Here is a 70,519-nt window from a genome sequence, read left to right as displayed (position 1 = left end):
CGACATTTATTTCGAAACTACCCTAAACTACTCGGAGTCCCAGTCGAAATCCGATGAGCGAGTGGTGTCCGACAAAGGAGTGGATGTCCACTCGAAGGAGGAGGAGGAGGAGGAGGAGGAGGAGGAGGAGAGGACGATCGTCGACAGGCCAACGCCCTTTTTTCTTCTCCTCCGCCTTCCTCGTGGCCTTCTCCGCCATCTCCTTCTTCCTCGCCGCCGACTTCGCCCGCCGCTCATCGCGATCCGCCTTCTTCTTCTCCGCTGCCGCCTTCTCCTCCTCCTTCTTCGTGTAGAAGGCCTCCATCGCGGCGACGTCCTCCGGGAACTGCCGCGCCCACTCGAGGCGGAGGCGCTCGTCGCGCTCCGCGATGATGAGCCGCTGCTCGAGCTTGCGCAGGCGCTGCTGCTGCTCGCACGTGACGGCCGGAGGCGGCGGCGCGAGCGCTTCCGCCTTCTCCCGCGTCCACACATCGTGGAAGTCCATGGTGCGGCGGGAGCGTCCGAGACGCCAGGCGACCGCGTCGTAGGCGCACGCCGTCTCGTGCACCGTCTCGAACGTGCCGAGCCTGATGCGCTCGTCGCCGCTGCGGATCTCGGTGTAGAACGTGCCGCTCGGCCGCGCGCGGTAGCCGGAGGTCGAGCGACGGCGGGGCGACATCTCGTCGTGGGAGGCGGCGGTGCGGAGCGACGTGGGAGGCGGAGCCAGGCGGGGGCGGTGGAACGACACGCGGGCGAAGTGAAATTTCCGGACGGTTGATGTGCGCACGCGTGGCGTCTTATAGCGCGCGCGACAGTCGACGCGACAACTTTGGCGCGCAGGATGGCGCAAAAGCGCGCGTGGGGCAAAACATTTAGCGCGCGCGGCGTTTTCGCGCGGGCTCTCGCACTCGCCAAATCGACATTTTATTTAGCACGAGTGCCTTTTGCCGCGCCTGTTGAAGATGCTCTTACCGTGCGGTGCCGCGTGCGCCAGATATCCAGCGCGCTGGACGGGGGCGATGCTCTGAGACTAGGGTTGAAAATGAAAGGGAAACTTTCCACCCGTTTTCGAAGAAAAGGAAAATGGAGGGACAAATACGGAAAATGAAGCGTCGTTGGAGGAAAAGAAACAGAAACATAAACGGCGAAATCATAAACGGAAACGGAAAAGAAAACGAGGGAGCCCTTTCCGACCGAAAGGGAAACAGCAGAGAAAATTCCGGAAAAATAAATACGGAAAGTTTCCAGAAATATAACCTAGAGAGGCCCGTGCATTTAGTAGGCCTATATTTACACATGGAACTAGGCTTAGCCACATATCAAGTCCACTTATTACTCTAACCCTAATCACTTTGTATAATTGTGTGTGCATGCAACTATTAAACTATGTGTGTTACATTATGTTGAATTGCCGCTTATGGAAGTTAAGTGATATATCTTGTCTTATTGTCTTTTTATTTATGTGTGTTTTTTAGTCTACAAATAAAGGTATTATGCCGCATTGTGTTGTGGCAAATATCTGTTTTCATAACGTATCCGCTACGTATCCGTTCTGTATTCATATCCGATGATTTCCGTTTTCATATTCATTTCTGAGGTTTCGATTCCATTTTCGATTTTAATAAGATAGAGGAAAAAAAAACGATAAATCAATCATGTTTCCGTCCGTTTATGTTTCATTTTCAACCCTATCTGAGAACGGAGGGAGTATTTGGGTGATGATCTCCCTAGTTTTTTTTTTCTACAAACCGGGTCTTTTTTTTTTGACATAAACAAACCGGGTCTTTGTCTCTTTGATCACCAGTAAAACTAGCCGAATGGCATTAAAAAAAGCTGGACGGTCAGATCGGCGTCTCTCCCATCCTCTCATCGCCGAAACCTCGAACCAAAAAAAAAAAACCCGAACCCGGAAGCGATCCATGGCGGCGGCGGGCTGGCTCAGGCGAGCGGCATCAGCGGTGGCGTTGCCTCGCCTGCCTTCCGGATCCTCCATCATGCCATCCCCTCCACCCGCTCCTCTCCCGGAGGCCCAGTCACTCGTGCTCCCCGGACATGGCGCCGCCATCGCCCCCGCTATGGAACTCATGGCCGTCCCCAAGAAGAAGGTCTCGTCGTTTACCCCCATAATATTCCATTTTTATCTTTCTCGTGCCCGCTGGTTCTGCTGATCTCTGCATTGCTGTAACGTTGTATTAAGTGGGTGCACTCTACGTGTTCGTTCAATTGCCTGGTGTACCTGATAGAACAGGGAGAGACCTGAACGTTCCTACCATTAAGCTTGGAGGAGAAGCTTTGTTTGCTTCTGTCTTCTTATCAAGGGCGTGCCCCTTGGGGCAGCTCCTGGCCCAGACCTCTGTTTTTTTACTAGAGATCCACCATAAGTTACATACAAAGTAGGATGACAAACTTATACCATATAGTTTCTAACTTCAAAGAGCTAACTTGGAATCGACTGAACATTTTTGCATTCCTAGTGCATAATCTCATTAACTCAGTCTGTAGGTGCATTGTGCATTAGTATGACATTTTAAGGACCAAACGATCAGCCACATTGACACCAACAGGGTGATAGGATTCCTTATGCATGCCTAAAAATATCCACCTTTTACACCGATGGAATACTTATTGGCCAGCCAAAGATTTGGAGAAGCGAACAAACAATGATAAAAGACAAAATCATGATATGTTGAGACATACAAAATTGAGATACAAGAGAAACACATGAGTAGATTTGTTGACCTGAAGAGTCATCAAAATCAATGCTGCCCTATCCGAACCTAGACCAAACGCTACAAGAATAAGTCATCTAGGGAGGCCTCTTTTGTATGGACTAGCTACAGGATTCAGAGAGCTTGTTGCACCAGCAGTGACATCTCCTTTACCCGATGAATGATCATGATTTTACGCTGCAAACCTACAAACTATTCAATGATATGCTCACTGCATCTCATTACCAATTTATGAAAACAGAGTGAACATATAGTGGTATTCATCAAAAGATACACTGAAACACCTGAAAATGCATGAAGTGTAGGGTGTGAGGACTTTGCATTTCTAAAAAAGATTCCAAGAAGAGAAAAATAATACAGTACGTTACATTCTTGGTGTTTGTATGAACTAATCATTACTTGTGAGAGCCCTGCTTTGCTAGTTCCCAACCGAATATTTTCCAAAAAAATCCTAAAGACAAACCAGATCTTTGGCCTTCTGGAATGTACCTTACTATATATTTGTCTGGTAAATCTGTAAGAGGGTGCTGTCAAACTCTAGAACAACATCACCGACCAGATAAAGCCATGAACAAATCTACTCACAAGTAATGGTTGATTCATACCAACACCAATGCATGGGGTACAGAGCCTAACATCAGCAAATAAAACATGCACCTGTTTAGTGAGCTGGAACGAACGACAATGCATGGGGTACAGAGCAGGAGCTGCAGCTTGAGCATAAGTTCTTTCATGGTGGTTGTGTGTCCTGGCAGTGACAACAGAGCTCATTCAGAGGTTTTTAAGATAAATGAACAAAGAAAAAAAATTAGTAGTGCATTGCACTTTACCTGGTGGCGGTAGAAAATATATGCCAACGCAAAGAATACCAGTATGAAAGGCAGCAGGAGCGGCATCACCGTGGCATAGACAAGACCAAGCAAGAAGTACAGCTGTATTCGAGGCTCAGACGAGTAAAAACAGATGCTACCAGGATCCATTGCCTCTTCTCTGTCCTAGTCTTTTACCATGAACCATTTTTTCAAGTGGAATATTACAAATGACCTAATTCTCGTTATTTCAAGAGCTACACCACTCCAACCATCAACCATTATGTATGTTATGAAAAATGTTGCCTTCATTGGTATGGCTACACCAATGGTCCTTGGTATGCTGCAAAAAATAGCAATTTAGAAGACTTGAAATAGCAATCACCATTTGATACAAGAATGTGAAGAATGGTTTTTCAGATGCACGGTAAAAAAGTAGAACTGGCACATATACCAACTATGCACTCGAGTAGAAAAAACATATATTTGTGTTTATTATTGCACATCTGGTCGCGTGGGAAGTACTCATTAGCTGACTGATGAAGGTAGTTATTAAGCTGCTCCAAAGCAGATCCGCTAATTTATTCCTCATGCTGAGTGAGGCTTTGCATTCTTTATTTGAGATATCATCTATGTTTTCAGTCCATTACATTTAAAACTCTGAATTATGCAAACAAAGCACCTACTTAAAAGATGACCAAGCGTGCCCTTAGAAACTGTGGTATCCCATTTACTTAATAGATTGCAGCACCGTAGTTTAAGCACAACAATTGAATTTATATTATGTTATCACTTGTGGTGAAGTACCTGATGAGGCAAAACATTTGGTCAAAGATGACAAGCAAGTGACTTGGTATAAAATGCTTAAAGAAAATGTATCAAACCTGAATGCAAGCATAACTGGGATCAACAGATATAAAACCTCACCCAGATTCTTATACCAAGAGCTAATTATTACAGCAGATTTTTTGACTTTGGCTTGAAACATTGTTCAGCTTAACTATGCTATATACTAAAATTAATATGCATAATCAAACAACAAGTTATTATAACTGTAGAATACATTCCCTCTGAATAAAAAAGACAGTTAGTGAACTAACAAAATCTGGTGATAACACCTTGAGAGCAAATTTGCGAAGGTAATCAGATCCTCTACCTTCATTCCAATGCATCATATATTTTGCTTTGTTTTTACCCTCCATCCACTTCAGCTTCCTTTGCGCAAACCAACACCTATTTGGATTCGCTTGAGAAGAGCGCATTCTTGAGATGCTAAGGGCTGGCCAAAGGGTTAACTAAACTATTTCTAAATTTAACGATCCAAATATCAAGGTGTTGACAATTCCTACAAAGTGGACAGTTCCGATGGCTCTTGAACCAACACATTTGTACCTGTTCTACAGCAAGCTGCATCAAGCTCAGTTGCAACATTGGGCTATGGAGATTGGTGGCATCTCCTATAGTGAGTCGATGTTGTACTACTCACACAGAAAATAAAATCATACGGTGCAATTCTTGTTCTTGTGCACTGCATCAAACACATGACATGGACTAAATTGACCTAAAGCTCCGACACTTATTATGGATCGGAGAGAGTATATTTAAAGTTAACCCGGACGGGAGAGTATGGAGCCTCACACCACACATCAGGGCCGTCATTGCCCTGCTTCCCATCAAGAGTTCTCCCTTTGCCGCTTGAATAACTGTCTGGGTGTCCGCTGCCGTGCCGAGGCAAGCAGGTTGAGGCTGCCCTGCATCACATATTGTGGGTGGACCCTGAAGAATACACATGAAACCATGCCATAATTAGCACACATGCAAAACAGAGAACAACAATAGGCAACTGAAAGAAATTTAGAGTTTGCACTCACATTTGACTAGCCAAATGATCAGAAGCAGCCATCTCCGTCTCGGGATCCAAGGAATCGTCCACATCAACATCGATGATTCTTGAAACCTGGGGATCAGGATAAAACTAGTGAACTTGCTTCAAAAACCATGTAGAATCACATGCAAATATTTTGCCAACAAGAATCCCTTCTGGTATAAACCCAAACAAGAATATCAATAGAATACTTCGTTAGAGAATAGCAATAGAATATGAGTGCGTGTCTTTCTTATTTCAAAGAGAATAGCAATAGAATATGAGTGTGCGTCTTTTTGTTTCAAAGATAATAGCAATTGAATACTTCTTTAGAGAATGTACAGAAGACGAGTGTGCGTCTTTTTATTAAAAGGAGAAGCACAATAGTTACAACAGTTAGAGCCAAGATAGCGAGTTCCCACTCATAACAACGCTGCTGGGAAGCACTGCCACCATGGGTGCGTCCTGCATCTCCGCCTCCATGGATTTTTCTTTGGTTTCTGCTTGTTAACCTTGTACCCTGCCTTCCCTCATACTTTCTTGTACATTTCAGATCTCAAAATATAAAAGAGGTTTGAGAAATGGGCCCAAAGCCCTGAAGCCTGTTCCAGTGATTGTTCGTTGCAGGTACATTTACAACTTGAGATCTGCATGTCAGTGCTACTAATTAGTTATGATCTTGCTGACATTCTGACAAGTTATCTTTCTAAATATAAACATCACATTTTCTTATGCATCATTATGCTGGATTATGATTTTTTGACTATTTACTTAACAACTTTTAGACTATTTAGACTCTTTTAGCAATATACATTACCTTTTAGAATGTAGAAAAATGATCTTATATTTAACTGTGAGTTAGTTCTGCTATCCGTGTTTGTTTACTATTGTATTTACCATCAGAAAAATATGTGGTTGATGTTCTATTGCACTTTCAATGCAACTGTAGAGAAGGATCAAAATATGGTTGTACGCTGCTAGTGTTACAGTCCAAATACAAATACAGACAAGTCTAATCAATTGAACTAACTTTTACTTCATATAACATCAAAGGCAGGTGCTTCCAGTGGTATAAAAAATACATAAATATTCAAACTTGGATAACAGGTTGGAAATTTCACCAACGCCGAGTGGCATATGAGATATTTCTCCTAGAGAATGATGCCACCGATAGCTACAAACTTTAGTTTTGAACGGAGCCACACAATTTCATGTATCTTCAGAAATTCATAGGTTCTTACAGTAGTCCATGTGATCTTGTCATCTCACGGGCTCTAAAACAACAATTTTGTTTGTAATGATGTTATGATGGCATATTAGTTCTTTAGAGATGAATCTGAAACTGCCTGCTTCATCTCAGTTTTCAGATTTGTTATCCTTGAGTTATTGTTGCTGTTTGTTTCATGCAATTCTCTTCGCGCCATTATTCTAGGGGCACCTTTCCGGAATGCTGAATCTAGAAAATGAATCATCAGCCAACAGTAGTAACTATATGTTGTCTTATCGTATGCTGCGAAGGGCATGACTGGATATGATTTTGCGACTTTCAGGTGCTGCGGTCGAGTGAAGCTGCCCCACTTCTACTGTTGCAGCGGAGAAAGAGGGAACACCGGTGACTCAAGCTCATAAACGCTATGTCCTCAACCAACTTCAGTTTGCGCATCAAGCCGTGGCTGAACTTCATAGTACAACGGAAATCCCCGGATATCTGTTGTTCTCTCCGCGAACTGGACTTTAGTCTGAATTCCACAGTTCCATGTCAAACTTAGTGCTGGTCTTGCCATGAGCGGGTGCTTTCTGAGATTGGCCTATGTTGGTATCTTTCAGTAAGACACACCGTTCCTATCAAAATAGAAAGGAAAAAGTAGCATGTCTTTGTTTTGATCATCAGAAGCTCATACAATCTCACTGTGGGAACATTAGGCACTTGGTTGGTTTCCAGTGATTTCTTTGACAAATTTGATTTGTTTGTCACGATCCGTGTACTGATATGCTAATACTGTCAACGCCTAACATCTAAGGATGACAATGGGCAGGGTATGGGCAGGATAGAGCAATACCATACCCATACCCGTATAGTCAATGGGTACAAACTTCTACCCATACCCGTACCTATGGGTATAAAACTTTACCCATATCCATACCCGGCGGGTACCCATACCCATTGGGTACCTGGTGGGTAGGTTAAATTGTACAAAAGTCAATCACAATTTTACATTTATCGATAACAATTTTAATTAAAAAATTAATTATCTCAACTCAATAACAGGTAGTTGAGTACATAACAATTAACATAATATAAAATTCACATTCTTATATTCTAACTCATAAGTCAACAGAAGTAGACGTGTCACGTAAGAATTTAACAATAAATCGACAGGGTATGGGTATACCCACGGGTACGAGGCTATGCACGTGCCCTGCCCATGACTTAACGGGCAGGGTATGGGTACTACCCATGGGCATAAAAGTGTACCCATACCCTGCCCATGCGGGTACTGTACCCACGGGTACCCGTATTCCACATTCATGATTTCCGATGGTCATGATCTTTGTGGCACGGTCAATCAGTTGCCTATCAATGAGCACACCTAATGGCTGATGGTAAGCATGTGGCAGTTTAAAAATATATTTAACATTAATCTACTAAGAACACGGGCACCGTTTTTAAAGGAACAATATAGCATTCCATTAACTGCTAGTGTAGTGTCGCATCATGCATTCATCGAGCTTCCACGACTTGTTGAGAAAACAAAAGTTTAGCAAAGTTTCAAAATGCTTGAAAGTCTTAATGGTGTATCATTGTTCTCCTATGGTGTTGAACTATAAATTTAGACTAATCTGTGTCAAAAAAAATTAGACTAATACTCCCTCTGTTCATAGATATAAATTGTTTTAGACATTTCGATGTTTTAGACATTTCAAAGTGAAATAGATACACACCGTAATAAGTGAATCTACACACTAATAGTAAACTGATACATACCAAAATAAATAAATCTACAAAAACCTAAAACGTCTTATATTAGAGAAGCGAGGGAGTACTTGCTAGGAAAACGCTTGGAAACCCCGGGGGATTATCGTTCTAATCCTCCTCCTCCTGGCGTCGACACGTGCCCATTGTGGGGTCCACCACGACCTCGTCCACTCCCTCATCCTCTCTGCCTTTCGTTCCCCAATCCCCACAGCAGCCATGGAAAACAATCAGATCGAGCGAACGCCGCAGTCCCGAGCGCCGACCAGCAGCCCGCCGCCCAGCGCCGCCGTCGCCCCGAGTCCCTCCGCCGCCCACGGCTCTCCGCCAACCAGCAGCGCCGCCGCCGCCCCGAGTCCCTCCGCCGCCCACGGCTCTCCGCCAACCAGCAGGGCGCCGCTCGACCTCCGGGCCGCCGCCATGGAGGTGCTCCAAGCTGCGCACCGCCGGTGTTGGCCGCGGCCCCACGCAGCGCTGCCGAACCTCCTCCATAGCGCGCCACTACTCCTCCTCCACTGCATCCCGAAAGACGGCGTTGTCCCGCGCCTCCATCTGCATCCCCGGCGACTGGCAGCGTCCCGCGCCTCGACTTGCATCCCCGCCGCTCCTGATGTGATAGTGATGGTGTTTTTTGCCCCCCTGCCGTGATAGTGTGTTGCTACAATAGCTAGAAATTTTGCTACAATATTCGTTCTTTTCTTGCTACTATAGTTTACATTTTTTGCTATCAAGTTTGCGGCGAGATTTTCCGGCGTGTTCACCGGAGATGTCCCTTTTGCTACAATAATAGACCATTTATATATGGTTTGCTACAATAGAAAAATAATTTTGCTACAATTTTTGTGGTTTCTTGCTACCATAGCATATGTTTTTTGCTACCAATTCTCCGGCGAGGTATCCGGCAATATCTCCGACGAGGTTTCCGGCGACGTCTCCGACGACATCTCCGGTGATGTCTCGGACATTGCTACAATACACGATTTTTTTTGCTACAATAGTACAACATTTTGCTACATCGCCTCCGGCGAGGCCTCCGGCGAGTCTCCGGCGAGATCTGTGTGTATAGTGGGTGAATTGTTGTTTGCTACAATTGGGTTAGTTTTGCTACAAACGAACCGTTTTTTGCTACTTTGGTATATTATGGTAGCAAAAGTGGGATTGGGAACTATTATGACACGTGTCACAATCTAGACAGTCGAAGCAAGCTGATCCAACGGCTGTCCACCCGGGGGATTAGAAATCTAATCCCCCGGGGGACGCTCAGCGTCGTCCTACTTGCTAACAAAGATTTCTGCGATCCCTACATTTTTGGGCATATATATCTTCTGGCGGGAGAGCCTAGCGTTATTAGTAGGATCATTCATGTTTTATTTATATACTTGTTGAGCTTATGGAAACGGACTTTTTGGCTCTCGTGCGTCACACACCCCCAAGCAAAGCAAATTTGTAGTAATTTTAAAAAGTAAAAAAAAAGTTGAATCTTCCCAAACCAAGAATGATCAAGTTTGTACTCGATTTTTTTTTTGGAAACGAATTGATTCCCATGGTATTGAGGGTAAAAAAAAACAAAATTATGACAAATGTAAAGTGAATAGTACCTAGTCATGGGGTGTTTTGAGTTTGTATTTTTTTACACATGATACAATGAAAGTAATTTCCTAGAGAAATATTTTTATAAGTACAATACCTGATCATCTTTGATTTCCAAAAAAGTTTATTTTTTTTACTTCATCCGATCCAATATTACTTGATGCTAAAATGGAGTAACTTTTTTTATTGTAATTTTTTTACTTTTCGAAGTATAGAGGTGTGTGGCACCCATTTCTCTTGCGCTTATTTGTTTCTCACCGCAGGTCTGCAATTGAGATGTTGTATTATAGAACTCTAGCCGTCATGTTTTAAAAAGTTTTATATTCCTTGACTTCAAGCTACGATTTGCCTGTGGAAACAGTAGTGCAGTGTCCACATCATGCATCCATCAAGCTCCGACGACTTGTTGATGAAACAAAAGTTTAGCTGCCACGAGCTAACGAAGTGACGAGAACGCTCTACAGATTTCTAGAACAATCTTTTCCTTTCCATAACTGATGAATTAATCGAAGGTGATCTCAAAAGAATTCCGCTTCTAGCCTCCACCTCCCTCCGATCTACACCCCGATCGACCGTTGCCACAACAAGCTCAGCGGCATCTCACCAAGCTGCAGCCATCCCGCCGGCCGCCGCCATGTTCGGCGTCGTCTTCCCGGACCACACCTTCCCCCTCGACGCCACCGCCTTCGCGCAGGTCGCGCCCACCTCCTGGCTGCTCGACTTCTCCACGCTCTCCCTCCCCTCCGCGCCCCGCTCCGCCGTCGTCTTCCTGCTCCCGCCCGCCGCCGCCGCGCTGCCGCCGGGCAAGGCCGTCGCCGTCTACTACCAGGCGGCCGCCAACCGCCCCTTCGCCTTCCTCGGCGCGCTGGGCGCCGCGCGCCCCTCCGCCACCTTCCGGCTCCCGGAGGCCGGGGACGAGCCGGAGCCCCCCGCCGGGCCCGCCAAGCTCGGCGTCGCCGTGGAGGACGCCGCCGCGCTGCCCCCGGCCCCCGAGGAGCAGCGCGCCGAGCGGGTCGCGCTCCGCGTCGGCGAGAACCTCTTCAATTTCATGCAGTCCTTCTGCGCCGCCGACGGCGGCAAGCTGATTGTGCCCACGGATATCATGGACCGCTGGTTCCGCAAGTTCCAGGAGAGGGCCAAGAAGGATCCCTCATATCTCAAGAGCTTTGACTTCTGAGACCAAAGCTTAGGTATTTCATTCTCTCAGTGTATTGCTTCTCTACATTCTTAAGTTCCGTTGGGTGCGAATTGGTTCTGAAAAACTGTCTTAGTGTATTGATTGGTTCTCTGTATCCTCAAGTTCCGCTGGGTGCGAATTGGTTCTGAAAAAACTGTCTTGGTGCTCCCATTGTACGATTTGAATGCTTCTCTCTCATTTCATTAAGAGTTAGGAGAACTTTACTTTTTTTTCCCGATAAATAGCAGAACTTTGCCGTAGTGTCAACTCAAATCGTGATCCCCAAGAGGGGATCATTTTCTAGACAATGTCTACTAGATTGTACCCATGTATCTGAAACTGGCCCAACAAGGTTTTGGGACTCTCAAAGAAACTTCATTGAACCCAATCATTTGATTATTAAACTGTCTTATATTTTGTATTTTGTGTTCTTCAACATGTGCGATCTGATGTATTTTTTTTTTTGCCTTTTGCAAGATTTATATGCAAATGGTTTGTGTATATATATGTCAATTAACGGCAGTAGCCTGTTCATCTTTTCTTTCTCCTTACATGTGAGACCATCTGAAAAAATTGGCATAATCCTATCCTATATCACTGTGTAGAAATCCCAATAGCCTCTTCATCCACGAATCCAAATTCGAAAATTCAAATCTGCCAAATGTGTTGCTCCACCAGAAATAACTCCAATTTCAGCTTGAGACAAAGCTATGTGATTTTCTTTTTGTAAAAGGGGATACATATGTTCTATCCTGGCATCTGCACCAAGGTGTTACGAAATGGTTCAACCAATTAGATCAATTTTTTTTTTTTAATTCTGTAGCTACACACAAGATTTAGGCGGAGGGTTGTGATAGGCGTGGCGAGCCAACGTGAAAAACCCAGCCACTCTTATGGAGATGAAACCCAAAGGAACCTCGTTGGGGCGTAACCCTCTTAGCGACGCGCCACATCGGAACCCGGGTGTGGTGTCAAATGGGCAAAGGCCGGGCCGTCACCCCCTTGGTGGCGCGCCGTATCTTGATCTGGATACGGTGATAAGTGAGCAAGGGTCGGGTCGCCGCATCCTTAGTGGCGCGCTGCACCGACGCCCCGGTGTAGTGAAAAATGAGCAAGGGTCTCTGCATTTGACTCGACGAGTGCGGAGGGTAAGGAAGTTAGCCGAGCCTAGGAGGATACGCTTAGGTAGCTGGAACGTAGGGTCCCTGATGGGTAAGTTACGGGAGTTAGTTGATACGGCGGTGAGGAGGCGTGTTGATGTCCTATGTGTCCAAGAGACCAAATGGAAGGGACAAAAGGCGAAGGAGGTGGAGGATACCGGTTTCAAGTTGTGGTACACGGGGACAACTTCAAACAAAATGGAGTAGGCATCTTGGTCAATAAGAGCCTCAGGGATGGAGTTGTGGACGTCAAGAGGCAAGGGGACCGGATGATCCTTGTCAAGCTGGTTGTTGGGGACTTAGTCCTCAATGTTATCAGCGTGTATGCCCCACAAGTAGGCCATAATGAGAGCACCAAGAGGGAGTTCTGGGAAGGCCTGGAGGACTTGGTTAGGAGGGTACCTATTGGTGAGAAGCTATTCATAGGAGGAGACCTCAATGGCCATGTGGGTACATCTAACACAGGTTTTGAAAGGGTGCATGGAGGCTTTGGCTATCGCATCAAGAACCAAGAAGGAGAAGACGTCCTGAGCTTCACTCTAGCCTATGACATGGTCGTAGCTAACACCCTCTTTAGAAAGAGAGAATCCCATCTAGTGACGTTCAGTAGTGATTTACACTCTAGCCAGATTGATTTTGTTCTCTCTAGAAGAGAAGACAGACGCGCCTGCATTGATTGTAAGGCGATACCTGGAGAGAGTGTTGTCCCTCAACATAAGCTGGTGGTTGCTGACTTTCGCTTTAGGATCTGTGTCCAGCGGGGTAAGCGCGCCAAAGTCGCTAGAACGATGTGGTGGAAGCTCAAGGGTGAGGCATCCCAAGCTTTCAGGGAGAGGGTTATTAAGGAGGGCCCTTGGGAGGAAGGAGGCGATGCAAACATGATGTGGACGAGTATGGAGACTTGCTTGCGGAAGGTCGCTGTAGAGGAGTTTGGGGTGACTAAGGGAAGTAGAAGGGAAGGTAAGGATACCTGGTGGTGGAACGATGAGGTCCAGACGGTTATTAGGGAGAAGAAGGACTGTTTCAGATGCCTATATCTGGACAGGAGTGCTTCTAACATGAAGAAGTACAAGGTGGCGAAGAAGGCTGCAAAGCGGGCGGTGAGTGAAGCAAGGGGTCGGGCGTATGAGGACCTCTACCAACGTTTAAACACGAAGGAAGGCGAAAGGGACATATATAAGATGACCAAGTTTAGGGAGAGGAAGACGAGGGATGTCAACGAAGTCAAATGCATCAAGGACGGAGAGGATTAGCTTCTTGTGAAGGATGAGGCGATCAAACGTAGATGGCGGGAGTACTTTGACAACCTTTACAATGGAGAGGTTAAGAGCTCTACCATTGAGCTAGACGACTCCTTTGATAATACCAGCATGTGCTTTGTGCGACGTATCCAGGAGTCTGAGGTTAAGGAGGCGTTAAGGAGGATGAAAGGAGGCAAGGCGATGGGTCCTGATGGTATCCCCATCGAGGCGTGGAGAGAGGCGTGGAGAGGCCTTGGAAACATAGCGATAGTATGGCTAACTAAGCTTTTCAACCTCATTTTTCGGTCAAACAAGATGCCCGAAGAATGGAGGCGGAGTATTTTATTACCAATCTTCAAGAACGAGGGGGATGTTCAAAGTTGTACTAATTACCGTGGAATCAAGCTGATGAGCCATACTATGAAGCTATGGGAGAGAGTCATTGAGCACCGCTTAAGAAGGTTGACAAGCGTGACCAATAACCAATTTGGTTTCATGCCTAGGAGGTCTACCATGGAAGCCATCTTCTTGGTACGACAACTAATGGAGAGATACATGGAGCAAAAGAAGGACCTTCATATGGTGTTCATTGATTTGGAGAAGGCCTATGATAAGATACCTCGGAATGTCATGTGGTGGGTCTTGGAGAAACACAAAGTCCCAATAAAGTACATTACCCTCATCAAGGATATGTATGATAATGTTGTGACAAGTGTTCGAACAAGTGATGGCGACACTGATGACTTCCCAATTAGAATAGGGCTACACCAAGGGTTAGCTTTAAGCCCTTATCTTTTTGATTTGGTTATGGATGAGGTCACAAGGGATATACAAGGAGATATCCCATGGTGCATGCTCTTTGCGGATGATGTGGTGCTAGTCGATGATAGCCGAACGGGTGTTAATAGAAAGTTAGAGTTGTGGAGGCGAACTCTAGAATTGAAAGGTTTTAGGCTTAGTAGAACTAAAACTGAATACATGAGGTGCAGTTTCAGTTCTACTAGGCACGAGGAGGGAGAGGTTAGCCTTGATGGGCAGGTGGTACCGGAGTGAGACACTTTTCGATATTTGGGGTCCATGTTGCAAAAGGATGACGATATCGATGAAGATGTGGGCCACCGAATCAAGGTTGGTTGGATGAAGTGGCGCCAAGCTTCTGGCGTGCTCTGTGACAAGAGAGTGCCACAAAAGGTAAAAGGCAGGTTTTATAGAACAGCTATCCGACCTGCGATGTTGTATGGCGCGGAGTGTTGGCCAACGAAGAGACGGCATATCCAACAGTTAAGTGTAGCAGAGATGCGCATGTTGAGATGGATATGTGGCCACACAAGAAAGGATCGGGTACGGAATAACGATATACGGGAGAGAGTTGGGGTAGCACCGATTGAATAGAAGCTGGTCCAACATCGTCTCAGATGGTTTGGACATATCCAACAGAGGCCTCCAGAAACGCCAGTGCATAGCAGACGGATAAGCGTGCTGAGAATGTTAAGAGGGGTCGTGGTAGACCAAACTTGACATGGGAGGAGTCCGTTAAGAGACCTGAAGGTTTAGAATATCGACAAAGATTTAGCCATGGACAGGGGTGCGTGGAAGTTAGCTATCCACGTTCCGGTACCATGAGTTGGCTTCGAGATTTTATGGGTTTCAACTCTAGCCTACCCAATTTGTTAGGGACTGAAAGGCTTGGTTGTTGTTGTTGCTACACATAAGATTTAGCCGGTAGAAGATATTTGAGTGACCTGCAAATCTGTGCTCCTGCCTAAATTCAATCAAGTTGGTGCGGATTAAACATTTGTCTTACAGGTCTTATCGCGCTGATCACTCGATTGTGTTATAGTATGTGCAGGAGCTTTTGCTCGTGGATTTACTTCCAAGGATTGTACTAGTGACAGTCCTGCTGGAAGATACTAGGATTGTACTAGTAACAGTGTTCAATGCATTGTTTACACTCCCGTTCTTCTGGGTCATTTGCTAATTTCCTAGATTTCTGGTTCCTGAGTAAATTTGTAGGTTTAGGCTGCATCTCTATGCCGTTTGTTCTCCTTTTGTGGATTTTTTTGCCTGCCCTGAGGCTACATATTCAATTGGTTGCTATGGGTTCAGCATATATTGGAACAAATCATGCCTGTAAAATTTCTAGCTGGAGTTGTGAACTAGTTTGTGCTGCATTTCCGACATAGTTACATAGGCATTTCTATTCATTAATTTATATAACCATGTTAATATGATTCTTAGTGTGGTCAAGTGTTAATTTTCCAATCCCAGTGCAACCCTAAATTTTGCACTTTCTGCAAACTGAACATGTCTTATGCGCCTTGGCTTCAATAACGAAGGTAGAAAGGGTGCTTCTTCAAAGAAAATGTAGAAAAGGGTGCTTTTGTTTTCGCCCATCTATTTTCTTGTGTGAACAGGAGGATGTGAGCTAAATCTGCATAAATTATCAGACTTCCACAATCTGACACATAACTTTGCTCTTTCTTTCCTTCTCTGTTTTTTTTTGGTATACTGGACTATACGGGTTTATTAATTTCGTTTGTCCTTTTTTTTCAGGCTATATGCGATGGGTAGGAGGGAGCTTTACGCCATCTCAATTCTCTATGTTTGTGCACAAACTGGCATGTTTTCTAGAGGCTAGTATGAATCGAAGTTGCCAATCCAGCTTCTTAGTGAGAGAAGCTACAACAATAGCGACCAGATAGATTAGATGGCGTGCTGCACCAAAACGGCTTATCTTGCTGGTATACTGTACAAAAATACTTTGTACAATCATGCTTAGAGCTTGAACCATTCAGGTTTTTGTCCAGAAGTTGATGATAAACATTTTTTCAATGAAAATCCTGGATGGAGATAATTGTTATGCAGATTGGCAGGTTTTCTGTCGCGTTGACGTGAACATTTTCTTCACTCTTCCAATGTATTTCTTTACCTTTCCTGTTTCTTTATTCATGTAAAATCACAAAACCTTTTCTTCACTCTTCCAATGTATTTCTTTACCTTTCCTGTTTCTTTAGTCATGTAAAATCAGAAAACCTCCAAGTTATTGCGGGGCGCCACTGGGGTGCCAGACTTTCAGGGATATGGAGTCAGGTAAGATGATCATCAACTTGTTCAGCATGAACTCATGTGGCGGTTGCAACAAATATATCCATACGAATGCTTTGTGGAAATTATACAAGTGTGCATTATGAACTTGTCATGCTGCCAGCCTGACTGAACGACAATGTTTAATGTTCATAAGCAATAATACATCACGAACAACTTGTAGGCTGAATACAGAATGAATAGGAACACCCTTTTGCAGTATACAAAATCGACCCTCTTCTTTCACTTCCAAATAATGATAATATACAACTAGAAATAGAAATAAAAACAGTTAGCACAAAACAAATACATTCCATCTTTCTCATGTTCCCTAATCACACAGATCAAACTCGCAGCTGGAATTACAACATCACCATAATTGCTAGGTCATGTATCTACAACTACAGGCAGGCTTATCTAAATCCTGTCACACATTAGCACTGTCAACAGCTCACAATGGTCCAATCTTGATTATAGCCTTCATCGTCACCCTTCCCTTCAAGAAAGTCTTCCTCCCTGATCAGAAATGTTGCATCCAGAAATCAAGATCAGCAGAAAATCCTGGAAATCACTGAAAAACAAAATGGTGGTGATATCATACTCAGTGCAAAACCAATGGAGAACCAGGTTCCGAGCCGCTAACGGAGGCAAAGGAAGACATGCTATCATCCTTCGAAGCTGTCGAGAAATTGAGCGGCGCTGCCGTCATCCGCCTGTTCTCCTTGAAGTAATTGTTGTACCGGCCAGAGTGTGAACGTGGTGTCAATAGCTCAGGAGTGGCACCACCTGCAGAGACCCTACGGGGCATGGGCGTCATGAAACCAGCCCCGTTTCCATTAGGATGATGGCCACTTGCTCTCCTGTTAAAGCTGCTTGCTTTCCTTGGAGAAGGCTTCGACCCAAAGATCAGCTCCTTCTCTTTAAGCAATAGATTATGCAGTTTCTTCTGGTCCTGTTGTAAGAATGAAGCAATAAGACTGATTTCATTTGTCTTGATTGTAGCGCTAGTAGGAGTACATGATGCAGAATTCATACCCGGTATCGTCTCTTATCTTCCTCCTTCTGTACTCTTCTGAGCTTTTGCTCTTCCAAAATGGCAACCAGACGTACCTTCACATGCAATTTAGACACATCTAACATTATAGAACAGATCTTGCTTTTAGATGATTATGGTGAGCTAGCTCAGTGACTTACCCCGTCATACAGAAATGGCGAATTGCTTTCATCCTCCCAGACAAATGTCTTGTCTATCAAGTTGTCAACCATGGCTGCATAATAGATGTAGCTTCTGATTATATTACAAACCAAATGAGCTAGACCCAAGGTCAATCTTTTTATGAAGTATACTAGACAGTGCTTATGAATCATGAAGTCACTACATATATTTTGAAACAATTATATGGAAGTCACTACAGTGTCCAACTGAAGAAACAAAGACTCACTTGGAATCTTTTGAACGAGTACCCTTGCTTTCTCTGCACGCTTGAGATTCAAATGGGCACCCCTGCCAGCACTGTACCTGCTACTATCCTGCAGCAGGACATATGCAAACATTAAGGAGGACATTAACCATATCATAGCCGAGTTGTGCACTGTATAATTTCAGCCAAACTATATCTGAATATTTAACATCAACATGCCAAAATAGAGGGAAAAGGTAGGAACCGTATTCAACTGAAGGACCCTACAAAATAACATATTTTCATGAATAAGAGCATACTTGATTATATTCCTCAAGCCAAGTTTCTTCATCACAAGCTGATAGCCATTTGTCTACTCTCTCCATGATATCTTTCCTTGTTAAGGATTCCTCATTTGCTTTCGCAATTTGTGCTTCAATGCTGGAAAGAAGTTCGCAAGGATCCACTAGACCTGTAAGTGGTAAATTCTTGGATCGTTCAAGATATTCGAAGGAGCATTTTTCAATTATATTCAGAAGAAAAAGATAGCAATAGGATCAATACCAGAATCAATTAGAGCGACAATCTTCTCTGGTGCTGTGCTCGGATCAGGCTCCATATGTGCTTTTTTGCAGATATTTTCTAGTTCCAACCTTCTCTTAAGAACAAGCTCCTTCATTCTACTCGCCTTTTGTTTAGTTAGTCTTTCGACTTCCTCTTCTGCCTAAAGAACCAGATAACAATACTAATAAGTTCTGAATCATAGCTTACATAAATGCGGACAACTCGATAAAAGGTTGCCAAACCTCCTGAATTGTCTCCAATGACAGGACGCTGGGAGAAGTGATCTCTTCTTCAGAAGATCCAAGAACAGCGGCTACTTGGGCAAAGTGTCTCCTGTCTTGTTCTGTCGACTCCATCAGATTCCATAACTTGTGGAGTTTTCCCACAATTTCTTGCAACTGAATACATCAACACAGCTAACATGTAGTTAGAGAGGCTACGAACAAACAAAAAATGAATCACTGCCATATTTTCGCTAAGAGGAATCACCTTCGAGACTCTGGTCCTTTTTTCCGCTTTGAACTTCAGGATAGTCTGAGTAAGACCTTCAAGAGTACTATCACTGATATTCGTTGCATTTTCTGAGTTGGTTCCATGCAAACTTGGATGCACATCTTTTACTGTCTTTGCAAAATCCATCCCAAGCACGGCACATAGGCATTGCACTTCATCCACATAAACATATACTTTCTGAAGGCGATCAGACTGAACAAAAAGGGAGCGAAATTTGCTTTTATTAACATGGCATAGTCAAGAAAGGGATTTAGCCAGAATAGCACTCTATAATTATATAGCTAGCTGGTAGCAAAAATAGCATAATAAAGAAAGGGATTTAGCAAAAATAGCATGAGTTGTTCTTTCAAGTGTGTAATTATATAGCTAGTCAATGTTTCTGGCTAAAGCAGTAGATAAATGTATAATAATGAGAACTGAGTGCTAGCTCAGTGGCAAGGCCTGCGAGTGCGCAGCCAGCCTACCCGGGAATTAAATGGGGTGTTATCTAGCGCGTATAAATCCGCTGCTGGAGAGGTCTCATCATCAATCTAACAACGTATAGCCAAGGGAGGGAATCCTCCCCCTTTGGTCAACGTAAATGTATAATAATTAGAACACCTGAATGCTTATTGCTTAGAAATACCTTGCGTGAGAAGTTGTAGGTCACATTTTGATAAGAAACAACTGAGCATATTTTTTACATGAATTGAACGATTTTGATGGCTCAACTCATATCTATCTGATTCTGAAGGTTGGATAGAAGTGAACCATGCATATAAACATTTAAGTCAAGGTCATTATTACCTTGTCTTTTTGTAAATTCCGTAGCTGCATTTGAAGATCAGCAAGCCTTCTGGTTGACAAGTCATGATCATTGTTAAACTTGAACGAACCATCATCTTGTTGACAATTGTAATCAGATATTTGTGCATTTATCTTCTCGATATGGGATTGCACCTTTGAGAATTGTTTGATTCTTTCTTCTTTCATGGCCCTAAGATCTTCCAAGAGAGGCGTCACTGTGGCAAGCTGTTCTTTCAACGATGTATGTTCTTCATCCACCTATAAATGGGCATTCATATTACTAAACAAAGGAACATACAACTTTATTTATACTGTACAAGGATGTCAGCTGTAACTCTAGTACTGTTAAACATGAATCTTCATGATTCTCAAAACAGAGAGTATCTATGATACAGAACATCCTAGTAATTCACCACTTTTTGGTGTACTTCAGTAATGTATCATTGACATTCCAAAAGAAATCTCTTTATGTAGGTACTTGCTGATGCATGTTGCAGCTGTGGTTTCTAGGGCAGAAGACCGCACAGCTTTCTTTGAGAAAAAAAGGCATGATCGGAAGGAATTTCCCTTGGTAGCCCGTTGTACTATCACTAGGTGAAAATTCTAGATGCGCAATCCAGGTAGCCTTAATAATAATAAATCATCATGTCCAATAAATTGATCTATCAAATGGATGGTTAACCATTATACATAAATACAGAATCTAGTTGGCAAGTATTGGATCTCTCGAGCCAATTTATGTACTTCCTTTTGTTTTATTCTAATATTACCCATCACCATCCAACATAACTATGAATCAACAGGATGACTTAGCTGTGCATGTCAAAGTCCTATCATCATTAACTGAAAAAAGACAGCTAAACCGCAGGATACAGTAATATTCTGCACAAGGTGCTGCATGACATCAACAATAATTTTATTACTTGTTTTTCGCATTAAACTACTTCTACGCCTTTTAGACAAACCAAAACTTAGAAAGCATGACACATACGTAAGACCATACGTTCAACGCCTTGAACAAAAGGCGAAATTAGAGATGATGACATAAGATATATACCTTAAATTGCGGGGTATTTTCACCTATTGAAGCCACTAGAGCTTTAAGCTCAGCTTCTTTGGCCATCAATGACTGACGGAGCTGGGATCTATCAGCATTGGCACTGTCAACCTTACGACGATACACACGCATGCACTCCACTTCGAGTTCTTGGAACATGCGATCCTTATCTTGCTCACGCTCCCCAATCTCTGTCCATATTTGCTAAAATAAAATTCACGTGTCAAATAATCAAACAAGAGGGACAGAGAAAACATAAAAACAGAATATAAGCTCTTAATATTTACAAGAGAATAAACATCATCAAGTACCTAATAACTTTTGCGATAATGAAATAACTTCAGGACCTTTAAATTCAAAACGAACTACTTTCATTTATGTGATGCTGTACCTACTTCTTAGTTCATAAAATGGAACACACAAGCAACAAAAGGACCCTACTGGCACTGACAGGACTTTTGTTGAACAAGCAAGCTGATTGCTTGACCCCCAACCCACCAGGCCCGCAGCACACCAAATAAAATAATAGCATAAGCCACAGTCAGATCACACGAAATATAAATGACTATCGAAATGGGCATTGATATTGGAAAAGTAATTTGTTCCTTATTCTATTTCTTCATATCTTCTAAAAGAACACCCGAAATTTTTCTGTTCTTTTGGGACATCAGAGAGTTGCATGATCAGCAAACTTTATTTTTTTGGGTGTCGACTGAGAATTAGCTTAATAGTCAAGTGACGTCATCTCCATGATTTTGTACTATATGAATAAGTTTTTATTGTGTGAATGTTTATTGTACTGCATGAAACATTATTCAGTTAAAATTCACTTGCAAATTAAAAATCTCAAGTTGCAACCCGACTTGCAACTAGAAAAATCTCAGTTGCAACCGGACTGGCAATTGAAAAATCTTAGTTGCAACCCCCATTGCAATTCATAGGGCACGCAAATCTTGATACAAATCCGACGGTTCTGGAGTTGAATGAGCTCTAAATTAATTCTGAGTCAATTGAGAATTAACAAAACTTGGAAACAGAAGCATTTTATTGATTCTTAGCACAATTATCCCTACTAGGTGATACATCCAGATAAGAGTTCAACCATAATCAGCAAGCAATAACCTCCCGACAATGATTTCCAATTTAAGCGCACACAATGCTGTTATGCTCACAATAATGATGAGTAATAAAAATACAAGATTAAACAAGGATAACATTATTCTGATTCCTAGTGCTACTTTAGACTGTGGCATAATCAGAACGGTACCACACAAATTGGGATTTAACTATTTAAGCAGTACTACTTTTAAGCCCCTTTCAACTCCAGCCGTTGAAGTAAGAAGGAAAAGTAGATCTCTGCCCCTTTGACTTCTTAAGAAAGATACAGTGATACAAACCAAGAAAGAAGCCTGACGGTAAATCCAAAGTTTCGACCAAAAGTTGGAAGTTAATAGAGTTCTTTTTTGGAAGAGAATACAAGAAGCTTGGAACCGAAGAAAACAACAACAAGAGAATATTCTGGAAGAATATTGCTCTGGTCTCTGAATGATTGCAGGCAAATTCAAGACACCAAATCCAGACAGCTCAAATTCTGCAACTGCTCTCAGAAACCATCAGCGTGATTTTCACATAAGAAAAGATTTACTGAAAGGAGCGAACAAGAAAACAAAAATGAAGCGAGCAAGCAAATCAATATTCCAAACGTTTGCTCTCTTCCCAAATCTCGAAGCAAAAAGTATTACTGCAAAGGAACAAGCAAATCAAGGATGCCTCGAACAAAGACCGGACCGGCAGAGGGCAGACATCATTTTCGTTGTCGCAGAGAAGAGAAGCGTACCTCGAGCTCGCGCAGCAGCGAGCCACACGGCGTGTCGAAGCTGACGCTGCACCGCGCCGCCTTGTCCAGCCCGCACCCGGCCATGACCGTCGTCTCGCCCATCTCCTCTCTCCCCGAGAAGGAGAAAGAAGAAGCGGCTGTTCAGAAGCAAAGGTCAAAGGAGGCACCTCTGCAGCGCCCTCTCACTGCACCGGCCGTCCTCTTGTTGTCTCCTTGGTCCTTGATTCTTGGTCCTGTCCCAATGAAAGTACCAAGAATTCCAACTCCAATGCCGGCCGCCTCTTGGCGACGCAACCACCAACCCCCCTCCCCGCGCAGCAACCCTCGGCTCTAGAGAGAAGAAGAGGGATGGGCAGCGGTAGTTGATTGGTTATATACGGATCTCAGTCGAATGCAGCAGTTGGTAGGGAAAGAGAGCGAGGTGAGATAAGGCGAGAGGTTGGAGGAGGAAGACGAGGGGGGAGTAGGTCGTGAAATGCAGACACTGCAGGGGTGTTCCTGCATGTGAGGAGTTTGAGAACTAATAAGTGCAGTAACGGACAAAGGAACTACAGCTGTTTCCTTGATGCGGTTTTTCTGAGCCGGTTTGCCTTTTTCTCTGTTCGTTTCCAAAAGCGTATTTTGTCGGTGAAATGTGGTGACAAGATCCGAAATTTTGTAACCAAGAATATTGAAGATTTTACTGCATAATGCTATATGTTTTTTTGCCGGCCTTTACTTTTGAAGTATCACATGCAGAGGGGAGTGCACACTTGTAACATGATACTAGCAACAGTAGTGTCAAGCATGCGTTGTAAAGTGTTACCATGTTTAGCTGTACTCTTCAGGGGTTAAGTCACGTATTCTGCCTTTTATTGTAGCTACTTATTCCAATTCAGATAGACAACAATTATCTACGAAAGTCTTTTTTATTTCTTAAGAATAGAGGATTGATTGTTTGCTGTACAAGCAGGAACGAACGGGCCATTTTCCTTGGAGTTATGGTGAAAATGCCATTTGAACAACACGGCTTCCTCCGAAGTCACTAGATCGATGCTAATAGTGAATATATTGTTGCTAGTTGAGAGGAAGTCTGACTGGTTTATAAAGTTGATGTTTCAGTTTTTGCAAGTGAGTGAAAAAAGGAGTTCTAGGGCAACACTCCTTCACCGTACGCCTAGCTCACACTTGTTGAGTTTGGTGACCCAAGTTCAAGTTCAATACCGGTTCTTCACTCGCCTTTGTCTCTCTCCATGTTGTGCATGCTCGTCGCATGTCCTTGGCTTCATGTTCTCCGCTCGCTTCTGCCTCTCTCATGTCCGTCTAGTTTCTTTTGCTGCGTCGTCCTCTAGTCTTTCTCATCCCGACCAGCGTCTCAGCGCGACTGCTCGCTACTGCTCGTCTTCTTCCTCGCCGTCCTGCCTCTTCATCGATATATTCGGCGTCTCCAACAACACCACAAACAACATCAATAATGGTTATGGTGATGGTGCTGATGGAGCGGCTTTTCCGGTGGCGATGCACGTGCTTCTCATCTCAAATCTTACGCTACTACTTGTTCAATATTCCTATTTGTTGCATGTGTTTAATCCAATGTATATGGTTAAGTATGTTAAGTTAAATATGTTAGTGCATCTGTGACGTTGCTTTCGATAATTAAACCCACTCGGAAATTTTCTAATAATCTAACATGTATAAGTTTGTGAGACACATTTTGCATCATTGATTGGGAACCTGAAAGTTACGTCGGTGTAACCGTGTACTGGTCATCATACCATCAAATCAAGCATCTACCAATACCATTTCCATTGTCCAGTGCGTGGGGCTACCTACAACACTACAAATCATATGCCGAAAAGGCGGCCGTCTACGCCAAACACCACCATTGTTATGGACCGCTTTTGCTGACGCCGTAGATTGCAAGCCACACTCGGAGCCAGCCAACCGGTGGTCCAGATCACGTGCAACCGGGAGGAGCATGGACACACGCGATCTGGTTTTACGGACGTTGATCATCGTAAACTAATGATGGATGGGATGGGATGAGGAATCTGCGATTGTAAGTGCCGATCTGACAGTTTGTGCCGACCGTTAAGCAGTGTGCAGGATGAGTTGACTGAACATGCATTCCTGCAGCTAGCTGCATATGAATCTCTAAGCTTCAAACGTATACTAATTCTGTGAATGAATCGATCAGAGCCTGCAAATTCCACATGCACAGTGTGACGATAAGACCATGTGGTGGTGAGGTCAACCAAATAGATTAGGAATTTTAGGAGCAAAAGACATCGAGTTTATATCTTTTTATTCATTGGAGGGATAAACAATGCAGCACTAAACCGTCAAAAAAAAAACAATGCAGCACTAGATAGATCTAGGCTTGCATGTGTCCCTTGTGGCGAGGCTCATCCCCACAGGCCACATTGAGCGAAGTGCACTCACAAACTCCTGGCGCATCAATTGTTGTACCTTCCTTTTTAACATAACGCGAGCCCAGTTTTACATTAATAAAGCATAGAACGGACACCAGTGTGCAACCAGTGGCTGAGCTGGGACTACCGAGTAGTGTTGTCAAAGTTTTTTTTTGCAGTGATGTAAAAAAGTAGAATTTATGGGGTTAATTTTGGTGTATCCATAGCTAGAATTTCTCTGCACACCATCTTTTGTGTTGTCAATTGACCACACAATCAAAGTGCAGCTCCACCACTGAGTGCAACGATATTTACAATAATCTGATGTGGTTACCACCTGACGATTACATCAAAAGAGGATAACAACAGATAAAGGGAAGCAAGCTATACTAACTAAGACTAAACACTAGGCAGAAAGGTTGATCCCATCGATGGAGCCGAAGACTTCTGCTAAAAGGACGCGGCGCTGAAACTAACCAAACCAACATACCTCCCATGCAGAAACAAAGCACACCCATGATCGAAGGAGATTGGTTCACTTCATGACTCGAGATTTTGAAGGAGGACGGGTTGAACGCGATGCCTCCAATGAGGGGAATGGTGCCCAAGGACGTCGTTGTCTCCTGCACTGGCCAAGGCCTTATCGAGTTTTCGCCCTAGCCCAACCACAACCCCAAAAGACGCAACCTTGACACTTGTCCAACAACACATCGAGCCCACGACAAGAAGAAGATATATCACCAGCGTCACCCGTGGCATGACGCGTAGCTAGACAACCACCCCTAGGTTTCTAGGTAGCCGCCCAAACTGGGAGAAGCACCGTGTATGAGCATCCAGGGTGACAATGGCGACGACAAGCTCACAGAGGGTGAGAGGGTGAGCCTAGAGTCGGTGAAGGAAGACTTTGCCCCGACCGGAGAAGCACACAAGTTTTGCAAGGAGGAGTGATCCAGCTACACTAAAGGAGAGACATTTTGGTGGCGCTTCCAAGAAGGTATACGGCGTCGAAGACATCATCGTCACCAGCACCGGCCTTGCCCGTGCACAACTTTCGCTAAACTCCCGTCCAGTACTAGTAGTCGTCCATCGCCACCATAGAGAGGAAACAAAACCAAACACCACCGACAACACCTCCTCAAGTGTTGCCGGCCCAAGGAGACGACCTAAGCCTAGGAGCACCTACATTGAGCTCATCGCCGACACCAACCACACTGATCAAGAGAGCTAGCCACAACTCCAAGATCGCATGATGGCCTGTCTATACCGCCTCAGTCCAGATCGAAGAGAGCCCCAACAAACCTTAGATCTGAGTGAACGAATGTTCATTGTCCGCAACAAAGCACAACATCCCCGCCAAGAGCATGACGAGGCGACGACGAGAGATAGGTGCTATGCTACAAACCACCACACCGCGTCGCCAGCACGACCATGACAAACAACAATCAAGCATCACAGAGCAATTCCACCCCTAGAGCAGTGTCAACAACTTCGCCCACCACTAGAGCAACGACAACCAGATCGCCTAGTGCCGCCGCCCAATGATACGTCGCAAACGTATCTATAATTTTTGATGCTTCATGCTTGTTTTGCACCAATTTCTACATGTTTTATCTACACTTCATGGCACTTTTATGCATTTTCCGGAACTAACCTATTAACAAGATGCCACAGTGTCAATTTCCTGTTTTCTGTTGTTTTGTATTTCGGAAAAGTCGTACAGGAAATATTCTTGGAATAGGACGAAACAAAATCCCAAGTTACTATTTTACCGAAAGGAAGACAGAGTCCAGAGGAGAGACGGAGGGGGCCCAGGAGCCGGCCATACCATGCATAGGCGCGACCTGGCCCTGGCCCGCGCCTAGGGGTGGTCTGGGGCCACCTGGCGCCCACCGACCTCGCCCTTCCGCCTATATAAAGCCTTCGACGAGAAAACCCTGAAAATACAAGCCTACGTCCAAGAAAAGTTCCGTCGCCGCTGCTTTCGTCCAGACGAGTTTCGGGGGTCAGAAGTTCCTATTCCGGCACCCTGCCGGGAGAGGGATTGACCCCCGGAGCCATCTCCATCGACTCCACTGCCTCCACTTCAACTAAATGATGGTTTGTGAGTAGTCCCCCTGGACTACGGGTTCTCGGCTGTAGCTAGTTGGTACTCTCTCTCCCATGTACTTCAATACAATAATCTCATGAGCTGCCTTACATGATTAAGATCCATATGATGTAATCGGTGTTGTGTTTGTTGGGATCTGATAAATTGTGGAATTGTGATCATATTGTTCATCATATTATCATACTACATTACTACTGTTATTTAAGATCTTGCATGCTCTCCGGTACTTGTAGTTACCTTGATCAAGTAGTTGCATGTATCTCCAAGAGGGGGTATTTATGCTCGATAGCGGGTTCATATCTCTAGTTTTCTGGAAGAGTGACTTTAACTTCTAAAATTGTAGATGTGTTGTTGCTACTAGGAGAAAACAACAATATTTTATCAGAGGGTAATTCTATTGTTTACTTTACACACATTGCTTAATGCGATAATCTGTTGCTTGCAACTTAATACTGGAAGGGGTTCGGATGATAACCCGAAGGTAGATTATTAGTCATAGACGCAGTTGGATTACGGTCTATATATTATGTTGTAATGTCCAATTAAATACTACAGTAACATTTATCTTATCATAGCATGCATTGTCATGCCCTCACAGTTATCAATTGCCCAACCGTAATTTGTTCACCCAACACATGTTATTTGGAGAGTTACCACTAGTGTAGATAGCTGGGAACCCCGGTCCTTCTGTCATCATCATTGCTTTATAGTCAACTATTCGCTGGAATACTTTCTGGTGCCATCTCCTATGTGCTATTACTGTCGTGTTACTATTGCCATTGCTCTCATATTACTGCTGCTTTCACGTCACCCCTATTACTAGTGCTTTTTCAGGTGTAGCTGAATTGACAACTCCGCTGTTAAGACTTATAAGTATTCTTTACCTCCCCTTATGTCGAATCAATAAATTTGGGTTTTACTTCCCTCGAAGACTGTTGCGATCCCCTATACTTGGCATCACCCAACATCCAAGGCCACACCGCCCACTGCCCTCACGGCCAGGAACGCAAGCCACACACGGCCGCCGCTCAGAGAGACAGCGCCGAAACCACCACTTGGAGCCGCCACCCCCACTGAGGCCTCCACCAGCAGCATCTCCCGCACCAGCGGTCGCCCCAGCCTCATCATCTAGATCCACCCGTCCCCGCGAGGGAGAGGACGGCCACTGAAGCCGCAGGCCTGGGGAGAAGGGTAGGGTCAGGAGGAAGCCGTCGAGCGACGACTTCAGCACTGGCGAGCCCCGCGCAGTAACCTCCCTCCATGTGGCCATGCAGCCGCACAGAGGGGCTGAAGGGCCGAATCCCCACCATCCCCTTCACCGGTGTCGTGGTCTTCGACCGGCAGCACGTCCGATGACAACAAGGAGGGGAGGGAGGATGGTTGGGGGCAGCGGCAGGTGGGTTAGGGTTTCGCTCTCCGTGTGGCCTCGAGGAGATTACAAGAGGCATGGTGATACATTGGGGCAATTTGCACAAAACTAACCTAAAGTTAAAAGGATTTTGAAAAATGAACTATCATCAAAACAAATTCACGAATCTAACCCCTCAGTGTCACGCCGTAGGCTGGGGCGTGGGTGCCACGCCCCAGCCTACGGCGCCACACAATGGGATGCCACGCCCTAGACCATGGCGCTGCACTTGTTTTTTTGCCGCGCCCCAACCCAAGGCGTGGCACACCATTGTGCCACGCCCCAGCCAACGACGCCACACAATGAGGTGCCACGCCATGGAGACAGGCGTGACACAAAAGGGTTAGATCCGTGAATTTGTTTCGGGGAAGGTTTACTTTTGAAATTTGTTTCGACATTAGGTTACTTTTGTGCAAATTGCCGATACATTGGTTGCTCCAAATACTCCACTAGGAGCTCCAAATTTTGTTCCTTGTAAATGCAATGTTTTCTTCGTCGGAAAGGACGCATTCGTCACTTGGATTCGTACTACAGGCAGATCGGAAATGGTTAGGAGTCTCTGCCACGAGGACTACTGTGGCCAGCATCATGAGACTAGAGTCCATGTCAAGCGTTTCACATGGTCCCTTCGACCGGCTCGCCATTAATCCCGTCGCAGTGACATGTACGCGACAGTACGGTCGCCTGCGCTCGTTTTGTCAAACAAACCAACCCCCGTGATAAATCTTCAGGCGAAAAAAGTATTCCTGAATTCTGAGGAGTGAACAGTACCCGACCCTGAGGTGCTAGTACACTTGCACGTGTTTGTTTCGTGCAATCTTTGAAACTATTTTATCTGCTTCATTTATTTAGGACGTGCAGTACTACATAGTACTGCTTCCTGGTATTCTAGCATCTCCCCCTGCAACAAACCAAACAGAGACAAAGTTGAGGTCAATAACACTGATTGGTTGACGCAATCAGTGATGCTCCTAGTACTGCATATTTTGTTGACGGTACTCTCAAAGATAATGCACTAGTCATTCCTCAGTTAATCCAAGTATTGAACTCGGTACTCCTCTGAAGAACTAATCAATCTACGTGTACAGTTCAGCGTTAGGACAGATCTCGCCGAACATTGCGCTCGTCCGTGCCTTGGGTAGTGCTACGTCTCTTTTGCGTGTACCTCTGGATGGATGACTCGAGCTATCTCTCGTACGCACGCACTACGCACGTCGCTATTGTCCGGATGTGCATTAGTCAGTAACTTAAAAAAAAAGTTACTACTGTTTCGACACTAAATATTATTTTTTGCCTAAATTCGCAATAAGAGCCTAGCTGGCCGGATGTACGAACCTAACACCTGGATTTAAATTCTCATCGACACGAATTTAGATTATACTTGAAAATTAGTACTCATGCAATTTATCGTCAGGTTCAGGATTGGTTCTTAACCAAGATTTAAAATCTTATACTCATGCTTAATGACCGTATACATCTCTAGTTGGTGCGGACTGCGGAGGCAGGGCAAGTGAAATTCTTCCCCACTTTAAGATAGCTTTGAGACCGTTTCCTGTGTCGTTTCACTTGGGCGTCATGGGGGAAACCGCGAGAGCACCGCCGAATAGGTCCTCCACCCAGGACGCTCTTCCTCTGTCGCTGTTGCTTGCCTCGACGCGATGGCAATGACCCCGAAGTTCGAAGGCAACTTGGGAGGGAGCTCATTGTGGGCGCGGAAGGATGCATGGGCAGTGCGCCATCCTTAGCAAAGGCCAGCTCGGCGCGGTGCAGGAAGGGTTGGCGGCCTGGCTGCACATGAGGACAAGAAGTGTGGGCCGTGTCTTGCAGTCGGATATGACCGGCTTCACTCCATGTGTTGATCCGCTCGGCTGCTGTGGTGGCGCACAGTTCCTGGCGTCCAGTGCGTAGATCTGGTCGGCGTCGATGGTTGTTGCGGCGTGGATCATGTCCGCAACAATTTTTTCCATCGTCATTGTGCTCACGACCGCGGCGGTCTAGGTCGTCTCCTCCTCTATCGTCATGGCTTATGGAATGCTGGTGGGTGATTGGACGACCAGTCTTGCTAGGAGCTAGCTGGTGGCATGGGGGTGCTGGCTTGGTCTGAATAAACGTGGCTTGGCCATGTTGATCTCTGAGAGCCAAGTCGTTGATCTGCTTCATATCGGCCTCCTTGATCCAGCCATCGACAAGTTTGGGTCTTCCTCTCGGATATCTCCACTGTTTTGCGCATGGCGCCACTCGATATCTAGATCGGAATCAAACATGTCGTGCAGGTCCTTATCTTCAACTAGTGAGGCTTCACGGGAGTGTGGCGCGAGGTTTCGCTTTCTTGTTGGTGCCATGAGACATCTCTAAGTATAAATTTTCATAATATTGACAGATGTGAAGAAAGTCATGGTGGCTGTGATTGAAGGCTTTAAAGTTATGGCGGAGAGGTGTATTGGTTGCAATGATGTCTATGTTGCATAGGATCTTCTTGTGCGTCGGGTGTTTGGTGAATTGCAACAGTGGTCTTGGCAAGAGAGGGTACCAGCATAGATGGACGTCTTCGTTTTTGGTGGTGCTTCTCGAGTACCGAGTCGCAAATTGTAGAATGAAAATCCAAGGCCTGACTTTCATTGGTTGTACTTGGCAATGACTTTGCTGAAGAAATTGTTTTGTGAACTTAAACTTTCTAACGGTGAAAATCCAGAATCTTTGATCGAACAACGAGAATGTTTGTGCATTGTTTTTTTCTTGGAAGTGTTATTTTTAGAGAATCTCTTCTGTAGTATGGGTGTTGTCTTTGGTGTTGTTAGAGTGCTACTGTTGCGAGTGTTTTATCACCACGACGACGGTTTTTGTTTTCTGTTCTTCTTTATTATTTTCATTTATTCTATGCATTCTTGATATTTTTGGTCATCTTGTTAGTGCAGAGGCATTGTGTAATTAGTATATTTTTGATATTAATATATTCCTTTTTAATCAAAATAAAATGCATTTAAGGGCCATACAGAGCAGTTACTAGTACACTTTCGTGCGTGATCTTTGTACTCCATCTGTTCATAAAAATAACTTCTTAACTTTGTCTAAATACGAATGTACTCACTCTGTCCCATCTGTCCCATCAAAAGTGTCTCAGCTTTCTTAAAATTTAAATGTATCAACCTACTAAATAGTATCTAAATAAATAATTTTTTTTAATTTATAAATTTAAATTTTAATAAAATTAAGACACTTTTGGTGAGACGGAGGGAGTATATAGACATATTTTAGCTATAGGTGCATCCGTATCGATCTAGAAAAAATTGTGAAGCTTTTTTTTTTAAGGGAGGGAGGACCTAAAAGAGGTTCTACCGACTAAATATCCCCAGTGTTTGCACGAAACCGCCTTCACCGTGTATCCTACACATGTATATACTCTTCGGCATTGGACTTCGGTGCGTGTTGGAGCCAGATCGCCGTCACCTCAGCCGGTTGGTGGCGCAGCAAATGGCACGTATAGGTGTACATGGAGTGTAGGGAAAGGCAAGGTCGAGCTCCGATGGATCCCCATCATTGGGAGGTTGGCCAAAAATCTGTCGATCACAGGTTCCAACTTCCTTCCAAGCATCTTAAGTTCAGGGTTGGCCATCATTACTGGCGTAATTGGATCCGGGCCTAGCAATCATACACAAGACACAATTATTTGATTTGGTTTTGCTCAGCAAATCATTATCTTGTAGTTGACCCTACCATGCTCATTATTCAAACCTAATTAGCTCGAAAGGTTTTCCATCCCCTCTAAGGCGAGGCATATATCTTTAGAAAAAGAAAGAATCTTGTTTGGAAAATGTGATTGGAAGACAATTATCTTTGGACTGTATATGTCATTTCTTATGTAGACCCTTCGGTAGATCTCGTGTCACTCTCTGCTGCTACTTTGCTACAATGCTACACATTGGTTAGTTGTGTAGTCTCCATATGCTCGTATCACCATGCAATTTACACTAGGTGCAGAAAATACAAGTCAAAAGAGAAAAGGATGCAAATGCGACGCCTTACCCACTTCCAGAATTCAGATAAACCCCTCGCATCGCCAGCTGTGGTTGGTTCACGGAATTATCGTCAAGCAAACGACGAATCACTCAACAAAAAGCAAGTGACCAGCTAAGTATATGTGTGGTATCTGCCTGCTTGCCTGTGTACAATGATTAGCACATAATCCAGACGGTTCAGACAAACTTGTTGTATATCGCAGCTTGTACATCTCTCTTCAGGTAGTCCATCATTGTACAATCATTTAACTTGTTTGTGGATAGAAGATTGACATTTCCCCCCAGGAGCCGATGCACATGCAGCTAGGAAACACCTAACACATGCAGAGCCAGTTCAGTTTAATCGGTAATGCCAGACGATTCTTTTTCCAAGTTTGTTATAGGCTAGACTTGCGAGATAAGCTGCTTGCATTTCAGTACATGCAGGACCAGGGGTAGCATCTCGACACCTTTGCCTCCAGAAGCGTATGTGTGAGTTATAAAGCTCTAAGCATTTTGCTTATAACAACTAAAGTCTTATTTCCTTCGAAATGGGTATTCTATCACTCCGTTTTAGTCTTCTAAAAAAGCTTGTATTGTGGAAAGGATGTAGTATTGAATAACAGATTCGTGGCCAGAAATTCTCAAGGACAGGTTTTTCAGTGACCCGGGAAATCGTGGAGAGAGCTTTCTGTGGTATTTTTTTTTTCGCGAAAATTCCACCGATCTATTAATAATCATCAACCGTAATACAAATAGCTCAAAAAGTAATAAAAATTACAAATAGGTATTTGGACCACCTAGCGACGACTACAAACGCTAGCACGAGCCGAAGGCGCGCCGCTGTCCTCGCCCCTCCATCACCGGATTCAGGCAAAGCTTGTCGTAGTAGAGCTTGTTGTAGTAGACAGACGGGAAGTCGTCGTGCTAAGGCCCTAAAGAACCAACGCACCAGAGCAGTAATCCTCGCCGTTGATGATAACCGTAGATCGGAAGAGACTGACAAATAACCACACCATCGAACACGATAACCGACCGGATCCCAGAAGATCCGTCGGACACACAACTCCACGCGCCCTCCGCCAGCGCTAGACGCACCACCGGAACGGGGATAGGGCAGGGAGGACCTTATTCTGACTTCAGGATGTTGCCGCCGCTTCACCATCCCGAACAAGACACTGCAAAATAAGCTAAAAAGGACAAAATCTCCCCGCCGGCGAGGAGCCGTGGTCCGCCATACCTCCAAGGCCCCAAAGCCGCTGGAGGCGGAACGAACCAACAGCGTCGCCGGCGAGGAGTACGGAACCCTAGATTGGTTCTGGAGCCGCCGCCTCAATCGCCTCACCTGGGAACGTACCGATTCTGATATGTAGCTTTCTGTGGTATTTTTGAGAATAACAAAAAGAAATTTTTTTGATAAAGGGAATATATTAATATCGAAAGATACCAATTACATCCAGCCTCTGCGACAACGCCCCACCCTAATGGCAGTACGGATGCACACAGCCAAAAAAGAGTAAAGAAAACTAAGAAATAAAAGTCCCGCTAAACCCTTCTAGCCTAGCAATAGCAATACAACCACCACCGTGACAACATCTGAAGTACAGACTCTCCAAAAGCGACGCCTCCAAGAAGGAAACAGTGCACCAGCGCCGTCGTCGTCCGACCAAAGGTCTTAGGTTTTCACCCTGAAGATAGTCCCCACTCTCAAAACAATGCCTCCAACAAGAACATTGTCAGGCACAACCAGTTAAGGCCAGACCTTGGGTTTTCACCCTGAGAGGTAAGACTCTAAACTTCCCCTGTGCTGCCGCCCCCACATGCATACCACTGCTGCAAGCCCGGAACGCCAAGCAGATCCCTCAGCATCACGTTGACTCGAACCTCCTTTAGCCAATCCACCAATCCGGCCTTCATGATATTCCTTCTCCCGGCTTCATCATGGACCAAAAAGTCACCTGATGTCAACACAGAATATAGCTTCACGACGCTCCCTCCGGAACCAAACGGTCGGAATAAAAACATGGGTGCGCGCGACCGAATACCACACCACTGCAGGCAAAATATGCACTGTTCCATTCGCCAGCGGAGCTTTCCGGAACTCATCTCTCCAGCCAGATCAAAGCAAACTGACCTCCGGTAGATCTTCATCTTCGCTTGCGAGAAACCCGAGGACCGCCACCAAAAACAAAGCAAGACCAGCAGCCCCCACGCTCCCAGTCCCTCCAGCCGGATCACTAGGGAAGTGGACGGCGGCGCGGATCATGCGTACCACCGCTGAACCATCACCGGGGCGGAGGCCGCCACCGCTCCACCGAATCCTCCATGGCTACCGATGGAGAGCATCAGGCCCCGGCCAAGTAGCCGTGCCGTCCAGCTTCCTCCACCGGCGCTTCATCACCTCCCATGGAACGCCACCGAAACCCTCTCCTCCCCCTCGTCGTTCGACGGAAGGGGCGCCGCCACCACCGTCGTGCCCGGGGCCGGAGCCGGGGCCGGGGCCGGCAGCAGCGGCGGCTGAGGTGCGGCGGTCCGGGGGCGGCTGCTCGGAGCGAGGCAGGGAGATCCTCCGCCGCCGCCCGGGAGGGGGGCGGCAGAGGAGGAGGCGGCGAGGCGGCGGCTGAGGGGGCGGGTAGATGTCAAGATTTAGTTGGACACTATCATAACAAAAAGAAATGCATAATTGATGAGATAAAATGGTCTTTATAAAAAATTAGGTAGTAATTAATACTTATTACATGATATGAAAGCTACACAAAATATATGGCAATCGACAAAGATCACCTAATTCATGCACTAATAAGCTTCAATTCAAACGCGCAACCAGATGTTGGAAAAGATAGCGTTTTTGGGTTAATCTAAAATATAGCATGTTTTGGCTTAATATCTACAATCGCGTTCATAATTTCGCACAAACAATTATTTTATTTTAATAGTAGTAATTAACGACACTGTTAACATGCAAAAAGGAAGTAATAAATAAATAAAAACAAACAGTAAATAAAATACGAAAAGACAGCAGATAAAATTTGGCATCGTCCGGACTTGAACCGGAGATCTTCAGAGTGTGAAACTGACGTGCTAACCCCTACACCACGACACCTTTTTTATTTTTAATAAGTCAAACTTTTTATTTGACAAAAAATAAGACGAACAGTAAACAAACTACGAAAATACAAGGGGATTAAAACATTGGCGTCATCAGGACTTGAACCGCAGATCTTCATAGCGTGAAACTGAGGTGCATACCCCTAATAGTAATAATTTTATTAGTTTACCATTTAGTCGGCTGATATTTTTCCTCATTTAATGGAATGAGTTGAAACAATATAAGACAATTAAAACACACCTCACTTGACCCCTCTCTCCTCTCTAGGCCTCTCCCAGAAAACTCCTCCACCTAGTCTCTTCCTCTATGCCTCCGAACTGGACCGGAGCCGCGGAATGGTGCCGGTAGTAGATCTAGTGTAGTTCTTAGGTCTTCTCCTCCCTCTCTCTGTAGGTGTAGCTCTAGGTCTAGGGTTTGGGCTTGTCCCAGTTTTACCTTTATGGAGTCTGGTGTGATGCCATGGAAGCTCGCCGCTTTGGTGTCTTGGTGTCGCATCGAGCGGCTCCGGTGATGCTCTCCGGCGACCCTCCAAGGTGGAGGTGTGGTGGAGGCTGCAGATCCGGCGAGGCTTCCTTCAATAAGCGATGTTGTGGATCTTGCTACCCAGATCTTGAGGAGCTGCTCTGTCCCTCTTGCCGTGGTGGTGGTGGCGCAGGCAGGGGATCTCTTTTCGATCGGTGGCATTGTGATTCTACCTGCTTCGGAGCTATTCCTCGTGCGCAACACATGGAGACTGTCGTCGCCGTGATCTTCGGCCGGTATTGCGGCCCATCTTCAACCTCCGTGGTAGAGGCCTGCTCGATCCATTGCGAGAGCTCGACGCATCTAGGGTACCAAGTGGTTTGTCCCCGTTATCCTAGAGGTGGCTGGTGGTCGGATTTGTTCGTCGGAGGAGAGCCGAGCAACCCGCTCTCGGATCTCGGCGGAGACGCCTAGAGATCACTGGCGATTGGTGGCGGAGGCACCCATGTCCTTGATTGCTTTTTATTTTCCTTTGCTAGGCTGTTTTTGGTAAATGAGAAGGCCTTATGTTCAAATTGTAGGTTCCACGTGTTCCTTCAGTAAAGCTCCACCTGGGTCTAGAACCCCTCTGTTTGTTCAAAAAAAAAAAAATACTAGTCAATTCGTAGGCTAACTTGAGAGCTACCGCGAGCTGATTATGTGTATCACTAGGCCTATATAACATGTCAAGTCCTAAGGTTAGGCCACTAGCTCGATCATGATGGTTGATCTTATCCTTAAAAAATCATGATTTATTCGGTCTGCAAACACAAAGCACACGCTATAATCTAGTTCAAAATAAAAAAAATGCAACGGATAAGACAGACATAACACAAAACCAAATCCTTGTACTTGAACTGTAGCCTAAATCGGCATGGAAATCACACGAGGCATGTTCTTGGCAGCAGCAAAGAGAACAGAGGGCGACACGAGACCTGTAAGATCACACACGTGCCGCCGTCCGGTTACCATTGCCTGAGGTGATACATCGCCGTCTGGCGGCAAGAATCATCGGTTCGGAAGCTCCCTTTCCGTTCTGTTGCCTGAGTTTCTGGCGAAGTGCTTCGGTTGGTGATCTCATCCCCGTTTAAGGATGCTGAAGTCTGACAGCCGCAAACGGCAAAATGCAGTTTGGCTGAGTAGTTGTGAAGCAAAGCTAGTGACATTATCTAGACCAAAACCTATGGATTAATGCTGTTCTTACCCGTTTTAAAATTTCTTGGTTTCTGATTTGTTCTTGGACACGCGTGCATGCATGGATCATGCTGCAAAGATTGGTGCCGACTCATTAAACAAGTGCAGCTAGATGCTGGCAAGTTGCACGCTTGGACACTGACCACACACCCACACACCAGATGTTCAAAAAAATGCATGTGTTTCTTTTGATAAGGTACAGGGAGACAAAAAAGATGGTTGAAGTCGCTTGATGCCTTATGGGATGATCAATACTAAACTCGAGAATATTGACTCTTCGTTCAATGGTAGCAAATAGCAACACTCCGACTCCAACCTGAATACCTACTCACCGGACCCCATATTTCTGGTTGTCGACGCAACTGTTTTTCCTTCTGATTATGGAACAAGGGATATCTTCAATATGAGAATATCCCATCAAATCTCATGGTGAGTTGATGGGTCCTGATTCCTGCGTGTCTTGATAGGCTGAATAACATCCACCAATATATTACTTCAGCATATCATCAAAATGCAACTCCTTTGTTCTCATATGATACTTCACAATTGCAGAAAGGAAAATAAGAGAAGCAGAGATCAAGATTTTGGGGTTAAGTAATCATCATATGAAGGAAAAAGTAAGTGTCACATGGAAGCGAGGAGATATCATTAGATTGGCAAACTCAAGGAGAGATCCAGCCTCACTGTACCAGTCATCTAAGCTGAACTGTCATGTGTCATTTGGCGACAACACTTCAGCAACTTTTTACAGAATTAATAGAACATCACTCATCAACATGTTTTGGAAATATTAATCCAACCATTGTTTGTCGGATACAAAAAGACTATATTATCTTCTACAAAGGTACTTTGTTGCACGGCATGAGAAATTACATTGGTAAAATTTGGACACTGCTACTTGTGCTCTACACATCACCGAAACATAATAAGTCTCAAATACTGAAATTTCTCTTGTCATTCTATTTGCTTCCATCCGGTTTGATCACATGCATGAGAATTGTCATAAAAATCTTCAAGATCTCTTCTTCAGCATATGAAGCGGTAAACTAGACTGGAAAGTGCAGATATTGGTAGGACAACCTTATTGATTTAGCGAATCAGTGCAATAGAATGCTTAGACATGTCATGATTCTTACATATGTAGGCGGGTAGGCCTAGCACAGTTCATACAGTTCACCTAGATTTGTTTCATGCCGCAGCTTATATAGCTCTCCACAAATAATCAATCATTGTACTCCGTACAATGATTTGTTTGTGGATTTGGATGATCTTTTTCCCGGGAGCTTCAAACTATGATAAACCTGCAGCTAGCTAAAACCCGGCCGCAAAAAAAAACCTGCAGCTAGATAAAACCTAACACGTGCAGAAGCAGCTCAGTTTAATCAGTAGTAATACCAGATGATAATTTTTTCCTTATGCCACAGCTTATATAGTTCTCCTCGGATACTGAAATCTCTCTTATTCACATGCATGTAAATTGTTAATAAAACAATCTTCTTCAGCATATGAAGTGGTAAACTGGACTGGAAAGTGCAGATATTGTTAGAAAGTACTCCCTCTGGACCTATTAAATCGATGCGCCGTTGTGAAGGCTGCTAGCTAGCATGTTTGAGCTGGTCTCCGCGTCGATTAAAAGAGTCCAGAGGTAGGACACGAGAGTTGTTAGAACACCCTTATGCTCTTATCGGCACACAATTTATGCTAGGTGGAGAAATACATGTAAACTAGCAAAGGAAACAAATGTGACGTCTTATCTGCTCCCAGAATTCAGATAAACCTCTCACATCGCCAGATATAGGTGGTTCACGGAATTATCCTCAAGCCAATGACAAAGCACTCAACAAAAAGCAAGTGTCCCATCTCAAAAAAAGAAAAAAAAGCAAGTGTCCAGCTAAGTATATGTGTGGTATCTGCCTGCTTGCCTGTGTGCAATGATTAGCACATAATCTAGCCATTTTAGAATTTAGATAAATATATTGTACTCATCAAGCAAGCTTATATATTTCTCCTGAAATAGTCAATCATTATACAATCATTTGCCTGCGGTTAAAAGATGGAAGCTTTTCTTCCCAGGAGCTTTAAAGTATGACGAACCCGCAGTTAGCTAACACCGAACACATGCAGAGGCAGTTCAGCTTAATCGTTAACGCCAGACGATTTTTTTCCTGTACAAAAGCATGAAATGGGTAGCTCGTTACAGGCTAGACACGTGGGCATCTCAAGTTCGCAACACTTGTCCGGAGGTTTTCCATTGACCCGAAAGACCGTGGTGAGAGCCCTCCATGGTATTTTTGAGAATAACAAAAAGAAAAATACTAAAAATGTATTGGTTTCGCCCGGACTTGAACCGGGGATCTTCAGCGTGTTAAACTGACGTGCTAACCCCTACACCACGAAACCTGTCTATTCGTAATCAGTAAAAAAACCAATTTACCAAAATTAAAGAAAGAAATAACGAACAATAGAAAAATATGAAAATACCAGGGAAAAAAACATTGGTTTCGCCCGGACTTGAACCGGGGATCTTCAGCGTGTTAAACTGATGTGCTAACCCCTACACCACGAAACCTGTCTATTCGTAATCATTAAAAAAACCAATTTACCAAAATTAAAGAAAGAAATAACAAACAATAGAAAAATACGAAAATACCAGGGAAAAAAATATTGGCGTCGTCCGGACTTGAACCGGAGATCTTCAGAGTGTAAAACTGACGTGCTAACCCCTACACCACAACACCTGTATATTTTTTATTTGCATTGTAATAATAATATTATTATTACCAACTTGTTTAGTCGGCTAATTATGACGTCAGCCTGGACCTTTCTTCCCTATCTATCTTGCCGTGAGGCACGCACAGGCGACGGCGACGAGCATAGCCAACGATGGAAAACAACAAACCGTAAATCTTCTCAACAAAGAGTCATGGCTTATAAATTCTCCTAAATGAAGTGAGTTGAACAAGAATAGTCTATTCGTAGGCTAATTTACGAGGTAGCAAGACCTGGTTATGTCAAAAGATTTGGTTCTACTCGAATGATTACCGAGTCCTTTTCTTTTTTGAAACATAGTACTATGTACAAAAGCCCACTAGTCCATGTCCCTACCGTGGCGTGGCCTTGTTTTCCTGGATCGAAACTTCAAAAGTCGCTCTGGATTGACTAGCCATACAGTTTCACTGGGAATTATAGATCGATCGATCAATCGGCGACAGATTAACTGTTTTAGGGCATTGCCCCCGCCGCCGCCCGCAGCTCTCTGCCTCCATACGCCACCAGTCGACCACACCGGGAGATCAGAGCAGGATATGTTCTAGCGCTTGCCGCTCAGCCGCTCAGGCGCCGCGCCGCGATCTGAGTGCAATCTGTGATACTATATGTTTGTACCTAAGGTATGGCGTGTATTAATATTACAGTTCAATCTATACATACTACTAGCTAATTTTCTTGTTCTGTTGAATAGGAAACGTACATCAATTTGTATATTGACACACAGTTGAAAGACAAAAGCGAGAGAAAATCTGAAGTAAAATTTATTTTTTAAAATATTGCTTAAAAATGAACAGAAAGACAATCCAATGAAAAAATGAAGATAAAGCCACCACCTATTTGTCAAATTGTCATTTTTATATTGATGTTACATGTGTTGAAAAAAAATCCTCTATGTCGTTTTGTGGTTGTCGTCTTCCTCGCCCCCCTATGGTCAAATCCTGGCTCCGCCCCTGCATGCACTCACCCCTATGAAGGCACGCACACACACTCTACCCTATGAACGGTGCCTCCCATTGAAAAATATTTCGCCTTAATGAGACACCAAAGTGTCAAATCTAGGGTTTGAACTCTGTGGGCTGGGGTCCCACTGCCCTCCTAACCACCCCCTTCTCTTTTTTCGGGAAATTTAGAGAGCTTTATAAACAAACGCATTCACTGAACAATCAACCAAAAGGCTACTGAACATGAAGCTAGGAGTCGGGTTCATCCAACTCTCAGTCACACTCAAAGTGCTTGCACGCGCTTTGCACAGAGGTGCGTCGGGTAGTTAGCTGGCCGTATTACACGCTGAATATCAAAATGATTAAAAGAAAATGCTAGCTCTCCAATCTCTACTAGTAAAGGAGCCACAATAGAACGAGAATTGTGGCGAGTTATCCAGAGGTTCACCACCTCCAGACAATCTGTTTCCATTATCACTTGCGTGAGCCCTCGGATTTTGGCGAGGAGGACGCCATCACGCACTGCCATGCACTCTGCAATGAGAGGATCAGTAATCCCAGGTAGAGCCTTGCACCATGCTCCAACAAGACAATTCGCCGATCCGGCAACACCACCTGCACCACCATTACCATCAGCAAAATCAATGGCTCCATCTGTATTAATCTTCACGTGATTCAAATCCGGAGGATGACATCCATGACCTGGCAACACAATCTGCTACCGAGGAATATCAAGAAGGAAGAGACTCTCCCTTGTAGCTTTCACTGAAAACACGGGATCAATGTGTACCTCATCATGTTTCCATTTATTCCGTGAGTGCCATATGGACCACATCGCAGTGATGATCTTAGCACGTTCTGATGGGGTTCGTTGCATAGAAAACAAAAAATTTCCTACCGCAAAGCGAATAAAACCAACAGATCTAATCTATGGAACACCCAAGATCCAATCTACTAGATCTAAGCAACGAGATGGAGATGAGACTAACCCTCGAAGATTCCAAAGCCTACGAGATTAATCTCGTTGTTGGTGTAGACGATCGTCCCCGGTGCCGCAATCCGGCAGCACTTCCGTACTCGGTCGCGCGTACGGTGTCGATGAAGCTCCTTCCTCTCCCGTTCCGGCCGGGCAGCGGAGGTGTGGTAGATCTCCTCCAACGTCCAGCAGCACGACGGCGTGGTGGTGGTGGTGGAGGAAGAAAACCGCGAGGCTTCGCCTAAGCCCGGACAGCGTATGGTGGAGGGAGAGGCGGCCGGAGGAGGAGGCAATGGTGTGGGGGCTTGGCCGGCCACCCCCTCCCTCTTTATATAGGTGGGGGTCGGCCTAGGGTTTCCCCTAGGGCCCACCAACCCTCTTTGGCCGGCCACATGGGGGGCAAACTCCTCCCCCAAGTTTTCCCCCTTATCTCCTAATTTAAACCATTTATTTTAGGAGATAGATCTTATCTCTAGATTTAAACCATTTAAACTAGAGATAGATCTTATCTCTAAGGGGGGGCCGGCCTAGGCCCACATGTCATGGTGGGTAGGACCCACTATGCCATGTGGCGCCTATGTGGCCTCTCCCGGGGTGGTGGGCCCACTGGTGGCCCTCTAGAACCTTCTAGAAGCTCCGGTCAAAACACCGGACTTTTTCCCGAACCCCGGAAATTGACTTCCCATATATGAATCTTATTCTCCGGACAATTCCGGACCTCCTCGTGATGTCCTGGATCCCATCCGAGACTCCGAACAAAAACTTCGGACTCCAACTCATATTCCGAATCTACTTATGCGACATCGAACCTTAAGCGCGTCACCCTACGGTTCGCGAACTATGCGTACATGGTCGAGACTCCTCTCCGAGCAATAACCAATAGCGGGATCTGGAGATCCATAATGGCTCCCACATATTCAACGATGACTTAGTGATCGATTGAACCATTTACATACGATGCCAATTCCCTTTGTCTCGCGATATTTTACTTGTTCGAGGTTTGATCATCGGTATCTCCATACCTTGTTCAACCTCGTTACCGACAAGTACTCTTTACTCGTACCGTGGTATGTGATCTCTTATGAACTATTCATATGCTTGCAAGCTAATCAGATGACATTCCACCGAGAGGGCCCAGAGTATATCTATCCGTCATTAGGATGGACAAATCCCACTGTTGATCCATATGCCTCAACTCACACTTTCCAGATACTTAATCCCACCTTTATTGTCACCCATTTACGCAATGACGTTTGATGTAATCAAAGTACCCTTTCGGTGTAAGTGATTTACATGATCTCATGGTCGAAGGATTAAGACAACTATGTATTGAAAGCTTATAGCAAATGAACTTAATGACTTGATCTTATGCTACGCTCATTTGGGTGTGTGTCCATTATATCATTCAACTAATGACATAACCTTGTTATTAATAACATCCAATGTTCATGATCACGAAACCATGATCATCTATTAATCAACAAGCTAGTTATACAAGAGGCTTACTAGGGACTCCTTGTTGTTTACATAACACACATGTATCAATGTTTCGGTTTATACAATTATAGCATGGTATATAAACATTTATCATAAACACAAAGATATTATAATAATCACTTTATTATTGCCTCTTGGGCATATCTCCAACAGTCTCCCACTTGCACTAGAGTCAATAATCTAGATTACATTGTAAGGTACCTAACACCCATGGCATTCCGGTGTTGGTCATGCTTTGCCCTTGGGAGAGCTTTAGTCAACGGATCCGCAACATTCGGATCCGTGTGTACTTTGCAAATCTCTACTTCACCATCTTCGATGTACTCGCGAATCGAATGAAAACGCAGCCTTGATATGCTTCAGCTTCTTGTGTGACCTTGGTTCCTTTGCATTGGCGATGGCACCCGTGTTGTCACGATAAATGACTAGCGGGTCCAATGCACTAGGAACCACACCAAGCTCAACAATGAACCTCTTCATCCATACCGCTTCCGATGAAGCCTCCGAAGCCGCTATATATTCAGATTCTCGTTGAAGATTTCGCCACCGTGCATTGCTTGGAACTGCTCCAGCCTTACCGCCGCACCATTCAATATAAACACGTACCCGCACCGAGACTTAGAGTCATCGTGGTCGGTGTTCCAACTTGCATCGGTGTAACCGGTTACAACGAGCTCTTGGTCACCGCCATAACAAAGAAACATATCCTTAGTCCTTTTCAAGTACTTCAGGATATTCTTGACCGCCGTCCAGATGTTCCATCCCCGGATCACTTTGATATCTCGCTGGTCAAACTAACAGCATGTGCGATATCCGGTCTAGTACACAGCATGGCGTACATGATAGAGCCTACCGCCGAAGCATAGGGGATCTTGCTCATCCTTTCTCTTTCATCTCCCGTAGCCGGACCTTGAGTCTTACTCAAGACCTTACCTGGCAACATAGGCAAGAACCCTTTCTTGCTTTCATCCATTCTAAACTTCTTTAGAATCTTGTCCAGATATGTACTTTGTGAAAGGCCTATTAGGCGTCTTGATCTATCTCTATAAATCTTGATGCCTAAAATGTATGCTGCTTCACCAAGGTCTTTCATTGAAAAAGACTTATTCAAATAACCTTTAATGCTGCTTAAAAGTTCTATATCATTCCCAATCAACAATATGTCATCTACATATAATATCAGGAATGCTACAGAGCTCCCACTCACTTTCTTGTAAATACAGGCCTCACCATGAGTCCGTATAAAACCAAAATCTTTGATCACTCTATCAAAGCGTAGGTTCCAACTCCGGGATGCTTGCTTCAGTCCATAAATGGAACGCTGAAGTTTGCATACCTTGTCAAGCATTTTTAGGATCGACAAAACCTTTGGGTTGTACCATATACAACTCTTCCTCAATGTCACCATTAAGGAACGCCGTTTTGACATCCATCCGCCAAATCTCATAATCGAAAAATGCAGCTATTCCTAACAAAATCCTCACGGACTTTAGCTTCGCTACAGGTGAGAAAGTCTCATCGTAGTCAACTCCTTGAATTTGTCTGAAACCCTTTGCGACAAGTCGAGCTTTATAGACAGTAATATTACCATCAGCATCTGTTTTTCTCTTGAAGATCCATTTATTCTCAAAAGCCTTGCGGCTATCAGGTAAGTCTACCAAAGTCCATACTTTGTTATCATACATGGATCCCATTTCGGATTTCATGGCATCTTGCCATTTGTTGGAATCTGGGCTCATCATCGCTTCTTCATACGTCGCAGGGTCCTCATCATTGTTGTCCACAATCATGACATTTAGACAGGGATCATACCAATCAGGAGTGGTACGTTCCCTCGTCGATCTGCGAGGTTCAGTAGCTTCCTCGTTCGAAGTTTCATGATCATCGTCATTAGCTTCCTCTCCTATCGGTGTAGGCTGCACAGAACTTCTTCCGACGACCGCGCTACTTCGATCTATGAGAGAAGGTTCATCAACCTCGTCGAGTTCTACTTTTCTTCCAAGTCACTTCTTTAGTGAGAAACTCCTTCTCAAGAAAGGATCCGTTCTTGGCAACAAAGATTTTGCCTTCGGATTCGTGATAGAAAGTATACCCAATTGTTTCTTTAGGGTATCCTATGAAGACGCATTTCTCCGCTTTGGGTTCTAGCTTGTCAGAGTTGTAACTTCTTTACATAAGCATCGCAACCCCAAACTTTAAGGAACGACAGACTTAGGTTTCTTTCCAAACCATAATTCATACGGTGTCGTTTCAACGGATTTAGATGGTGCCCTATTTAAAGTGAATGCGGCTGTCTCTAAAGCATAGCCCCAAAACGATAATGGCAAATCGGTAAGAGACATCATAGAACGAACCATATCTAAGAGAGTTCGATTACGACGTTCGGACACACCATTACGCTCGTGGTGTTCCCGGCGGTGTCAACTCGTGAAAGTATTCCGCATTTCTTTAAATGCATGCCAAACTCATAACTCGGATATTCGCCTCCGCGATCGTAACGCGTAAACTTAATCTTCTTGTTACGTTGATTTTCTACTTCACTTTGGAATTCCTTGAACTTCTCAAAAGTCTCGGACTTGTGTTTCATAAAGTAAATATACCCATATCTACTCGGATCATCCGTGAAGGTTAGAACATAACGATAACCACCGCGTGATGCTACACTCATTGGTCCGCACACATCGGTATGTATGATTTCCAATAAGTCCGTAGCTCGCTCCATTGTGCCGTAAAATGGAGTCTTAGTCATTTTTCCCATTAGACATGCTTCGCATCCGTCAAGTGACTCAAAGTCAAGTGACTCAAGAAGTCCATCGGAATGGAGTTTCTTCATGCGCTTCACTCCAATATGACCAAGACGACAGTGCCACATATAAGTAGAATTATCATTCAATTTAATTCGCTTAGCATCAATGTTATGAACATGTGTATCACTACTATCGAGATTTAACAAGAATAAACCATTCATCTCAAGTGCATGGCCATAAAAGACATTACTCATATAAATCGAACAACCATTATTCTCGTACTTAAACGAATAACCGTCTTGCATCAAACAAGATCCAGATATAATGTTCATGCTCAACGCAGTACCAAATAACAATTATTGAGGTTTAAAACTAATCCCGAAGGTAGATGTAGGGGGAGCGTGCCGACGGCGATCACATCGACCTTGGATCCATTTCCAACGCGCATCGTCACCTCGTCCCTTGCCAGGCTTCGTTTATTCCGCAGCTCTCGTTTCGAGTTACAAATGTGAGCAACCGAACCAAGTATCAAATACCCGTGCACTACTACGAGAACCAAGTAAGATAGACATCTATAACATGTATATCAAATATACCTTTCTTCTTGGCATGGCCGCTCTTCGTATCGGCCAAGTATTTGGTGCGGTTCCGCTTCCAGTGCCCCTTCCCCCGGCAGTAGTAGCACACAGCCTCAGTGCTTAGGACCAGCCTTAGGCTTCTCGAGAGGCGCCGCAACTTTCTTGCCGCCCTTCTTGAAGTTGCCCTTGTTAGGCTTGCCCCGCTTCTTGAAACCGGTGGTCTTGTTGACCATCAACACTTGGTTCTCCTTCTTAATTTCTACTTCAGCAGACTTCAGCATGGAGAAGAGTTCGTGTAACTCTTTGTTCATGTTCTCGCATGTTGTAGTTCATCACGAAGTTCTTGTAACTTGGTGGCAGTGATTGGAGGACACGATGAATACCCAGCCTTGTTAGGGATCACAATCCCCAAGTCACCGAGCTTCTTCGCATGTCCGGACATGGCGAACATGTGCTCACTAACGGAGCTGCCCTCTTCCATCATGCGGTTAAAGAACCGTTTCGAGGCCTCATAGCTCTCCACGGCCGCATGAGTCTCAAAGATAAGTTTGAGCTCACGCATCATCTCACATGGGTCGTGGTGCTCAAAACGCTTTTGGAGCTCGCCTCTAAACCGCACAAGATGGCACACCGAATTTCGGAGTACCGAGTTACCCGAGTCTCATAAACATTCTTTATGTCCTCGGACACCGCAGAGGTGGTGGGGGACCTAGCGGTGCTTCGAGCACAAATTGCATGCTCACGCCGTGAGGAAAATCCTCACATGACGGGACCAGTCAGTGAAGTTGCTACCATTGCCCTTAAGCTTTTCTTTCTCTAGGAACCGGTTAAAATTGATGGAGGGGGGCGCCATGATCTACAACATATTTGCAAAGAGTTTAGACTAAGTTTATGATAAAATGAGTTCAGTTTTAATTCTTAAATTAACTAGGTGAACTCCCACTCAAAACAACATCCCTCGCATTGTCTTAGTGATTACACGAACCAAATCCACTACACCAAGTCCGATCTTCACGAGAAAAGATGTAGTTTCAAAGGCGAACACTCAAAGTGTTCATCATATCATTCATATGACTCATGCTCTACCTTTCGGTATCCCGTGTTCCGAGACCATGTCTGTACATGCTAGGCTCGTCAAGGCAACCTTAGTATCCGCGTGTGCAAATCCGGCTTGCACCCGTTGTATGCACATGTAGAGTCTATCACACCCGATCATCACGAGATGCTTCGAAACGACAAGTCTTAGCAACGGTGCATACTAAGGATGAACACTTTATTATCTTGATATTTAGTGAGAGGGATCATCTTATAATGCTACCGTCGCGATCTAAGCAAAATAAGATGCATAAAAGGATTAACATCACATGCAATTCATAATGTGTGATATGATATGGCCTTTCTTCTTGTGCTTTTGATCTCCATCTCCAAAGCACGGACATGATCTCCATCATCACCAAGCATGGCGTCAAGGTCGCTGGCGCCGCTTCATGGTTGTCCATCACTTATAGCTACTATAACAACTACTTGGAATAAAGCTATTACATGATGAATAGACACGCAGGTCTTTAACAAAAATTAAAGACAACCATTAGGCTCCTGCCGGTTGCCATAATACATCAATGAACATCTCATACATCGAATATAATAATCATCACATTATGGCCATATCACATCACCAAACCCCGCAAAAACAAGTTAGACGCCTCTAATTTGGTTTGCATCTTTTACGTGGTTTAGGGTTTTCGAGTAAGATCCAATCTACCTACGAACATGAACCACAACGGTGATACTAGTGTTGACAATAGAAGTGCAAATTACAATCTTCACTATGGTGGGAGAGACAGACACCCGCAAAGCCACTTATGCAATACAAGTTGCATGTCAAGCGTGGAGCAAGTCTCATGAGACGCGGTCATGTAAAGTTAGCCCGGCCGCTTCATCCCACCATCCCGCAAGAAGCAAAGTACACAAACTAAAGCAACAAAAGCATCACCGCCCACAAACCATTGTGTTCTACTCGTGCAACAGATCTATGCATAGACGTGGCTCTGATACCACTGATGGGGTTCGTTGCATAGAAAACAAAAATTTTCCTACCGCAAAGCGAATAAAACCAACATATCTAATCTATGGAACACCCAAGATCCAATCTACTAGATCTAAGCAACGAGATGGAGATGAGACTAACCCTCGAAGATTCCAAAGCCTACGAGATTAATCTCGTTGTTGGTGTAGACGATCGTCCCCGGTGCCGCAATCCGAGCAGCACTTCCGTACTCGGCCGCGCGTACGGTGTCGATGAAGCTCCTTCCTCTCCCGTTCCAGCGGGCAGCGGAGGTGTGGTAGATCTCCTCCAACGTCCAAGCAGCACGACGGCGTGGTGGTGGTGGTGGAGGAAGAAAACCGCAGGGCTTCGCCTAAGCCCGACGAGCCGTATGGTGGAGGGAGAGGCGGCCGAGGAGGAGGCAATGGTGTGGGGGCTTGGCCGGCCCCCCCTCCCCTCTTTATATAGGTGGGGGTCGGCCTAGGGTTTCCCCTAGGGCCCACCAACCCTCTTTGGCCGGCCACATGGGGGGGCAAACTCCTCCCCCAAGTTTTCCCCCTTATCTCCTAATTTAAACCATTTATTTTAGGAGATAGATCTTATCTCTAGATTTAAACCATTTAAACTAGAGATAGATCTTATCTCTAAGGGGGGCGGCCTAGGCCCACATGTCATGGTGGGTAGGACCCACTATGCCATGTGGCGCCTATGTGGCCTCTCCCGGGGTGGTGGGCCCACCGGTGGCCCTCTAGAACCTTCTAGAAGCTCCGGTCAAAACACCGGACTTTTTCCCGAACCCCGGAAATTGACTTCCCATATATGAATCTTATTCTCCGGACAATTCCGGACCTCCTCGTGATGTCCTCGGATCCCATCCGAGACTCCGAACAAAAACTTCGGACTCCAACTCATATTCCGAATCTACTTATGCGACATCGAACCTTAAGCGCGTCACCCTACGGCTCGCGAACTATGCGTACATGGTCGAGACTCCTCTCCGAGCAATAACCAATAGCGGGATCCGGAGATCCATAATGGCTCCCACATATTCAACGATGACTTAGTGATCGATTGAACCATTTACATACGATGCCAATTCCCTTTGTCTCGCGATATTTTACTTGTCCGAGGTTTGATCATCGGTATCTCCATACCTTGTTCAACCTCGTTACCGACAAGTACTCTTTACTCGTACCGTGGTATGTGATCTCTTATGAACTATTCATATGCTTGCAAGCTAATCGGATGACATTCCACCGAGAGGGCCCGGAGTATATCTATCCGTCATTAGGATGGACAAATCCCACTCGTTGATCCATATGCCTCAACTCACACTTTCCAGATACTTAATCCCACCTTTATTGTCACCCATTTACGCAATGACGTTTGATGTAATCAAAGTACCCTTTCGGTGTAAGTGATTTACATGATCTCATGGTCGAAGGATTAAGACAACTATGTATTGAAAGCTTATAGCAAATGAACTTAATGACTTGATCTTATGCTACGCTCATTTGGGTGTGTGTCCATTATATCATTCAACTAATGACATAACCTTGTTATTAATAACATCCAATGTTCATGATCACGAAACCATGATCATCTATTAATCAACAAGCTAGTTATACAAGAGGCTTACTAGGGACTCCTTGTTGTTTACATAACACACATGTATCAATGTTTCGGTTAATACAATTATAGCATGGTATATAAACATTTATCATAAACACAAAGATATTATAATAACCACTTTATTATTGCCTCTTGGGCATATCTCCAACACGTTCATGGTAAGTGAAACGCTGATCACAAAGGATGTCCTTTGCCCAAGTATTAGGATGCTGCGGAGGAAGGCTAATATCAAGCCATGTGAGAGCTTCGTCCCAAAAACTTCTAGCATGGGAACACTTGATCACAGCATGCATCAGGTCCTCGTCCATAGCTAGACAAACATTGCATCTACTCATCTCCTTTATATGTCGCCGCTTCAAAGTGCATTTATCTGGCAGGATTCCACGAATCACCAGCCACCGGAAGACACGAACTTTTGGCACAACTTTTAGTTTCCATAGAGCCGACCACATCTGTTGTTTGTTCGATGAAGTTTCTGTAACCGCCCCTTCATCTAGAGCTGCACGCTCTTTCTGATTCATTAGAGCACGGTACATCGAGTTAACAGAGTAGACTCCCGATCTTTCATGATTCCAAGCATAAAAATCATCGCCACCACCATTCCGCAAGGGGATATTCAGTATAGCTTCTGCATCAGGTACTGCAAACACATTGCAGATCAGATCCCTCCGCCATATCCAGGTTCCAGGATCGATCAACTCACTCACTTTCTCAAGTTCCGTTCTAGCAGGTTTGAATATAGGTGTCATAGAGATAGTTTCAGGGATCCATTTATCACTCCAGATAGAAACAGAAGACCAGCCCCCACTCGCTTAATTAACCCAGCCTGTAAGGCCTCATGGCCTGCGACAATAGCCCTCCATGTCGCGGATGCCGATTTTGGTATGGTAGCTTGCAAAAAAAATAGTCTGAAAAATAGCACCCTTTCAATACCCTAGCACAAAGGGAATCCGAATTAGTCATAAACGTCCATCCGTGCTTCCCTAGAAGTGCTAGATTAACAAGTGCTAGACTTCAAATTGGTTCTGCTGAACCAAGCTTAAAAGGTTAGGCTTAATTTCATAGTTCTCCGATTCAACAACGGGCTGAGTTATGAGTGCACGAATAAAATCAACATTGGGGATAGCATATTCCCCAACCTTCTTTCTGCCATAATGATTATCTTTTTGGGTTTTCGTTCTATGATTGAAAAAGAAATTAACTACTAGTTTTTTTTTGGGTTTTCAAGTATAAGTAAAACAGTAAACTAATAACAGTAAATAAAAAGTTAAAACTAAAAAAAAAATTAACAAGGTCTCTATTAACCTTACCGGAATAGCGAAATTGCTTCCCCGACAATGGCGCCAGAAAAAGGGTTAATACCTCCGATCCGGATTACGGATTGTAGTATGGTAAACTTTTTCCCTAGAAGACATAGGTTTAATCGAACATTGGGAAGCTCTGCTAATGGTGTAAATGAAGGAAACATCTACAAGAATTTGCTAGTATATATTATCTTTGGTTTACCGGACCTATCTAGTTTACTTTTGAGAGGGTTGTGTTCAATGATGGAAATAGGTCAGGGTTAAGGTTCCACTTGCAGCTATGCATACATATATAAATAAAGCTCATATGTGTAACAGATAAAGTATACATAAGAGATATGTGGGTAGCACATCCATAAATACTCTTGCCCCTAAAGCTAGAGGTGACAAGAGCCTAATGGTCCAACCATTGTCCTCACAGTCGCAAGCAACATCAGTTTTTAAGTAAATACAGACCAAAGCCTTAAGCTAGATGATTGTGCTATGGTCCCGATGAATCACTAAACATATACCGGTACTTTCTCCTTTCTGCACAGAGGTTTCGCGCGTACACGTCGTTCTCCACTCATCCCACCTCTTCCCTTGATCCTCTCTAATGGCATGGGTACCCGCAGGTCATCAAAGATGAGGCAAAGAGACAAGGATATAAGATAAATCCTTACACATAAACATAAGATTAGATGCACATAGTTGCTGCGAGGATTCACCCCAATCCGCAGCCCGTGAGGACTATTCACACATAATATCAAGATCAAGATCAAACATAGAAACCATTGTGCAAAAAACTTAGATTGAAATCACAATATTCTTACAATGGTCGCCAATCTCAAGGAGATCTCTATTACAATGGTGATGGCTATGGCTATGAAGGAGATGTGGGGGATGGAATGGATGAACTAGGAAAATGGATCTCCTTCGGTGTGTTGCAGATGGATCTGGTGGAAGGCGGCTCTGTTTGGCGATGAATGGCTCTCTGTTTGGCATTGGTCCCTTCATGACTTTTATAGAGTTTGACCTCAGGAACGCAGCGTCACACGGTACGGGCGGGGCTTGCCCGTACCGGTGCATGTTAAATGCCCCTGTAACCGTCTTTCCGAGCGTAGTCAACTTTGCCATGCTCCTGACGCGATTTTCTTCAGTAATTGTAGGTCCATTTTTCATTATGACGTGATATCCTGCACAACATCCAAAAATAGAAGAGATTGCATATCTTTGCATTGATTAGGCATTAGTGGCAAGTTGAGAGGCAAACTTAGTCAATTTCTTGACTTAGCTAGGGGTTTAAAAGCGAGAAAATATGGCGTATTTCAGAGCCATCAATCACTGTATTGCTTACTCTACTTAATGCATTTGATGGCTCTTGTAATGTAGGATACAACGAGGATGCCACATGTTGGCTTGCACGATGTCGATGCCGTTGTCTTGTCGACAAGTATGCCATGAAAGGTACCTCACGGCTTGGAAAGAGAGAGAGAGAGAGAGAGAGAGAGAGAGAGAGAGAGAGAGAGAGAGAGAGAGAGAGAGAGAGAGAGAGAGAGAGAGAGAAAGAGAGAGAGAGAGATAGAGAGAGAGAAAGAGAGATAGATAGAGAGAGAGGTGGGCAAAAGGCAGGGAGCTACCTTGACAGTGAGACACGAGTTACATAGCTTCAGACCTTGCAACGGCTGCGAGACTCCGCGTGCTTTTATAATTCACTATAATGGCAACAAGTGTGCGATTACAATGAGAGGATTGGTTCTGCCTCAAGGGCTCTCGGGATCCGGCCTACAAAGGCGCTATGATCTAGGGTTTAGGTTTACAAGGAGTTGTCTAGGTTGGACTCTACTAGAACTATGAACTATCCTAACTAGGTACAACTTTTCGTACACGTAAGGATCCGGCTAACCTATGTCGATACGGATCCGTCCAACTACGTGGGTGCGAATCCGTCTAGAGATTGTGATCCTAAACTCTCCATCCTGGTCAATCAGGTACTGGGCCGCCCGGTCAAACCATAGGCCCAACCACCATTTGTGGGACACCCACGCTTGCCAGTATTGGACTATGTTGTTGGTATACCTATGAAGCATATCCACAATAGCTGAGATGCACCGGATCCTCGCCCCTGTTGCTGGCAGCTGTTGCTATCGCACGATCCTCGGAAGCCTCTCACGGCGATGCAGCAGATCCTGAGGCCTCGGGCATTGGCGATTCTGCGGCCTAAGAAGTATCATCGAAAGAAACTAACGCGGATAATCCAGGTGAGTGGGGCGGGGACTGCAAGGACAACGGCCGTGCGCCGCACAAATCGGCTCCGGCAACAGGGATGGCATGCGAGGGATCTTGTGGTCCTGTCGGTGTGGCAGGCGTGCCAGGTAACCGATCCAAGGTGGATCATGCCAAAGATCCCGGAAGTTATCGCGTCGGAAAATCCATCTCGTTCTAGGAACTTCTGTCTTCTTCTGTAATTTCATGTGAGTGGTTCGGGCTGATTTCAACAGCATTTTGTCTCAAATTTTCACATATATGCTCCATGTGACGCACTGGTTCCTGTAAGACATCAGAGACATGTATGAGAGCATGGCCAGTATAGCATGAGTATTAGCCATGTGAGAGTCTTAAATAAATTCATTGCCATGTTCAGAGTTTCAAAGAGATGGATCAACCAAAAGTATTTTCCTGTCTAAGCAAGGCACCAACATCTGGGCACAGGTTTTGGAAGGGAAACATCGCCTTATCAACAACAATGTCACGAGAAATATACACCCATTCATTTTAAACTTTAAGAAACTTAACACCCGTATGACGAAGATTGTAGCCCCAAAAGATACATTGCTTGGAGCAAAAAAGTGAGTTTGCATTTGATAGAGGGAGAAAGATCATGAGCAAATGTAGGTTCTTCGTTAGGATCACCTAATCTCTAGATACTATGAGGGAAATGAATTGGCAAGAGGCGCATCCAAAAACTCGAAGTGAGGTCTTGTCATGCCGAGTACCTAGGAGGCGATGTACAGGAGTGTCGTGACTAATGGCTTTGCTTGGAAGCATGTCGATGACATATGTGGCGGTGAGAAAAACATTATCCCAAAATTTCATAGGCATATGAGCATTGGCTAGTAGGACAAGGCCTACTTCAACAATAGGCGTATAAAACATATCAAGTCCTAAGGCTAGGCCACTTGCTCGGCCATGATGGTTCATCTTATCCTTAAAAAAAATATGGTTTAAAAACACAAAGCACACGCTATAATCTACAAAAATATATAAAAAAACGTTGTCCATGAAACGGGTCACCACTCACCACAGACATTACACAAAACAAAAACCTTCTATTTGACCTGTAGCTAGCTAAATTCGGCATGGAAATCCTGTGTTTGAAACTGCCCAAGGCACGTTCTTGGCAGCCGGCCGTCCGGTTACAATTGTTTGAGTTGATACATCGCCTTCCCACGGCCAAAATCATCGGTTCAGAAGCTCCCTTTCCGTTCTGTTGGAGATCGAGTTTCGGGCCAAGTGCTCCGGTTGGTGATCTCATCCCGGTTTAAGGATGTTGAAGGCTTGAAGCCAGCCAGCGTGTGTCATCACAGCACAGGAAGCTCCTGCGCACAAACGGCAAAGTCCAGTTTGGTTGGTGTTACAAAGCCAACGACTGATAGGGGAGACATGTAAACTGTGGGCTAATGTTGTTCTTATCCATTTTTAAAATTTCTTGGTTTCTGTTTTGTTCTGTATGGTCTCGGATACATGTAGTCATGCATGGATCAGGCTGGAAACATTGGAGCCGACATATTAAACAACTGCAGCTAGATACCAGCAAGTTGCACGCTTGGACACTGACTACACACCAGATGTTCAAAAATAAGTGTTTATTTTGATAAAGGTACGGAGAGACAATAAAGATGATTGAGGTCGCTTGATGCCTGATATGATGATGAATAAACTCGACGACATGTCCGCTTTCGTTTTCTTTTTAGCTTGAGAATATTGGTCCTTCATTCAATGGCTTGTGTTAAAGGTTGTATAGAAAATAGCAACACTCTGATCCTAACAAATACCTACTCCTGGAACCCGTATATATATGGTCCGGTCTTTCATTTTTCAATTCAGCCTTTGAGTATCTTCAATATGAGAATATCCTATCAAATCTGATGGAGAGTTCATGGGTCCTGTGTATCTTGATATACTGAATAAAATACACCAATATATTACTTCAGCACATCATCAGTATCTTAAGATGCAACTCCGATGCGTTCATGTGTTCTTTTTTAACTGACTTCATGTGATATACTCCCTCCGTTCCATGAAAAATGTTAAAGGTTTATATAAATTTGGATGTATGTAGACATTATATAGTATGTAGATACATTTAAATTTTAATAAATTTGAGGCATGTTTCATGAGACGGAGAAGTATTTATAATCACAAGGAAAAAAAGAGAGCAGAAGTCAAAATTTCAATGTCATCGTAACCATCAGGTGAAAACAAATATAACAAGTGCCACATGGAAGCGAGGAGATATTATCATTTCATTGGTAAACTCAACGTGAGATCCAACGTCACTGCCTCGGTCATCCAAGCTGACCTGTCATACCTCAACATATTTTGGACTTCTTAATTCAAAAATTGTCTGATACGGAACAAGCTACACTATCTTGTACATAAGTAGTAGATCACGTTTGTACTTCGCTATCGGGAAAATTTGGACACGACCACTTGTGTACTACACATCACTGATGCCCAATACACGACCACTTGTGCACTAGACCTCACTGATGCCCAATAAGCCTCGAATACTGAAATCTTTCTTGCCCGTCTCTTATATTTCATCCAGTTTGATCACATGCACGAGAATTGTCATAACAATCTTCAAGATCTCTTTTTTCAGAAAACCAGCCTGGTTATAGTGAGAGATAGAGAAGCGACTAGGGTTTTTTTTGCCTCCCGTCGGCGCAGCCCCGATCTGCCATGGCTCATGTGGTCTTAGGGCCATAGAGGCGCGGTAGATCCCGGTGCTTGTCGGTGGGAGGGCTCCGTTTTTATTACTTTCTAAGTCTCTGTGTTAGGGTCAGTGTCCTACTCATGAAGGCGGAGCGGTGGCGATTCCTTAAAGATGGAAGAAAGTTATCCTCGTCTAGCCTCCGTTCCGGTGGTGCGTCTAGCTTCACCGGAGGGTGTGTGGAGGTTTGTCTCCGGCGAATCTCGCTTGATATTTGAGTGCTTGTAGTTTTCACTAGGTGGTTCAAAGAGTTTTTGTAATTTTTATTACTACTACTTTAAAGATCATGAATAGATTGGTGTTCTTTTTAGCAAAATAAAGATCTCATTTTCAGCATATAAAGTGGTAAACTGGAGTGAAAGGTGCTTAGAAAGTACACGAGAGTTGTCACGAAAACCATTGAGTTAGCAAAACAGTGACTAGAATGCTTAGACACGTCAGGTCGTTCTTACATTTGTAGGGAGCACCCTCCATCCTAAAATATAAGACGCCTTGATTTTTGTTGGTCAATAATGTTATATTATGATTTAAATTTATAGGAGGCTAAACTCTGACGAGCGGAGCAAGGCCCGTCGACGGAGGCTTGGGTCGAAGCGTTGCCACCGTCTATATATACCTCTTTTAAACCACCGGCTAGGGTTTATAACATTATAAAATAACCCACGCCGTTTATAAACATTTCTCGATATAGTGAAATTTTGCTGGCTGGCATCCGTGGTTTTTCCCCTCCGTGTTGGAGGATTTTCCACGTTAAAATCTTGTCTCTGCTGCGTTTTCCTTTTCGATCTTCCTTATTTGCTTGTCTCTTTTATAACAAAAAAAGAACTTACAGCTTTGACTATCATGTGTACTTATTTTTGTAAAAGAAATGCAAGGATGCCATTTATATGTTTTCAATCCATATTACCGGCAGTTTGGAAAAGAGAAATAAGGAAAAACGAACAGTAAATGAAATACGAAAAAAACGTAGAAAAAAGTATTTGGCGTCGTCCGGACTTGAACCGGAGATCTTCAGCGTGTTAAACTGACGTGCTAACCAACTACACCACGACACCTGTTTATGTGTAGTAGTACCGTCATGTTTTTATTCGTAAGCTTTTAGTTTGTCAAAAAGAAAAACGAACAGTAAAAAAATACGAAAAATATTGGCGTCGTCCGGATTTGAACCGGAGATCTTCAGAGAGTGAAACTGACGTGCTAACCAACTACACCACGACACCTATTTATATGTAATAGTACCGTAATTTTTTTATTCGTTTGCTTTTAGTTTGTCAAAAAGAAAAACGAACAGTAACAAAATAAGAAAAATATTGGCATCGTCCGGATTTGAACCGGAGATCTTCAGAGAGTGAAACTGACGTGCTAACCAACTACACCACGACACCTGTGTGTTTATCAATGACACCGTAATAATTTTATAAGTAAATAATTTAGTCGCCTGATTATGACGTCACTTATCCCTATCTAATCATGCCATGACGCACGCACAGACGCGATGGCGATGAGCCTACCCTAGGATGGAAAACAACAATCCGCAAATCTTCCCTACAAAAGGTCATGGCATGTTAATGATATTTTTCCTTACTTAATGCTGGACGTAAAACAAGACTCTTCTAGTCAATTCGTAGGGCAATTTCGAGCTAGCACGAGCTTGATTCTGTCTATCAGTAGGTCTATAGAAATGTCAAGTACAGAGGTTAGGCCACTAGCTCGATCATGATGGTTCATCTTATCCTTAAAAACTCACGGATTATACAGTCTGCAAACACAAAACCAAATCATGGCCTATAAAATTTGAACAAGGAATATCTTTAATACGGGGTATGACAGTATCCCATCAACTCTCATTCCCTCTACAAAAAAGCTCATGGCATGTGAATGATATTTTTTTTACTTAATGGTGTGCGAAAACAAGACTAGTCAATTCGAAGGGTAACTTCCGAGCTAGCACGAGCTGATTTTGTCTATCAGTAGGCCTATAAAAATTGTCAAGTACAAAGGTTAGGCCACTAGCTTAATCATGATAGTTCATCTTATCCTTAATAAAATATGGATTATTCCGTCTACAAACACAAAACAAAATCATGGCCTACAAAATTTGAACAAGGAATATCTTTAATATGAGAATATCCCATCAAATCTCATGGAGAGTTGATGAGCCCTCTCTATATGCATATGCTGAATAAAATCTATGAATATGCTACTTCAGCATATGATCAGTATCTCATGATGCAACTCCGTTATTTTCACATGTAGTTTACAATTGTACAAAAAAAAAAATCGCGAGATTTCAATGTTATCGTAACCCTCAGGTAAAATAAAATGCCAGGTGCCACTGCCGCATGGACATGAGGGGATAACTCAGGAGAGATCCAGCATCAATACTTTGGCCACTTTGTACAGAATTAATTAGTGATGAATTAGCAAGCATCACTCCTCAGCATGTTTCGGAAATCAAAATTCAAAAATGGTCAGATGCAAACAAGCAGATGTACTTGGTTGCAGGTCGTTAGTACTTACATTGGTAAAATTTGGACACTACCAGTTGGGTTGTACACATCACCGATGCACAAGCCTGAGATACTGAAATCTCTCTTGTTCTTCTCTTTGATTTTATCTGGTTTGATCAGATGAATGCAAATTGTCATAACAATCTTCGAAATCTCTTCTTAAGCATATGAAGTGGTAAACTGGACTAGAAAGTGCAGATATTGTTAGAAAGTACATCAGAGTTGTCAGAACAACCTTATTGAATTAGCGGACCAGTGCACTAGAATGCTTAGACACACCAGCCGTCATAATTCTTACATATGTAGGCAGTAGGCCTGGTTCATGCATTAGCATGTGACCTCAAGGAACACCAGGTATAAATTGAAGAAAGTAGAAACAACTCAATGCTCACCATTCCACTTGAGAAAAGATCACCAAACCAAAAGCAACTATTTTGGACCATACATAAATGAACTGAATTATGCTTCTAATGGCTTACCCCAAGGAAGGACTGGAAACTCCCATTTCTGCTTAGGAACTGAGATAACATGCACAACACCGAGAAATTGGTACGCCACCGGTAGGTGGCTGCAGCACGGGCAACCCGACACTACTAGGAAAAAGCTTATAGGCCCAAGCTACCGCCGGCGCACCTATTATTGGTACGCCGGTGCTGCTCAAATATACCGTTAGCGCACCAAAAAATTGGCACGTCGGGGGTAAGGGTCGCACAGGTACGGGGCAAGGCAAAAATCTGGTGCCCACTTACCGCCGGCACACCACTATAGTGGGAATGCCGGTGGTATATTGTAACCGCCCGCGCGCCACTACAACACAAACCCCCGATCGTCTTTTCAGTTTTGAAAAAAATAAAAGGAAATGATAGAAATTTAAAATTTAAAATCCTTTGAGATGTCCATATGTTATGTCATCTAGTTTGAAGGAAAATTAACAAACATGAATTTCGACATTTTTTGCGAAGTGGCATCATGCTTCAGTAAAATGGCTCTTGCATACGACCTCCGATGAAAAAGTTTTTATATGAAAATGTATCTACAGAAAAAGTTACATCCGATTTCAACCGCCTACGGCAGTTTACCGATATTTTAGAATCGTAAAAATTCAAAATAAAAATTGGATTTTTAGATTTTGTTGCGATTTTTTTTTAAAAAAGGGGGCACTTACCGCCGGTGCACAACCATATTGGTGCGCCAGCGGTAACCTTCGCTTTATTTTGAAAACCAACCGGCGCAGCCCTTCTCCTCCTCTTCCACTTCTCCCCTCCTCCTCTTCTCCTTCTCTGGTGACCACCTCCTCTTCCTCCGTCCGGCAAGCTACTCCGGCCCCACGGCCACGGCAGCGACCACGGGTACACGGCGACGAACACGGCCACAGCCACAACCTAGAACTAGATCTCTAGAGTGTTTTTTGAATTATGAACATATTACCGCCTACGCATCATAGTGGTGCACCGGTGATATATGCTGTTGTTACCGCAGGTGGACCACCTTACCCTTGGCGGGTTACCGCGCGCTGGCGGGCGGTGGTGCGCCGGCGGTAACATTTTTTGGTGCGCCGGCAATAGCGTTTTTCCTAGAAGTGTGGGGACTGTGGGCCACTCTTAGTGGTGGCCTACAACTCTCTCGATACGCCATCAGTAAGAATCTACTAGTGGCACAGCAGAATTGTGGTATAACACAGGTAAATAGTGATAGTGTACCACTTATTTGGTGCGCCACTAGTACCATTCTACCTATAGGATTTTCCCTACTAGTGAACACCTTCAAGGAATGCGACGATGACGACGCTGCTTCCCGGACTGGTCCTAAGGTTTCTCCCGGTACGCGGAGGGGTGAGGGGAAGGTGTACACCGGACGCCCTTCAGGAAGGAATGGCGGCGCCCGCTGGCATCACCGCGTCGGTGCCAGCCAAGCCCGACCCCAAAAACCACGCCCTGGACACTCCGTCGTGCTCCACCAAACTCGCCGGCCACCACGATCTTGCAATCGCCAACGCCATCTCACCGTTGGCAACGATGCGAGACCGGCGGGAACGAGAAGAAATAGCCAGGGGCGAGGAGCGGCGGAACAGCGGTGATGCAGGAGGGAACAACATCCACCGCCATTGGCGGTGAACTTCCGAGTTAGCACGAACTGATTCTGTCTATCAGTAGGCTTATAAAAATGTATACAAAGGATAGGACACTAGCTCGATTATGATGGTTCATCTTATCCTTAAAAAAGGATTATTCAGTCTGCAAACACAACCATATCATGGCCTATAAAATTTGAGCAAGGAATATCTTTAATATGAGAATATCCCATCAAATCTCATGGAGAGTTGATGAGCCCTCTCTATCTTCATATACTGAATAAAATCTAAGAGTATGGTACTTCAGCATATGATCAGTATCTCATGAAGTCATGAATGCAACTCCGTTATTTTTACATGTAATTTACAATTGTACACAAAAGAAACAGATCACAAGATTTCAATGTTATCGTAACCCTCAGGTAAAATAAAATCACAATTGCCACTGCCACATGGAAATGAGGAGATATCATTGCATTGGCAAGCTCAGGACAGATAAAGCATCAGTGCATCAATCATCTAAGCTCAATTATCATGTAATAATGTGGCAACACTACTTTGGCCACTTTTTACATAATTAATTAGCAAGCATCACTCCTCGGCATATTTTGGAAATCACAATTCAGAAATGGCCAGATACAAACAAGCTGCACTATGTTCGACAGAAGTACTTGGTTGTACGTCGTTAGTACTTACATTGGTAAAATTTGGACACTGCCAGTTGTGTTGTACACATCACCGATGCACAAGCCTCACATACTGAAATCTCTCTTGTTCTTCTCTTTGATTACATCCGGTTTGATCACATGCATGAGAATTGTCATAACAATCTTCAAGATCTCTTCTTCAGCATACGAAGTAGTGAACTGGACTGGAAATTGAAGATATTGTTAGAAAGTACATGAGAGTTGCCAGAACAACCTTATTGATTTAGTGAACCAATGCACTAGAATGCTTACACACGTCAGGCATCTCAATTCTTACATATCTAGGAGATAGGCCTAGTCAATATATATACATTAGCATATGACCTCTGGGAACCCCAAGTGTAAACTGAAGAAAGTAGAAACAACCAAAACAACTATTAATGTAGTTCTTTTCTGAAACAGCGAAAGAAAGTTCTTTTTTGGACCATATATGCCTAGTAAAAGTACAAACAACCAAAGCAACTATCAGTGCTCACAATTCCACTTGAGATAAAAATTACCAAAACAAAAGCAATTATTAATGTAGTTCTTTTTTGGACCATACATAAACAAGGTGAAGTGTGCTTCCAATGGCTTACCCCAGGGAATTATTGGAAACTCCCATTTCTGCTTAGGAACTGAGATAACGTACGCCGTAACCTTAAGAGAACAGAGACAGACAGCGTCAGGTTTAACTTTGTCACAGCTCAATCTAGTATCTCTTCGAGGTCAATGGAAATGGTGCATTCAGGGAACATACAAGAGTCGAAGCAGCCAGTGGACAGGCAAAGTTAAAAAGCCATGAGGTATCTTCAGTCTCATACAGAATATCCAAGATTTCCATGCACACATCCATATTGACAAGATCACCTAACTTTGATATTTCCCTGTCAGTGAAGAAGAAAATAAGCAGCAGATAATTTGAAACTTCCTTGTTAAATTTCACATAGACCAAGAAGTCCAGAATGATAAGATCATATCAACAGCATATATTCATGCTCTAATACTTTGACAAATCAGAAGAATGATGATAGTACTAAGCACTAACAGTTCACAACCTTATAGGATCGACACAAAAGATTGTGTTGTCATTCAGTGTGTGTGCACTAAGAAGTAAATAATTACAGACAGCTAAGTGAACTGCTGTTGCGGAGTGAGGAATTGAATGCAACAGATTCTAATTCTAGTGACCAACTATTAGTCCACATGTCTGTTGTGCAGTTTCTCATATAATCCATTGGCCAGTATAAATGGATGTGGACCTTATAGAACATCAGATCTATGAAACAATTAATGTTTATTACTAACTAGTAATTCAGTAGGTATATATGTTGGTTCTAAAGGCTACCACTTTCAATTTATAACACTGCTCCTAATAAAAGTACTACTACTAAAAATTGGAGTATTGGTCTGAGATTAGCAAATGATTTAAACGATTCAAAGAACCTGAACTGAATGAGGAGCTCTTCCAAGTGTATGAAAGCAATGTTTGTGCATCCAATGTTGTAATCCAGTACCTACAGACCCCATAACAAACCAGCAGAGTATATAGCACCGGGAGAAAATATGGCGAGATATAGATAACATTTCAGTTATACCGCTGAAGCTGTACCTCCATGAACACCAGCTCCTGAGGCATTACCACAAACACCTTTAGTCACCATGAGAACGGAAGAGTAAAATAAGACGATGGGTCGTGAAACTCACGGCGTCAGCGAAATCGCGGCATGTGAAATGCTGGTCGGCGATGATGCGGTCGCTGAGCGCCTTCAGGCTCTTCACTGCCAGCGGTCTCATCTCATGGATCTGAACAGACAATAGCATAAAAAGGAAGGTAGTAAGTAATGATGCTTCCCATGGCACACACACAGAGTTTGCTATATATAAAAAAATTGCAGACAGTATGGTATCACCTTGCTGGCGATCCACACGGCGACGAGCGCGAAGAGCTGCAGGTTGCTGTCCCTGAGGGGCTCGACCAGCCAGGACCTGACGGCTCGGCCGCTTCGTGCGCCGCAGAACCCCATCTTCCTGCCGCGCGCGAGCATGTCGAAAATAATAAAATAGCGGCCGGAGCCCCAGCTATAAAAACCGAAATTGCGTGTCGGAGATCGACGGGCCGGCGATCACCTAGGGAGCGCGGGGAGGAAGCGCGCGTCGAAGAACTCGAGCGCGGAGTACTTGACGATGGGCTGGAGGTCGAGCCGCTGCCAGAGGGTTAGCAGGTGAGATTTAGTTTGCTTGGGGTTTCGATCGGAAAGGGAGGAATGGTGGATGGTTTACCTTGGAGGCGTGGAGGAGGAACTGGAGTAGATGACTCCGGCGAGAGGAACCGGGCCACCCGCTTGCCGCCGCCACCTCCATCGCGTCCCCCTCATCCACGGTTCCCATGGTGGCGCACCGGCGCCGGAGAAAGGCACGGCGTTGGGGAGGAAAGCCGTTGTAGCAGAGTCACGACGACGACGACAGAAGAGTGATGGCAACTAAAAAGATCGTCTGCATCAAAATTATCATTTTTTTCTCTCTCATGGCAAATGATGTTTTTTTAAGAAACACATTACAAGCATGATGCTCACATGCACGCGCATACACTCGTCCCTATGAACGCACACGCACACACCCTACCCCTATGAGCACCTCCGGAAGACTGAGCCGGTGGATTGGATCTTGAAATACGAAGTCACCACAGGCGCCTCGCTATAGGCGGGAACGCCGCCTCCCACTGAATGAATATTTCGCCTTTATGAGACACACATATGTTAAATATGGGGTTTGAATTCTGGTGGGCTGGAGGTTCAACCACCCAACCTCAAGTTGGTTCTCATGGCAAATGATGTTGAAGTCACCCTAAACAGCAAGGGAAGCATTTCCAAACTACATACCTGACCAACCCCCCCAGCAACCACTCCCAAGAAACATATCTGGGTGGCGAAACCACTGTCCCCAACTCCACAGGCGCAACCGCTGGTTCTTGCCTCCTCCGTCGATAGTCGGCGACAGGAGGAGGTGGGACCCAAGATTTTGGCTCGGCCATGTAGATAGTGTAGGCCTAGTGCTTCTTTGGAGCGACGATCCTGTGGAGAAGATGGCATCGTGTCAGGAATAAACTACATCTTCTCATCCTCTATCTCGGCATTGCTCCAACCGGTGGGGTCGTGGGGTGGGTGGCCTGGTCAACTCGTCGGTCCTTAGATCTGGTGAGATTCATGTCTGGTGGTCGATGTTTGGCCCTCTTGCGGGTGGCGATTGCATTTAGTTGTTGTAGTTGTGTTTGATGTCTTGCTATTGGGCACGTGGATGATGGCACGTGGCCACTTCCCTCTTCTTCGATTGCATCAGATAAAGTTGAGGGCACCAAAATCTAGTGACCATGGGGAAATCCCCATCTAACGTGCTACAAAGTCTTGGTCTCGTTGCTTGCCGCGGTCCGGTTCATCGGCTTGGAAAAGCATCCTTGTATACAAATGTGTTCTCCCCTATTTGGATATGGTAGTGGTTTTCCTCTTTCTCTGGCGTTGCTATGCCGGCGGCGGAGAACGATGGTGGGTGACGATTCGACGAGGCACATGGTTCTCCGAAGGAAATTTTACTTGCGGGGTTCTCTGTGCAAAGTTGCTTGAAAACCAAATTTTTCTCTTTATGGTGGCCACCTGTAAACATGTGTAACCCTTGCAAACAAATTGTCTAGTGTAATATGTGGTTAAGCGAAATCGCTATAAAAGGCATCCCTTCGCAAATGTCCGTTCACGCGCTCCGTGCCCAACACATGGATGTTTGTGGTGTCAGGTAATTTTGAAGAAATGGTCTGCCTGCTTGCCACTTATCTTAAGAGGAAGGAAAGTGGGGAGGAGGGATGAGAGAGAAGGACACGCGATTCTAAAACTTACCTAGTTTTTAGATATATATATATATATCATATCACGAAAACAATAAACATACCTAGTTTTTAGATTATCCATATATTGAGGCTAAAATTTATGTCTAAGTGGTCACATTTATCATGCCACTAGACCAATTAATGTGTGTTTCCAGAAAGAATGCTTTGAGGCATAATGTTCTATTTTTAAGATGCAACGAACAAATTGAATATTTCATTGGAATATACCTATTTGTGGACTAAAATTTTATTACTAACCCTATGAACCCAAGAATTAGTTGACCATGTGATATAAAAAGTGAATAGTTGTGATATGAGAAACAAATATAAAATCTTTTGAAATTTCCACCGTTAATCACATTCAACCCAAGTGTAACAACGATATCAACTGCTTTACTAAGAGTTGATTATTTTTTATTAATTGAGATTGATTAGAAAAAAATGTAACATATTCCGCATGCGTGGCATAAATGAACATGTCCACAAAAATTCCAACACTATTACGAATTTGAAACACTATATTTAATGCCGATTACTGTGACGTGCGTGCTCCATGTATTTTATTTAACTTTCTTTTCAAATACACAGGGTTGAAAATAAATAGTAAGTAAATGTATTGTGTTTCCTATAAATCCTCCAATATAACGCTAAATTTGATAAATGCACTTCACATACATGAGTACACACATGTAGCACAATCTCTAATGTATTTTTTCCTTCATAATAAATTCAGATTAACTTTATTATTACATTACTGATAAGGAATACTATATTGTTATTATTCATCTAGTCCACTTATACTTGCTTTTAAGAGAAAAGTTTTACTTTTCCTTTTATTTAACTTTGTTAATAGAAACAAACATATCTATGGTCAATACATGCAATAGAAAAACACAACATTTTCTTGGCTTTAAATTTTGATGTTATTGTTCTTATCTTCATAAGTGTTCATGGTACACAATATGTGGCATTCCTTTGTCGGTGTGGATGGATAGATCTAGTATTATATATGTGTACATACACTACACAAATATATTAGATTTAGAAACTTGGACAATAAAATATCTACAATCATTTGTCTTTTCATGCTACCATAAAGTATATATGATTAGTTTACCAAGATTAATTATGGTTTATAGTCCTTCTAGAGGGTTGTAGTGTTTTTTTTTTTGTTCAAGTGTATCTAAAAGGATCATTTTAAAAACTTTGGAAATCATAAAAACAAATTCTATTAGTATGGATAATCATATCAATAGATATTTAGTACATCATTTTAGAGCATTTGGTTGGGTACCACCTTTGCAATTAATAGGTAATTTTCTATATTCAGTCAAAACTGACAATAGTGAATGATGTGTCAAACCAAGATCGTGGATTTTATCCAAGTAACATCAATAAATTATGGATACAATGAGATAACATAATCTCTATGATTTACTTAGGGCATATTTCTAACAAGACCGACATCCTTATTAGCTGAATATAGTTCATGCTATCATCTACAAGTGGTGTCACCAAAAATCCGGAGACTCACACGCCTCCATACGCTGAAGAGAGCACCACACATGGATCCAATGCATCTAATACCATGCATAACCCATAAGAAGTTGGAAACTCAACCTGTTAAAAAACATATTATTACGACAAATTTTCATCTAGCCAAATATATAGTCCACCCGCTCACCTTTTGAACCTTAAGTCGAGTATTAATGTCACTTACCAATTTTCTAATATACTCCTTCTATTTTTGTTTACTTCGTGTTTTGGAGTTAGTCAAAGTAAAATTTTGTAATGTTTAACTAACAATATAAGTAAGAATATCTATCATAGTAAATACATATAATATGAAAATATATTTTACAAAAATTCCAATACGATAAATTTTATATTTTAGATATTGATATTTTCGTAAATATTTGGTTAAAGTTTACAAAGTCCGACTTTGACTAAACCCACAACGTGAAGTAATTGTGAGCGGAGGGAGTATGAGATATTGGTTGGCGGTACATTTTAAAGCCACATATATCATTCACCAAAAAGAGAGAAAAAGTTACCCCATAATTTTTTTCTAAAAGTTCATTCTGCCACCCTTATCTCCCATTTGGTTCACATTTCGCCCTTAAACTCTAAAAACCGTTCATAATTATCCCCTCCGCCGTTTTGAGCTGGTTTTTTACATACCATCTCATCATACTAGTAAAATTAACTTAGAACATACATAGTACATTTCCTCTCTATCTAGAGCACATGTTCCCCTTATACATGCATGCGTGCTAACCTGGAACGAGGAAGCGGCGATGAGAGGAAGGGCGATGGCCTGGGCAGGACTACAGCGGGCTCATGGGAAGAGGCAAGTCAGACGGTCTGGCAGGAGAATAGTAGCGGCGGCCTAGGAAGTAGGAAGGCGTCGTTGCCCCATGTGTAAGATTGAGCAGAGAATTCATTGATCTGCAAGCTGTTAGATTTTGTATAGCCATACTTGTATTACACCTGTATATGTACGTTGTACCCCTATATATATATGAAATATGCCACCCCTAGAGGGTTGAGCAAGTTCCCCCAATTACGTTGTTTTACATGGTATCAGCCTACCTTCGGCCCGCCCCACCCTAACCCTAGCCGCGCCGCCATCCCTAACCCTAGCACCGCGCCGCCGCCCCTCCCACCATGACCGCTTCCGCCTTGGGCACCGCCAGCTCCGGGCTTCTTCCCACGTCGCTCGCTGCCCTCCTCAACGCGCCTCCATCCCCACTTGCTCCCCAGATGCCGCAGTTCTTCGGCACCACCGGCGTCGGCTCCATGTACTCGGCTCCGCCTCCACCGCCACGGCCACGCTCCTCGCAGCGCCACCCACAGCCACGACGGCATCCTTCGACACCACAACAGCGGGTTCACCCGCCACTGCCCTCCCGTCGCTGGACACGGGGGCCCCAACCGCTGCCTCCTACACCCTCTCCGTCGTGCCGACGACCTCGGGGGGTACCGCTGCCTTGGCCCTGCCCGAGATGCAGCCTCCCCCGCCCACGCCCGCATCCTTGGCGCTGGCCCCAGCCGCTGCTGCTCTGCACGCGGCCCCTGCATACGCTGCGCCTGCCCCGGGATCGGTAGCGGTGGCGGTGGCACCGTTCCACTTCGCCAACCAGATCACCATCCGGCTCACCCCGGACAACTATCTGTTCTGGCGTGCTAAGGTGTTGCCGTTGCTACGCAGCCATGAGCTTCTTGGGTATGTTGATGGTTCTCTTCCATGACCTCCTCAGGTGATCATGACCATGCAAGGCCCGGCCATCAATCCGGAACACCGCGTGTGGGTGCAGCAGGATCAGGCGATCCTCTCCGCCATCCAGGGCTCCCTAGGTGAGGGAGTCGCTAGCCTCGGCCTCTTCGTCGCCGCTTCCATGGATGCATGGACCACTATGGAGCACGCGTTCGCCAACGTCTCCACCTCTCGCACCATGGCCCTTTGTCGGCAGCTTGGCGAGATCAAGAAGCTCGACTCCTCTGCCTTCACCTACTTCAACAAGATCAAGGTTGTGGCGGACACGCTCGCCTCACTTGGTCAGCCGCTCCGCGATGAGGAGTTCGCCTGCTTCATCTTGCAGGGGCTTGACTCTGACTACGACAACCTGGCTGAGGCTGTCAATGGTGCCATGACGCCAATGCCTCCCCACGAGCTCTACTCGCGCCTCATGTTCACGGAGCAGCGCGTCGAGGCTCGCCACGCCACTGGTGTCATCACTGACTAGTCTGCGGCGCACTGGGCCAATCGTGGCCAGCGTCCGCCCGTGCCCCCAGGCGCTGGTTCGGCGCCCCCGCCGGCGGTCAAACCCGCCCCACCTCCTACACTAACCACGGGTGGCAGGCGTGCCGGTGACACCCGCATCTGTCAGCTGTGCGGCCGTCCGGGGCACCTCGCCTCGAAGTGCCACCGCAGCTTTCAGCGCAGTTTTCTGGGCATCGGCAACAACGGGCAGGGCAACGGACGCCAAGCCCAGATCGCCGACTTTGGCCCTCCTCCTGCTGCCCCCGCTGCCTTCGCCGCGGCTAAGGGCAAGGAAAATGTTCAGGGGTCTACTCCGTCCTACCCCATTGATCCTGCATGGTACATGGATACTGGCGCCACGGATCACCTCACGAGTGAGCTTCACAAGCTCACCACCCACCAGCCCTACTATGGGCACGATAAGGTTCACACCGCCAATGGCGCAGGTATGCCCATCTCTCATATTGGCCAAGCATCTCTTTTGACTAGTCATCCTAGTAGGCAGCTTCATCTTTGTAATGTTCTACGGGTTCCATCGGTGACTCGTAATTTGTTATATGTTCCGAAACTCACTCTTGATAATAATGTCCTATGTGAATTTCACCCGTTTGATCTTCTTATTAAGGACCGAGCCACCCGAGACGTTCTGCTTAGTGGTCGCCTGAGCCAAGGTCTGTACCG

At 44.4% G+C, this 70,519-nt stretch overlaps 3 protein-coding genes, 7 non-coding genes and 1 pseudogene across 10 annotated transcripts; 2 read left to right on the top strand and 9 right to left on the bottom strand.

Annotated features, from left to right (window-relative positions):
• Positions 1-10,579: 10,579 nt before the first annotated feature.
• LOC124697445 (protein OPI10 homolog) lies at positions 10,580-11,130 on the top strand. The gene has a single exon (XM_047230034.1). The coding sequence runs from the start codon at positions 10,580-10,582 to the stop codon at positions 11,120-11,122; it is 543 nt and encodes a 180-aa protein (XP_047085990.1). The 3' UTR covers positions 11,123-11,130.
• Positions 11,131-11,978: 848 nt separating this feature from the next.
• LOC124695166 lies at positions 11,979-16,740 on the top strand (annotated as a pseudogene).
• A 48-nt stretch (positions 16,741-16,788) lies between these two features.
• LOC124701923 (65-kDa microtubule-associated protein 7-like) lies at positions 16,789-22,852 on the bottom strand. Its single transcript, XM_047234023.1, has 12 exons — positions 22,765-22,852; positions 20,928-21,131; positions 19,871-20,128; positions 19,061-19,276; positions 18,814-18,969; positions 18,572-18,731; positions 18,328-18,479; positions 18,050-18,137; positions 17,802-17,875; positions 17,643-17,717; positions 17,209-17,559; positions 16,789-17,123 (listed from the first exon to the last, which is right to left on the bottom strand). The coding sequence occupies exons 1-11, from the start codon at positions 22,846-22,848 to the stop codon at positions 17,209-17,211; spliced, it is 1,818 nt and encodes a 605-aa protein (XP_047089979.1). The 5' UTR covers positions 22,849-22,852; the 3' UTR covers positions 16,789-17,123.
• A 12,842-nt stretch (positions 22,853-35,694) lies between these two features.
• Positions 35,695-35,767, bottom strand: TRNAV-CAC. The gene has a single exon. It is a non-coding gene; the product is annotated as a tRNA-Val (tRNA).
• A 4,028-nt stretch (positions 35,768-39,795) lies between these two features.
• TRNAV-AAC lies at positions 39,796-39,868 on the bottom strand. The gene has a single exon. It is a non-coding gene; the product is annotated as a tRNA-Val (tRNA).
• Positions 39,869-39,964: 96 nt separating this feature from the next.
• TRNAV-AAC lies at positions 39,965-40,037 on the bottom strand. Its single transcript has one exon. It is a non-coding gene; the product is annotated as a tRNA-Val (tRNA).
• A 96-nt stretch (positions 40,038-40,133) lies between these two features.
• On the bottom strand, positions 40,134-40,206 carry TRNAV-UAC. The gene has a single exon. It is a non-coding gene; the product is annotated as a tRNA-Val (tRNA).
• A 17,706-nt stretch (positions 40,207-57,912) lies between these two features.
• Positions 57,913-57,986, bottom strand: TRNAV-AAC. The gene has a single exon. It is a non-coding gene; the product is annotated as a tRNA-Val (tRNA).
• A 91-nt stretch (positions 57,987-58,077) lies between these two features.
• On the bottom strand, positions 58,078-58,151 carry TRNAV-CAC. The gene has a single exon. It is a non-coding gene; the product is annotated as a tRNA-Val (tRNA).
• Positions 58,152-58,242: 91 nt separating this feature from the next.
• Positions 58,243-58,316, bottom strand: TRNAV-CAC. The gene has a single exon. It is a non-coding gene; the product is annotated as a tRNA-Val (tRNA).
• A 3,708-nt stretch (positions 58,317-62,024) lies between these two features.
• Positions 62,025-64,246, bottom strand: LOC124695164 (cyclin-J18-like). Its single transcript, XM_047228050.1, has 7 exons — positions 64,112-64,246; positions 63,906-64,004; positions 63,811-63,828; positions 63,645-63,715; positions 62,959-63,085; positions 62,798-62,858; positions 62,025-62,383 (listed from the first exon to the last, which is right to left on the bottom strand). The coding sequence occupies exons 1-7, from the start codon at positions 64,244-64,246 to the stop codon at positions 62,265-62,267; spliced, it is 630 nt and encodes a 209-aa protein (XP_047084006.1). The 3' UTR covers positions 62,025-62,264.
• Between the last annotated feature and the right edge of the window lie 6,273 nt (positions 64,247-70,519).

The sequence above is a fragment of the Lolium rigidum genome, chromosome 3, assembly GCF_022539505.1.
Source record: "Lolium rigidum isolate FL_2022 chromosome 3, APGP_CSIRO_Lrig_0.1, whole genome shotgun sequence".
NCBI lineage: Eukaryota > Viridiplantae > Streptophyta > Magnoliopsida > Poales > Poaceae > Lolium > Lolium rigidum.
This window is presented reverse-complemented; position numbering and strand designations above follow the sequence as displayed.

Bases quoted from the DNA above. Each gene is read 5' to 3' on its own strand.
- LOC124701923 (XM_047234023.1), bottom strand. From the start codon at position 22,848: ATGGCCGGGTGCGGGCTGGACAAGGCGGCGCGGTGCAGCGTCAGCTTC. The intron at 18,480-18,571 runs GTATTGATCCTA...TACCACTTACAG, and splicing joins TGTCGCTCTAATTGATTCTG to GTCTAGTGGATCCTTGCGAA. The intron at 17,876-18,049 runs GTGAGTCTTTGT...TCTATTATGCAG, and splicing joins ACTCGTTCAAAAGATTCCAA to CCATGGTTGACAACTTGATA.
- LOC124695164 (XM_047228050.1), bottom strand. From the start codon at position 64,246: ATGCTCGCGCGCGGCAGGAAGATGGGGTTCTGCGGCGCACGAAGCGGC. The intron at 64,005-64,111 runs GTGATACCATAC...TTGTCTGTTCAG, and splicing joins CCGTGTGGATCGCCAGCAAG to ATCCATGAGATGAGACCGCT. The intron at 63,086-63,644 runs GTTCTTTGAATC...CTTCACTGACAG, and splicing joins GAGCTCCTCATTCAGTTCAG to GGAAATATCAAAGTTAGGTG.
- LOC124697445 (XM_047230034.1), top strand. From the start codon at position 10,580: ATGTTCGGCGTCGTCTTCCCGGACCACACCTTCCCCCTCGACGCCACC.